Source organism: Acartia tonsa, chromosome 15 (genome assembly GCF_053477335.1).
Source record: "Acartia tonsa isolate MP-2025a chromosome 15, ASM5347733v1, whole genome shotgun sequence".
In the NCBI taxonomy this organism is placed as follows: Eukaryota; Metazoa; Arthropoda; class Copepoda; order Calanoida; family Acartiidae; genus Acartia; species Acartia tonsa.
This window is the reverse complement of record NC_137274.1, coordinates 15,610,588-15,682,676: the sequence shown is the minus strand read 5'-3', so window position 1 is coordinate 15,682,676 and position 72,089 is coordinate 15,610,588. Positions and strand designations below refer to the sequence as shown.

Below are 72,089 nucleotides of genomic sequence, written 5' to 3'. Positions count from 1 at the left end.
TGGTTGAAACGTTTGAACACTATACTTTATGTATGAACCAAAATAAGTTAAGACGACGAATAAGAAAACGTTAATATAAAACTTTGGGGACTAATGTAATAAACAGCCCATTGTCCTCTCTCTCTCTCTCTCTCTCTCTGAAATATATACATTTTTCAAAACAGTAGAAAAAAAATACAATTTTAGCCAATTAAGTTAAAAATTACTAGATTATGAGAGAGAGGGGACATTGGGCTGATTATTACACTAGTCCCCAAAGATTGATATCAACGTTTTCTTATTCGTTGGTTCAACATCTTTTGGAACTTGAATTTGGATTGTTTGGTTTATTAAGTTTAGTGTTCAAACTTTTTAACCACTAATTTTAATCTACAGAATCTATCAATTTTGTCTATCTATATGGGGATGTACATGAATTTATCGATCATATCAATGGACTAAAATTATGCCTTAAAATTATAAAGAAATATGATCATTTCCGGCTTAATGAATATTCAAGAGGCAGGATATGAGCAAAACTTTCGGGTCATGTAAAAAGAACGAAGTTGCGGGTTTTGTCGTATTTTTACACAGTAGCTTTCCATTATATAAGCGGTTCTTTTATATAATAATTAAAAATAGTCCGTACGTCTGTTCGTAATTGATAGCTCCTATCCTTAATTTAGGCATGTTAGAATTGTCACATCTATTTCAAACTTTGCCAAGTGATTCCTGTAGTAGTTAGGTACAATTTAGAATACTTATTAACTCTTTATTTAACATTTATGGATGTTGTCATCCTTGTTTTATCCACTCAATTGATAAATTTGATAAAAGTCCATCAATTTTCAGGAATCTAAAGGGATAAGACAATGGATGTATATCTTCAATTATCTTACACAAAATTGTCCCTTCTGTAGATTACAATTAGCGGTTGTTGAAACGTTTGGACACTCAAGTTAATGAACCAACCAATCAAAATTTAATAAAAGTCCCCAAAGTTATTGAGTTAACGAATAAGAAAACGCTATTATAAAACTTTGGGGACTAGGGCCATAAACAACCCAATGTCCCCTCCCTACTTGATGTATTTTCTAAGCATAATGATTTTCTAAAATTTATAAAACTTGTTTATTTTTTGATCGGGGCTAGGCAGCCGCGAGTTTGCCGCGTGTAAGTCATATTATATCTTTAATATTTAGCTGGATGTCTAAACCTGTTCCTGAACAGACAATCCATCTTTTTGGGACATTTTTTTGCACACAAGCGGGTTTATATTTGAGGCTTAGGCACGGCTGCCGAGCTCTTTCTTTAACTGTAATGCATAACAGAGAGCGGGGACAATGGGATGTTTATTACACTAGTCCCCAATGTTTTATGATAACATTTTCTTATTCGTTGGCTTAACAACTTTGAGGATTTCAAAAGTTAAAACCACAAATTTTAATCTACAGAAGGGGTAATTCTTTGTGTATCATCATTAGGAATCTACATTAATTTTTCAGCCATTGTCTTATCCCTTTAGATCCCTGAGTTAACACACCATCCTTATCTTTTTATTTATAATTATTACAACTTCTTGAAATAAAATTAGGGGTCAAATTCAGAGATCTAAAGGGATAAGACAATGGCCGATAAATTGATGTACATCCCCAATGGTGTTGCACAAAATACCCTCTTCTGTAGATTACAATAATTGGTTGAAACCTTTGAACAATCAACTTAATGAATTAAGATTTATTAAAGGTTCCCAAAGTTTTTTAGCCAACTAATAGGAAAACCTTATTATAAAACTTTGGAGACTAGTTTCCCCTTTACCCCTGCATATTGTGCATTAATATTATCAAACTGACTCTCCTTATGATAAAGTAACAGGATGTCTGTCTGTCTATTTGTAACGAAGGATCTCGCTAACTTTATAGGGTAACTTCTCATAGGTCATAGGGAAGGTTTATAACAATTTTTTAGGATGGTACCACCACCCTCCAAAAAAAGGCTACATAGAAACCAAACCCCCCCCCCCCCCGAACAAAAAAATATTTTTATAAACTAAAATTAAAATGGGGAGAGAGTTACTCTTTCTTTAAAGAAAAGTAATTTTTTTGTGGGAGGGGGGTCGACCCCCTAACCACATTTTTTGTTTTAGTTTTTACAAATTATTTTTTTTTTGGGGGGGGGGAGAAACCGATCTGTTTAGCGGTTAGCAGAATCCTTCGGTACAAACAAACAGACAGATAGACAGACAGACGTTTTACTTTGTATTTAAGATATTAATATCAAAAATGTGTTGCTTTGAAATTTGAATGTCTAGGTTTTTTGCAAACATGATTTTTAGGTCATGTGAAGAAAATGAAGTTGCAGGTTTTGGCGTATTTTCACAGTAGCTTTTTAAATGTTATTTCAGGTTAGGTTGGGTTATTGCCCCGCAGGGTTAGAGCCCCCCACAGGGGCTAGAAATAGGAGAAAAGCTACTGTGAAAATATGACGAAACCCGAAACTTTGTTTCCTTCACATAGCCCAAATTTTTTAATGCGGTAATAATGTATACAAACAGACAGACAGACAGACAGACAGACAGACAGACAAACAGACAAACAGACAAACAGACAAACAGACAAACAGACAGACTAACAAACAAACAAACATACATTTAGACAAAAAGACAGACAAACAGACAGACAAACAGAAAGACAAACAGAAAGACAAACAGACAGACAGAAAAATAGAAAGATAAACATACAGACAAACAGACAGACAGACAGACATACAGACAAACAGACAGACAAACATACAGACAAACAAACAAACAGACAGACAGACAAACAGACAAACAGACAGACTAACAAACAAACAAACATACATTTAGACAAAAAGACAGACAAACAGACAGACAGGCAGACAGACAAACAGACAAACAGACATCCTGTTACTTTATTATATAGATTATGCGGTTGTGATGTTTTACCCTCTATTATGAAAGTCTAACATGAAATTGGTTTTAAGTCTCCAGGCGAAAATTTTACGTATTTTACGTCTTACGAGATAGGACAATGCACACTGGTCCGGAGGGGTCAACAATTCAATTTTTCCTACCCATCAATTTAGACAAAAGTTGACCTGCCAGCCTTCAAAGACATCCTGGGCCACCTATATTTTAAATATCAACCCATGTTGATAATATGTTTTTTGAAATAATTTGGGGCCAAAGCTGCAGAACTCTAAAATCTAAGAACGTATTATTGACATTGTTAAATTGGCTATACTTGCTTAAATCTGATAAAATCAAATATCCGCATGTTGGAAATTGTCCAACTAAAATAAGTCCTATAAAAGTTCAAAAATTATTTATAACACAAAAAATGGTACAAAATGCAAAAATGTGGTTTTTTTTCTTAGTTTTTAAGATATGGGTAGGTTTGGCAAAATTTTCTTATTGAGTCCTCTGTATGCTTTTCACATGTTTATTAAAGAGAATTTGTTGGTATTGCAATTAGCTTCATATTTCACGATATATATGGCATCCGGTTTTGTTCGTTTTTTGCATTATCTTAAAAACTAATAGATCGATTAAATTTCATCGATGTTGTAATTTAGAATTATTCCGACGCACGTAGAGGGAGGAAGGATCTATTTTTGCGGAGTAATATCTAATAAACAAAATGAAAACATACGAAATAGCTAAATAGTATAAAAATCTGTTATATTTCATGTAGGTTAGTTAAAATAAATTTTTAAATGTCAATTTTATTGTTTTATATTCATATAATTGATATTATTCTTTCAGCCTACTCTTTATGTCTTCGTAAGTCTGTCTGCTACGCTATGCGAGTACTTGTGTGTGTGTGTGTGTGTGTGTGTGTACTTAGACTGAGGTTATACAATACATAGTAATAACCGAGAATACATACACAATTAAATTCAAAACATAAACGATTAACAAACGCATTCATTGGCGCGCTATAGCCTGTAATACAGGATTAACAATTGATTAAAATGATTTTTAAATGGATTAAATCAAGACAATTTAGATAAAATAATCAAGATATTAAAAATTAAAAACGCGCAAATTTGAAATTTGCAGCTAGTGAAAAACTGGTTGTACTTACAAAAATTTTTACTTCACATGATATTTAGCCAATGCAATTGTCTACAAAAAAGTATTTCAGAGTCTTCTTGATTTGACAACTCCTTCCCGCCCTAAATGTCCAATAAAACATCGGGAACGGCAAAATCAGACTTTAAAAGTCATTTTAACGGTCTTTGACCTTCGAGGTCATGTATTTTTTTTTTCATAAATGGACTCCCTGACCCATAAAACCCCTAATTTGCTGTATTGGGCATTAAAATCGGCCAAAATACGGCTAAAAACGAATTGTTGACCCAAATCTCCGTTTTCGGACCAGTGTGCAATGGCAGAAAAGATCATTTACAACCCCAAACACAAAATTACCCGCTCTGTAGATTACACTTAGTGGTTAAAACGTATTGGGCTCTTAACTTAATGAACTAACTAATCAAAACTCTATTAAAGGGCCAAAAGTTGTTATGCCAAAAACTGTGGGGACTTCTAAGTTTAAAAATAAAATGAAAATAGAAAATATGCTCTTTAAAACTGTAAGCTTTCAGTATAATTTAAAGTATAATGTTTCAAGTATGGCTTCGAAACCGATTTATTTCTGCTGGATTAGAACTGGTTTTCAGCCATACTGCAAAATAATTTTTAGCATCTTATTACAGACAATTTTCCACGAATATCAAAATAATAAAATAAATATTAGTTTGGTTAAACCGGGCCTGTGGCTTCTCAGGGCTAACCAAACTGGTATTAATCTTTGTATTTTTATCTTTAATATGCGCGGAAAGCTGTCTATGATACGATATGATAAACAACTATTCTACCCCCTGTCAAAACTATAAAATTATTGCACGTAATTTTAGAGTTTTGATGTCTATATACACAGTTTAAGATTATAAAGGGTTTTAAAAGCGAAGCTTTTCTAAAACTAGAGTCGATCCGTCCGTACGTCCGTAATGGTTAGCTCGTTTCGTTAATTTAGGCATGTTAGAATTATCCTATCGATTTCAACCTTTGCACGGTGATCCCTGTAGTAGTTATGTACAATTTAGAAAGCGTAGCAACTCTATAGTCATTAACAAATTGTCCGTATGTCCATTTTAAACTTGTTGATTTTTATTTTTTTACATCTAATTTTTGTATGTTAGAATTATAAGATTCATTTGTTTTTTGGAATACTGATTCCTATTACAACAAGGTACAATGTTATAAGCGAAGCATCTATATAAATGTACGTATGTTCTTAAAGAGTATTATGTATTTATGCAGTTTTACAACACTTACAATTTTGCTTATACTTATGCAATAATAATCTGCTTATTCAGTTCTGACACTTTACAAGTTCTAATGTTCGTTTATACTTCAATTTAAGAGCTTCGCTTATATAGATGTTGTCATCCTTGTTTTATCAAATCTTGACAAGAGAAGTATTTTTGAAAAGGGGAATATTATAGAAAACGCCTGGCCTATGTAAATTAGAAAATCCGCAGAAATCATATTTGCAAGATATTTGCAAAAATTTGCAATGTTAAGAACAGTGTATAGCTTTAAATAAGTCAGAGAGAGAGGAGACAATGGGCTGTTTATTACACTAGTCCCCAAAGTTTAATGATAACGTTTTCGTATTCGTTGGCTTAACAACTTTAGAGACTTTTTATTGGTTGTTTTATTAAGTTGCTTGTTCAAACTTCCCAATCACTAATTTTAAAATGCAGAAGGGGTTATTTTGTGTATCATCATTGGGGAAGTAATTTAATTTATCGTCCATTGTCTTATCCCTTTAGATCCCTGACAATAAGTGATCAATGCTATGATATTATCTACATAATACTTTTCAGCCGGTGCCTCTGGCACCACGGGGCTAAAAAAACTAGTTTTAATCTCATAATTGTACATTCTATATCCGCGGAAAGCCGTTAAAAATACGATGAAAGAAATAACTATTCTTTGGAAATTTGGCAACAGAAAAAACAGCCATTAGAATTTAGTGGATTTCTCAAAAAGTTGTTGGGAGATTTTTTATAATTTAAACTTTTTAAAACAATTTTTAGGTTATGATCATTTTAACAGTTAAAGGAAGCTAGTAAAAGTGGCTGACTCAAATTATGACGTCAAAAAAATTAAACAATGAGAGGCCACTATAAATTTTACCATTAGTCAATTACAGTGTATATACTGGCCTCTAATTGGTTAATTTTTTTTGACGTCATAATCTGAGTCAGCCACTTTTATAATAGCTTTTTCTTCTTTGAATACAGAGCCAGGAATTTAAAGGGATAAGACAATGGCCGATAAATTGATGTACATCCTCAATCAAGATACACAAAATAATCCCTTCTGAACACTAAAATTAATGGTTAAAATGTATAAACACTAAACTAAACGAACCAACCGATCAAAATTCAACTCCACAAAGTTGTTAAGACAACGAATAATAAAACGTTATTATAAAACGTTGGGGGCTAATGTAATAAACACCCTCCCTACCCCAATGAGGATATACAAAATTACCCCCTTTCTAGCTTAAAATTAGTGGTTGAAATGTTTGAACAGACAATTTGATGAATCAACCAATCAAAATAATTTAAAACTTTGGGGATCAGTGAAATAAACAGCCCATTGTCCCCTCACTCTCAGGATAATATGATATATTTTTTAGATAAACAAATAATTAAGTCCAAAAATTGGTCGAATGGTCAAAGTAAAAGAATAGAGGGGGAATGAGCTATATGTAACTTTGCCCACAGGGTGGGGGCCTTGTCCCAACTTTGTATTTAGTTAATTTGCTAGCAGACGAAAAGAGTCTCTATTACTTAGGCCGGGTAGTTGTTCGGATTATAAATCTATATCTTTACATTTGTTGTCGAATGTGATCAAACACTTTCTAGGGTTTACAAAGATGCTGTACGTATTGGTGCAAAAAATGGGGACAAATTTCAAATTGTTTTGGCGTGTGACGTCATACCCCCATCTCTTTTCTAGGGGGTTTCTTTCCTCCTCCCCTTTTCTTTCCCCTCACTTGTGACGTAAATAAACAGCCCCGTCAAATCAATTTAAAAATTGTCCCCATTTTTTGCACCAATACGTACAGCATCGTTTACAAACTTACGGGTTCCCTGAATTGAATTATTATTGGTTGGTTTATTGAGTTGAGTGTCCAAACATTTCAATCACTAATTTTTATGTACAGAAACGATAATTTTGTGCATCATTATTGGGAATGTACATCAATTTATCGTTCATTGTCTTATCCTTTTAGACTTTGTATTAAAATACACGAGTGTTAATAAAATTTAAAACAATAAAAATTTACATTTAAACTTTAATTGAAGCATTCTTTAGACAACAAAGGTTTTAATAAACAAGGACGACATCATCCATAAAAGTGAAGCTCTGAAACGGTAGGACAAACGAACATTAAAACTTGTATAGTGTCAGAACTGAATAATCAGAATATAAATGTATAAAAGTCGAACGAAATAAAATTGTAAGTAAATCTGTTGAAAAACTGCTTAAATACAGGACAATGTTTAAGGACATACTGACATTTTTAGGACTTGATTATAGAGATGCTTTGCATTTAACATTAAGTTTTATTGTCCTATTATTCAGTTTTCCAAAAATCAGACCAATCGTATAATTTTATCATATAAAAATTTGCGGTTAAAAAAGTTAAAAATCAGCATGTTTTAAATGGACGCACGGACATTCTGGTATCACCATGCAAAGTTTGAAATCGATAGGTCAACTCTAACATGCCTAAATTAACAAATAGAGCTATCCGTTCGAGACGGACGGACCGACTCTAATTATAGGAAAGCTTCGCTTTTAAAAATGATTACAATGAAAATCTAATTTAAATGTGGAAAACCGATTATTTTGGTTATCATACAATGAAAATATTAACAACTAAGTGATTTAAAGGGATAAGACAATGGCCAATAAATTTAAATACATCCCCAATGATAATATACAAAATTACCCCTTCTGTAGAATAAAATGAGTGGTTGAAACATTTGAACACTCAACTTAATCCATCAACCAATCAAAATTCACCCCGAAGATGTTAAGCCAATGAATAAGAAAACGTTATTATAAAACTTTGGGGACTAGTGTAATAAACAGCCAATTGTCCCCTCTCTCTCTCTCTGCAACAACTGTATGAAGTCATATATAGAGAAGCATTGCTACTTAACAAGGATGTCAACATCCATAGAAGCGGAGCTCTAAAATCAGAAGGAAGGACAAACGAACTCTTGTAGAGTGTCATAATTTAATAAACAGAACATTAATTTCAGTGTGTATAAACGAAATTTTTGCAAATTGTGTAAATATAGAAAACAGTACAAGAACATACTTTCATTTTAAATACAGAAAAGCCTCGCTTATACTTCTTTACCTTGTTGTCCTAAGAATCATTGAAACGTATAAGCACTCAAATATGGCAATCCCCCTTTAAAAAAAAAACGGGTTTATGTTTGAGGCTTAGTCGAGGCTTACCCGCGGGTGCCAAACTTCGATATATAGGCTGTTTATTACACTAGTCCCCATAGTTTTATAATACTGTTTTCTTATTCGTTGACTTAACAACTTTGGGGACTTTTAAAATCTTGATTGTTTGGTGTCTAAACGTTTCAACCACTAATTGTAATTTAAAGAATGGGGTATTTCATGTATCAATTTATCGACCATTGTCTTATCCCTTTAGATCCCTGGCTAGTTGCGGGCATAATTGAACTTTTTCATATTTTTACAACAAGAAAATAAGTTCCTCAAGCGCAATTCTTAACCAAAGCTGTAAAATAAAATCACCATCTAGACATACTATGTAAAGTGTCTGGGATTTTGCATGACATTCATGTATACTAATCAGGGATCTAAAGGGATAGGGCTATTGCCGATAAAACAATGTACATTACCAATGATGATGCATAATATTACACCTTCTGTAGATTATTAGTTATTGATAAGTTTGGACACTCAATTTAATCAACCAACCAATCAAAAGTCCCCAAAGTTGTGAGGCCAACGAATTAGAAATGTTATTATAAAACTTTGGGGACTAGTGTAATAAACAGCCCATTGTCCCCTCCCTCCCTGAATTTTAATATAAAGATTTGCCATAGGGAAATGCGTGAACATGCGGGGGCTGTAAAATTTTTAAATTGAGAAGCTACTCTATAGTCTGTCTGTCCTTCCATCCGTCCGAATGTCCATCAGTCTTTAATCTGTCCGTCCATTCGTCAGATCTTTCCGATACGAGAAGAATTTTAATTTTGTGGATGCTGATTTTTGGTCAGGATAACGAAGCAGTTTGTTATAGAGCCTATAAAAAAATACCATACAATACAAATGACCAATAATAGGCATTTTACCATTAGACAATATAAATGTATACTGGCCTATCATTGGTCATTTGTATTGTACGACGTTATTTTATTCGGCACTATAATCTGCTTCGAAGATAACTGATACCAAAGAGTGTCCAATATAAGGTTAATTTATTTGTTAGTCTGTCAGAGTAATGATACACGAGACATATATATATATATATACATATATATTATGTAAAAAGGTTTCGTGATTTTCGAATCTCGTTTCTTTTGGCAAATAAACATACGCTCTATAACACTTTCTCTGTTTGATCATTCATTTATTTTGGATGTTGTCATCCTTGTTTTTTTTTCTACAATCCTCATCAACAATCTATATTCCAGGAGAGAGAGGTATGGGACATTGGAATGTTTATTACTCTAGTCCCCAAAGTTTTATTATAGCGTTTTCTTATTTGTTTGCTTAACAACTTTAGGAACTTTTATTGAATTTTAATAGGTTAAGAGTCTAAACATTTCAACCACTAATTGTACCATACAAATTTTGTGTATTATTATTGGGGATGTACATTTATCGGCCATTGTCTTATCCCTTTATATCCCTAAGTATCTACCTATTAAATTAATTAACTGAAGCGGTAATTTTGTTAATCATAACTGTAGTTGTAACTATTTTTTCTCGTATTCATTTGAATCCGGTGGATAGGAACCGGTTCTCATCCATACGAAAAAACTATGTCTAGCATCGTTTTATATCCAGCTTTCTACGAATATAGAAATGTACAATCATAAGATTAAAACCAGTTTTTTTAGCCGGTGCCTCCGGCACCTCGGGGCTAAAAAAACTAGTTTTAATCTCATAATTGTATTTTCTATATCCGCGGAAAGCCGTTTATAATACGATGCGAGAAATAACTATTCTTGTATTAATTCGAATCCGGTGGATAGGAACCGGTTCTCATCCATACAAAAAAAACTATGTCTAGCATCGTATGATATCCAGCTTTCTACGAATATAAAAATGTACAATCAAAAGATTAAAATCAGTTTTTTTAGCCGGTGCCTCCGGCACCTCGGGGCTAAAAAACTGGTTTTAATCTTATAATTGTACAAATTATATCCGCGGAAAGCTGTTTATAATACGAAGCAGACATATTATTTTACCAATTACTGGTGACCTCTGGTTTTTACTATGGAATGTGATCAACTGAACACTGATTACTCATTTTTTCCCTAATTTCCTAAGTTGTACGACAGATAACCCAACTATTTCAAAAGTTATTTTCAGCTTACATTAATTGAGTAAGTTAATTTGGGAAAACAAATCGATTTATACATTAAACATTCAAAATTTTAATTTTTCAAATTTAGATTTTTTTGGAAGTTTGAAGCTTTTTGAGTTAGTAGTAAATAATGAGATAGGATGAGGGTTCTATGTACACAATCGGAAACTAAGATTCAGCTGACTGGGAATGTGATTCAGACAAACAATTCGATTGACAGTAATAAAATGCTGTTCAACAATTCAAAGTGAAAATTTCCCCACAATCCTCTTCCATTATTTCTCCCCTTTCGTACCCACTTCCCTTGAGCTACAAAAAAAATTTACGCTAAAATATTTAATTTTCTGCAATCTCAAATGGAATCACAGACAACTAAATTGATTTTTCAGCTTATCTATACTGCAAAGTAGAATGATGTCTGTCCGTCTGTCTGTCTGTCTGTCAGTCCGTCTGAAGCTTAAGACCTCAGTAACCCCTTAACCAATTTGGCTCTATAGATATAAGTGGGGTAATCCTTTTTTTTTGTTTTTAAAATTTCTAAAATTAGAAAATCTTAAAAAAGAAATCATTACACTATATCTCATGATTTTTTATACATAAAAATCAGGGATCTAAAGGGATAAGACAATGGTCGATAAATTGATGAACATCCCCAATGATGATACACAAAATTACCCCTTCTGTTGATTATAATTAGTGGTGGAAACATTTGGACACTAAACCTAATTAACCAACCAATAAAAATTCAATAAAAGTCACCCAAGGTTGTTAATTCAACGAATAAGAAAAAGTTATTATATGGCTTTGTGGACAAGTGTAATAAACAGCCAAATGTCTCCTCTCTCCTTGCATAAAAAAGTTTATAATAGTTTGTATACTTTAAAACTTGTATGCCTTTTAAGAGATCTGGCGATCTAATAATTTCAAAATTGGGGTTTAAATTTTTAGTAGCGAGGCTACTCTATAATTTAAAATGTCCGTCTGTCCGCCTGAAACGTTTTGTGGGAAATGTGGTTTTCTCGGCTCCTGTACAAGATAGACGTCTGAAATTTCAGATATTAAACAAAATCATATTCTTCATATTTTCACTAAGTTTCATTAAGATTCGTCAATTAATTGGGGTGATAGATTGATTCCTAGATCTTTAAGTTTTCATGATTTCCTCATGAAATTTTTACGGACTAAATATATTTTACATATTCCCACAAAGTTTCATTAAGATTTGCTTATTGGTTGCGGTGCTATATCGATTCCTAGATTTTAAAGGTTTCGTGATTTATTTTAGTTTAATATTTCCATCCAGAATTGTTTAGCTTCGCTACTTATGGCTGTTGTCATCCTTGTTTTTATTTAATTTAGATTTACATCAATTCTATATAGATTTAATAATACATACCATAGAAATTTTAATACTTTTTTGTAGGTAATTTTTTAATTAACTTCTTGACGCGTAAAACAGGATACTCCCTTTGAAAAGACAAGTTAATGTAATAATTTACTTATAAATAAAACAAGGATGACGACACCCATAAGTAGCGAAGCTCAAAAATGATAAATGGTTATCGGAAAAAATTTCTATAAAGCAGTGTCATACAATAAACATTAATCTTGATAAAATAGGGAAATCAGGAAACCTTAAATATTACAAAATTTTAAAAATCTAGGAATCAATCAAGCACCACAATTTATAGACAAATCTTAATGAAACTATTATCTTTAAAAGGAGTTGAGACAATCACGAAATCATGAAAATTTTAGAATCGATCTAGCACCCCAAATAACAGACAGATGGACAAAACAATATATAGATTAGATGGACATATGTTATAAGAATATCCACTAAAAAATTCAGCTGTCTATCTTTTACAAGAGCCTAGAAAATCACGTTTCCCCCTTTTTGTCTCAGACGGACGGACATTTCGAATTATAGAGTAGCTTCGCTTCTAATAAAACTAGTGGTTTCACCCATAGCAACTAGGGGCTCTCTAGGAAGGAAGCAGAAAATTAGTGGAGAAAATTATTTTATGATATTTTTTGAAACTCTGCCTTTGATAGCTCCCAATATTCGGGAGAAGAATTTTTCTGCATTCCTAAGCAAAACTATAAAACTAGCAATTTGAAAGTGACTCAAAAAATCAGACACGTGACGTCATAAAAATGAGGGATTATCCATCTCTTTTTGAGGGGGTTTCCTTTCCCACTTCTCCTCTCATCCCTAATTGTTATGACGTCACATGGCTGATTTTTTTAGACACTTTGTAAAGCTTCGGATAATTTTAATATGTCATATAAATAAATCAAAACCAAGGATGACAACATTCAAATTAAAATAACATGGATCTAAACATTATGCAACCAGGGATCTGAGGGATAAGACAATGTCCGATAAATTGATGTTCATCCCTAATGATGATACACTAAATTACCTTTTTTTGATTTAAATTAGTGGTTAAAACTTTTGAACACTCAACCTAATAAATTAACCAATCAAAATTTATTAAAGTACCAAAGTCCCAAAAGTTATGGAGCTAACGAATAAGAAAACGTTATTATAAAAATTTGGGAACTAGTGTGTTAAACAGCTCGTTGTCCCCCCTCTCTCTCTCTCTCTCTCTGATAAACTTTTGTGTAAAGCTAAAAAAACAAGGATGACAACATTCAAAGTAAAAGAATAAGGATGACTAGAGGGCTTAGTGACCATTCAGACAACCAACCCCTTGATTGCACGACCTTTGTCAGAGAAGACCTAATTGTGCGTGGTAATGAGTTGCGCCTGTTTATGGGCCAAGGCATTCCACTCTACTCTGACTAATTATAGAACAGAGGTGGGTTCTTAAAAAACCTTACCCCACTGAACTTTGGAACACTCGTTTGAAACACTCAATTTCTCCCTTGTTTTCCCATTTTTTTGGAACATTAAATGGGGTAAATGCGAATGTCATTCTTAAAAAAAATTGAATTGAAATAAATAGTGGGCCAAAATAATGTTCCAAAAGACCGAGTGAGGTAGTCACAATTAAATTTGGAATATTTTTTTTTTTAATTCAGAGATTTTTCAAATTTTCAAATATTTAAATTAAGCATAAAAAACATGTCAAAAAATCAACAAAGACAAAAACCTAAAAAATCTTCCAAATTTCAAAATAATGTTCCAATGAGGATGTTTTATCCCCACTCAAAAAATCACTTTGGAACATTAAAATAAGTGGGGTAAAAGTTTTTTAAGAATCAATATTACCAATTTTGTACTTTTCCCCACTGGTTATAATGTTCCAAACTGATTTTAGTGGGGTAAAATTTTTTTAAGAACCCACCTCAGGGCAGTCCCCAAAGTTATATGGAAATATTTCTTATTTGTTGGCTTAACAACTTTGGGGTTGGTTGATTTATCAAGATAAGTGTCCAAACGTTCCAACCACTAACTGTAATCTACAGAATGGATAATTTTGTGTATTGATATTGGGGTTATATATATCAATTTATCAGCCATTGTCTTATCCCTTTAGATTGCCGGGTTTATCAAGTTAAGTGTCTATACGTTCCTACCACTAATTGTAATCTACAGAAGAGGTAATTTTGTGTATCATTATAGGGGATGTACATCAATTTATCAGCCATTGTCTTATCCCTTTAGATCCATGAGAAATACTATCCTTATAGATTTTCCATAACTATAATTAACTATAGTAAAAAGAAACAAAAAGGGTCTTTAACCATTAAATTTAATGTTAAGTTTTAACAACATAGATCATTTCTATCTTCCTATCATGCCTTTAATATTACCTCATACCGGCGGAGATTCAAACGCCATGGTCCAACAACCCAGGATAACTAATGAAAACCAAATGTCTCCTTTTCTGTCCAAACACCCGGGGTATTAGGTTAAGTAACACCCATCAGACAACCAACTCTTTAATTGCACGACTTTATGTCTGAGAAGTCCTAACTGTGCATGGAATTGAGTTGCACCTGTTTTTGGGCCAAGGCATTCCCTATATCAATGTCATGCATCTGACTTTTTTAACGTCTTTAGTTATGACGCGGTGTTGGGCATAGATTTGAACCTATCCCCCCCCCCCAACGACGAGCGGATGCGCTACGTGTTGAGCCACGGTCGCGGGTTTGCCTTAAATAATTGCTTATTATAATTATTTTTTACTGACAAACCCACCCTAATTATCCAAAAACTTAAATGGTAAATTGTCTGGTTTTTGCGGGGTTTGTAGGGAGGTAGGGGACAATCGGTTGATTATTACCCTAGTCCCCAAAGTTTTAAACTAACATTTGATTTGATGGTTGGTTCAACAAGTTGAGTGTCTAAACGTTGCAACCACTAATTGTAATCTACAGAAGGGATAATCAGGGTAATGTACATCAATTTATCGGCCATTGTCTTATCCCTTTAGAGCCTTGGGTTTTTGGGAGGTCTGCCATCATCTAGCTTGTCTTATCTCAAAAGAAATGAAATATTCTTTTTTGTAAACTCTATTATAAGTTGTTGATGCGTGTTTAACCCTAACTTAAGCTCAACAAAAACGTTGAAATGCTAAAAACCATAAACAAGAACGATATTCATAAATACATTCACATAAGCACAGCTCTTGTCATTTAGAAAGTAAATAATATATATTGCACAAATCCAAACATTTTTAAAAGCGAAGTTTTTCTATAATTAGGGTCGGCCCGTCCGTCCGTACGTCTGAGACGGATAGCTTTTTTCGTTAATTTTGGCATGTTAGAATTGTCCTATTGATTGCAAACTTTGCATGGTGATTCCTGTAGTAGTTAGGTACAATTTAGAAAGCGTAGCAACTCTATCATCATTACCAGAATGTCAGTACGTCCATTTTAAACATGTTGATTTTTCTTCTTTTTTAACAACAAATATTATGTGATCTAATTATCCAATTGATCTGATATTTGGTATATTGATTCCTGGGACAACAAAGAACAATATTATAAGCGAAGTAACTTTATACTCAAAACATAAAAAATGTTAGTATGTCCACAAACATTATCCTGTATTAGCGCAGTTTTCCAACAAATTTACTTACAATTTTGCTTCGACTCTGATACATTTATATTCTGATTATTCAATTCTGACACTATACAAGTGTTAATGTCCGTTTGTCCTACCGTTTCAGTGATTCGCTTTTATGGATGTTGTCATCCTTGTTCTACAGCAAAGCGTTTATACAAATTGGTCCATACGTTATAACAATAAATGTATAAGTGTTAGATGTATAATCCAGACTGCTATCTTAGGCCCTAGTGTTGGAGACCATTTTGTCTGTTAATTGTTCCCTATATCTTAGAGACGTAAAAATTTAGACCTACTGCTGCTATGTTCGATGTGTGACACTGACTTAATTATATACAACAGTTATGACTTCAAGACAAAAGTGGTATAATTAATGGGGTTAGTTATCTTATGGATGTTAAAAAAGCAATATCCTTATAATAAAGTAACAGGATTTTTGGCTGTTTGTTTGTTTGTAACAAAGGATCTCGCAAACTGCAGAACTGCAATAGTTCTCCTTTACAGGGTAGCTATCCAAAGGTCCGGGGAAGGTTTATAACTATTTTGGGGGAGGGTACAACCACCCCATTGGGTTACCAAATTCAACTCTCTTCCCATCCAAGTGCCACTAGAGGCCTCTAGAGGGCGTAGCCGCTAGTACAATATATAAAGAACTTGCTATACTAAATAGTGACTTGGCACTTAATGAAATTCATACAATAAGAGATTTGATCTTGAATTGAAATTTTGGTTCCATTGGAATTCAGCCCACACGGGATTCAACCCACGGAATTCAGCCCAGCGGGATTCAACCCAACGGTATTCAGCCCACACAGGATTCAACCCACGGTATTCAGCCCACACGGGATTCAACCCACGGTATTCAGTCCATACGGGACTCAACCCATGGAATTCAGTCCATAGGGGACTAAACCCACGGAATTCAGTCCATATGGGACTCAACCCACGGAATTCAGTCCATATGGGACTCAACCCACGGAATTCAGTCAACACGGGATTCAACCCATTATATATGTAAAATTACCAGTTTGAAAAAAAATATTTTTTTTTTAATTTGAGAACAAAATTTTTAGAAATTTTTTTTAAAAAGTTTATGTAAATTTTTTTATTTTTAGAAATTATTTTATAAAATATGCTTAATAAAAAATTTGAAAAAAAAGAATTATTTTCTAAAATTTTGTTTCTCAAATTTGAAAAAAAAAATTATTTGTTTTTAAAACTGAGAATTTCATATATATATTGGGTTGAATTCCGTGTGGACTAAATTCTCAGTTTTAAAAACAAATAATTTTTTTTTCAAATTTAAGAAACAAATTTTTAGAAAATAATTTTTTTTTTCTCAAATTTTTTTATAAAGCATATTTTATAAAATAATTTCTACAGTAAAAAAAATTACATAAACTTAAAACTTTTTTTAAAAATTTTCTAAAAATTTAGTTCTCAAATTTAAAAAAAAAATATTTTTGCAAACTGGTAATTTTAGATATATAATGGGTTGAATCCCGTGTGGACTGAATTCCGTGGGTTGAGTTCCGTATGGACTGAATTCCGTGGGTTGAGTCCCTTATGGACTGAATTCCGTGGGTTGAGTCCCGTATGGACTGAATTCCATGGGTTGAGTCCCATGTGGGCTGAATTCCGGGTGGGCTGAATCCCGTGGGTTGAATCCCGGGTGGGCTGAATACCGTTGGGTTGAATCCCGCTGGACTGAATTCCGTGGGTTGAATCCCGTGTGGACTGAATTCCAATGGAACCAATTAATACGAAGTTAAGAGATGTGACTTGATCTGCTTACAAAAATGTCTAGTCTCATATTATTATAGAATTATAGAGTAGCTTCGCTACTATTAAAACTAGTGGTTTCACCCATAGCAACTAGGGGCTCTCTAGGAAGGGGACAGAAAATTATTGGGAATAGTCCCTTTTGTGGCAACGCCCCTTAAGGGGCGTTTCGTCGTAATTTTAAAATGGCTTTTTATAGGTTATTTTAGGTTATGTTAGGTTATACTGGGTAAGGCAATTGGCCCCGCAAGGTTAGAGCCCCCCTCTGGGGCTAGAAATAGGAGAAAAGCTACTGTGAAAAATAAGAAGAATCGCCCCTTAAGGTGCGTTACCACGAAAGGGACTATACCCAAAGTATTTTATAATCTTTTCTTAAACTCTGCCTTTAATAGCTCGTAATATTAGGGAGAAGAATTTTTGGGGCGATTCTTCGTATTTTCATAGTAGCTTTGCTCCTGACAACTGCCTAACCCTGCGGGGCAATCACCTCACCCAATATAACCTACCTAACCTAAAATAACAAATCAAAAGCAATTTTGAAAATACGAAGAATCGCCCCTTGAGAGGCGTTGCCACGAAAGGGAATATACCCGAATTATTCTGCATTGGCCCTAAACATTCCTAAGCAAAACTATAAAACTATCGGCTACGCCCCTAGAATCCATTTGAGGATGGGGCGTAGTTTTTTAAAGAAAAAAATTTTCTAGCGATTTCTCATTAAAACACATATAACAACATCCATAAGTAGCGAAGCACAAAAAATCTTAGATGGGAATACGTACAGGTAGATATAAAGTGTATTTATTAAAATCAAGAATAGATTTATTGGAAAAAATAAACACAAAACCTTGTTTTATTTTGTATGATGACGAAGGTTAAAGTAAATTTCATAACAATGGGAATAGTTATTTCTTTCATCGTATTATAAACAGATTTCCGCGGATATAGAATGTACAATTATAAGATTAAAACCAGTTTTTTTAGCCCCGAGATGCCAAAGGCACGGGCTAAAAAAACTGGTTTTAATCTTATGATTGTACATTTTTATATTTGTAGAAAGCTGGATATAATACGATGCTAGACATAGTTTTTTTCGTATGGATAAGAACCGGTTCCTATCCAACGGATTCGAATGAATACGAGAAAAAATATTTTGATACTGTCATCGTAAAAACCGGATATCAGGCCATTATCAATATCAGGACGGATACTGGATATTGAAACTATCCGGATCTAAAGTGATAAGACAATGACTGATAAATTTATATACATCCCCAATGTTGAATGATACACAAAATTACCCCTTCTGTAGATTACAATTAATGTTTGAAACGTTTGAACACTCATCTTAATGAACCAACCAATTAAAATTCAGTAAAAGTCCCCAAAGTTATTGAGCCAAGCAAAAAGAACACTTTCTTGTAAAACTTTGAGGACTAGTGTAATAAACAGTCGATTGTCAACTTCTCAAATTTTAAATTTATCTAAAAGATAGGAGAGGCTCTCCACCTGCTTAAATGGAATTTTTCCTTATTTATTGACCATTTTTAATCAGATTGCGTTAACTTTGGTTGGGACAATTAAAAGCAATTTGAAAGTGTCTCAAAAAATCAGACACGTGACGTCATAAAAATGATGCTGTGAGTATTGGTGCAAAAAATATGACGTAACAAAAAAAATTAGCCAATGAGAGGCCGTTATTGACCAATGGTAAAATTTATAGTGGCCTCTCATTGGCTAATGTTTTTTGTTATGTCATATTTTTTGCACCAATACTCACAGCATCCATAAAAATGAGGAATTATCCATCTCATTTTGAGGGGGTTTCCTTTCCAACTTATCTTCTCATCCCTAATTGTTATGACGTCACATGGCTGATTTTTTTAGTCACTTTGTAAAGCTTCGGATAATTTTAATATGTCATATAAATAAATCAAAACCAAGGATGACAACATTCAAATTAAAAAAATATGGATGGATCTAAACATTATGCAACTAGGGATCTAAGGGATAAGACAATGTTCTACAAATTGATGTTCATCCCCAATGATGATACACTAAATTACCTTTTTTTGATTTAAATTAGTGGTTAAAACTTTTGAACACTCAACTTAATAAATTAACCAATCAAAATTTATTAAAGTACCAAAGTCCCAAAAGTTATGGAGCTAACGAACAAGAAAACGTTATTATAAAATTTGGGGACTAGTGTGTTAAACACCTCATTGTCCTCTCTCTCTCTCTCTCTCTGATAAACTTTTGTGTAAAGCTAAAAAAACAAGGATGACAACATTCAAAGTAAAAGAATATGGATGACTAGAGGGCTTAGTGACCATTCAGACAACCAACCCCTTGATTGCACGACCTTTGTCAGAGAAGACCTAATTGTGCGTGGTAAAGAGTTGCGCCTGTTTATGGGCCAAGGCATTCCATTCTACTCTAACTAATTATAGAACAGGGCAGTCCCCAAAGTTATATGGAAATGTTTTTTTATTTGTTGGCTTAACAACTTTGGGGTTGGTTGATTTATCAAGATAAGTGTCCAAAAGTTTCAACCACTAACTGTAATCTACAGAATGGATAATTTTGTGGATTAATATTGGGGTTATATATATCAATTTATCAGCCATTGTCTTATCCCTTTAGATTGCCGGGTTTATCAAGTTAAGTGTCCAAACGTTCCTACCACTAATTGTAATCTACAGAAGAGGTAATTTTGTGTATCATTATAGGGGATGTACATCAATTTATCAGCCATTGTCTTATCCCTTTAGATCCATGAGAAATACTATCATTATAGATTTTCCATAACTATAATTAACCATAGTAAAAAGAAAGTAAAGGGTCTTTATAGAAATCTTTAAACATTAAATATAATGTAAAGTTGTAACACGATAGGTCATTTCTATCTTCCTATCATGCCTTTAATAGTTACCTCATACCGGCGGAGATTCAAACGCCATGGTCCAACAACCCAGGATAACTAATGAAAACCAAATGTCTCCTTTTCTGTCCAAACACCCGGGGTATTAGGTTAAGTAACACCCATCAGACAACCAACTCTTTAATTGCACGACCTTTGTCTAAGACGTCCTAACTGTGCATGGTATTGAGTTGCACCTGTTTTTGGGCCAAGGCATTCCCTATATCAATGTCATGCATTTTACTTTTTTAACGTCTTTAGTTATGACGCGGTGTTGGGCATAGATTTGAATCTTACCCCCCCCCCCCCCCCAACGACGAGCGGATGCGCTACGTGTTGAGCCACGGTCGCGGGTTTGCCTTAAATAATTGATTATTATAATTATTTTTTACTGACAAACCCACCCTAATTATCCAAAAGCTTAAATGGTAAATTGTCTGAGATGGGTTTTTGAGAAAGAATGCCGCGTTTTTCCGGCATTTTTTAGACATTGATTGATTGAACGAAGACGATATCGTCTTCGTTCAATAGGTAGGTGGCCAACAGAGTATACAACTAAAGAAATCATAATTTTCAAATTAATATTTTAGTCATTTGTATAATGTCTAATACAGCTCTAAAAAGATGCATTAATTGATATGCAGCAAAACTAGATTTAAGATAATTTGTTTTTCTTCTATGAAAGCCATACCAACAAAAGCGAAATAATTAAATAAATAGTTGTATACTCTGTTTATTCGACATGTCTAAAAAATGTCAAAAAAAACGCGGCATTCTTTTTTCAAAAACCCATCTCTGGTTTTTGGGGGGTTTGTAGGGAGGTAGGGAACAATCGGTTGATTATTACCCTAGTCCCCAAAGTTTTATAATAACATTTTTTTTCTATTCGTTGGCTTGACAGCTTTGGGGACTTTTATTGAATTTGATTGGTTGGTCTATTAGGTTGAGTGTCTGAACGATGCAACCACTAAATGTAATCTACAGAAGGGGTAATCAGGGTAATGTACATCAATTTATCGGCCATTGTCTTATACCTTTAGAGCCTTGGGTTTTTGGGAGGTCTGCCATCATCTCTTGACTTATCTCAAAAGAAATGAAATATTCTTTTTTGTAAACTCTATTATAAGTTGTTGATGCGTGTTTGACCCAAACTTAAGCTCAACAAAAACGTTGAAATGCTAAGAACTTTAAACAAGAACGATATTCATAAATACATTCAAATAAGCACAGCTCTTGTCATTTAGAAAGTAAATAATATATTGCACAAATCCAAACATTTTTAAAAGCGAAGTTTTTCTATAATTAGGGTCGGTCCGTCCGTCCGTACGTCTGAGACGGATAGCTTTTTTCGTTAATTTTGTCCTATTGATTGCAAACTTTGCATGGTAATTCCTGTAGTAGTTAGGTACAATTTAGAAAGCGTAGCAACTCTATAATCATTACCAGAATGTCAGTACGTCCATTTTAAACATGTTGATTTTTCTTCTTTTTTAACAACAAATTTTATGTGATCTAATTATCCGATTGATCTGATTTTTGGTATATTGATTCCTGGGACGACAAAGTAAAATATTATAAGTGAAGTAACTTTATACTCAAATCCTAAAAATGTAAGTATGTCCACAAACATTATCCTGTATTAGCGCAGTTTTTCAACAAATTCACTTACAATTTTGCTTCGACTCTGATACATTTATATTCTGATTATTCAATTCTGACACTATACAAGAGTTAATGTCCGTTTGTCCTACCGTTTCAGTGATTCGCTTTCATGGATGATGTCATCCTTGTTCTACAGCAAAGCGTTTATACAAATAGGTCCGTACGTTATAACAATAAATGTATAAGTATTAGATGTATAATTCACACTGCTATCTTAGGCCCTAGTGTTGGAGACCATTTTGTATGTTAAATGTTCTTTATATCTTAGAGACGTAAAAATTTAGACCTACTGCTGCTATGTTCGATGCGTGACACTGACTTAATTATATACAACAGTTATGACTTCAAGACAAAAGTGGTATAATAAATGGGGTTAGTTATCTTAATAGGATGTTAAAAAAGCAATATCCTTATAATAAAGTAACAGGATGTTTGTCTGTCTTTTTGTTTGTAACGAAGGATCTCGCTATCTGCAGAACTGCAATAGTTCTCCTTTGCAGGGTAGCTATCCAAAGGTCCTGGGAAGGTTTATAACTATTTTGGGTAAGGGTACAACCACCCCATTGGGTTACCAAATTCAACTCTCTCCCCATACAAGTGCCACTAGAGGCCTCTAGGGGGCGTAGCCGCTAGTACAATATATAAAGAACTTGCTATACTTTATAGTGACTTGGCATATAATGAAATTCATACAATAAGCGATTTGATCTTGAATTGAAATTTGATAATGAAAGTCTAGTCTCATATATCTAAAGAGATAAGACAATGGACGATAAATTGATGTACATTCCAAATATGATACACAAAGTTACTCCTAATCTGTAGATTACACTTAGTGGTTAAAATGTTCAGACAGTTAACCTAAAAAACCAACCAATCAAAATTTGATAAAAGTCCCCAATGTTGTTAAGCTAACGAATAAGAAAACATTAATGTAAAACTTTGGGGACTAGTGTAATAAACAGCCCATTGCCCCCTCTCTCTCTCTCTGAGTGACTTGGTATTTAATAAAATTAATACGAAGTTGGGAGATGTGACTTGATCTGCTTACAAAAATGTCTAGTCTCATATATCTAAAGGGATAAGACAATGGACGATAAATTGATATATATTACCAATGATTATACACAAAATTACTCCTAATCTGTAGATTACACTTAGTGGTTAAAATGTTCAGACAGTTAACCTAAAAAACAACCAATCAAAATTTAATAAAAGTCCCCAATGTTGATAAGCTAACGAATAAGAAAACATTAATGTAAAACTTTGGGGACTAGTGTAATAAACAGCCCAATGTCCCCTCCCTCCCTGGATAAAGTGACCGTATTTAGATTAAGGTGTCTACGTTTTTTGCAAATATGTGTGTGTGTGTGTGTGTGTGTGTATGTGTCTGTGTGTGTGTGTCTGTGTGTGTGTGTGTGTGTGGGTGTCTGTGTGGGTGTCTGTGTGTGTGTGTGTGTGTGTGTCTGTGTGTATGTATGTGTTACAGTGTCCCGTCCTAGTAAAATTTTGTTAAAATTTTGGCCCCCAGCCAAAAATGGTTGATTTATGCAAAAAAAAAATTACCCGTGCAAAATATATTTTCTGTAATGCAAAAATTGCGATGGTACAAAAATTGCAAAATTTTAAAAATCTGCATATCCGGCATTATAAATCAGCCGGATATTAATATCTGTCCAAAAAAGTATCCAGCCTAACCCTATTATTTATGTATGCAATTTGACAATTTTGTTTTGGGGAAATTTCAGGTTTTTCATCGACACACCAAAAATTGAAATTTTGAAAAATCTTTAGAATTGAAATAGTAAAAAAAGCTTTAAAAATAGATATTTTTGCAGATTTTTATAACTTTGCAGTGCTTGAACCATCGCATTTTTTGCATGGGTCATTTTTTTTGCATAAATCAACCATATTTCAGCTGGGGGCCAAAATTTAAACAAAATATTTCTAAGACGGGACACTGTAGTATGTATGTCTGTGTGTGTGTGTGTGTGTGTGTGTGTGTGTATATTTATTTTCTTGTCCATCACAAATGTTATATTTAACTAGGTCAATCAAACCCCTTTTTAATATCCTATGATATTCAAAATACCTATTTGTATATTTTATTTTTTGATTAAAATACGATACATGATTTTTCAGTATAGCTTGGAACCAGCAGATTGATCCGTTAGGAAGCCATACTGGAAAATAAATTATTATGTTGAAGGAATCGGTACTCTAAAAATCAGATCAATCGGATGATTATATCACTTTAAAAAAGTTAAAAATCAACTTGTTTATTATGGATGTACAAACATTCTAGTAACGATTAATATTATAGAGTTGCTTCGCTTTCTAAGTCGTCGTACCTAACTACTACCGGAATCATCATGCAAAGTTTGAAATCCAAATGACAATTCTAACATGCCTAAATTAACGAAAAAAGCTATCTGTTACGTACAGACGAACGAACGGACTGATCATTATTATAGAAAAGCTTTGCCATTAAAAAAACGTATAAGTAACCCTATCATGGAAAATGAATTAATCAAGTAACAAGTTTTTTTTATATCATTAAAATCAGGTCAGCTGAATTCTAGTTTCCGATTGTGTACATAGCACGATCATCCTATCTCAATATTTACTACTAGCTAAAAAAGCTTCAAACTTCCAAAATAATCTAAATTTGAACAATTAGAATTTTTAATGTATAAATCGTTTATACATTATATCATTTTTCCCTTTCACCAGAGTAGCTGAAAATAGGTGTTGCAATAGTTGGGTAATCCACTGTACAACTTCGGAAATTATACAAGAAATAGTCAATAAATTTTCAGTTGATCTAAAATCAACATAGTACTTAACATGGAGCAAAGATAAGACAATGGAGACTAAATTGATCATTTAACAATAATTTTCTACTTATGACAGGCTAAAATAGCCTCAGAACATTTAATTGAGAAAAATAGCCGCAACTGTTGATACATAGGTGGTTTAGAATTTCGTGGATTTTACAAAAATTGGTTGGTAGATTTTTACAACTTTTTAATATTGTTTTTACAATTTTTAGTATGTTATATGTATATAGAATTAGCGTTGATAAGTAATATGGGTTTTCTAATTATGTGTAACCCTGCAGGGGCTACCCAAATAAGATATCTTCTTTAGGGCTACCTAGTATATTCTATATAACCTAATCTAACCTGAAAATCAAAGTAATAAAAATTTTTATTTCTATGGGGAGGGGGGGGGGGTAGTAATATTTGTGTAGAGCTTTGAAACCTCTCCAATTTTTTTTTTTTTTTTGCTATGGGTAATTAAAATAACCCAAAATAACCTAATCTAAGGTTAATTCAGAGAGAGAGAGGGGACAATGGGCTGTTTATTACACTAGTCACCAAAGTTTTATACTAAGATTTTTGTCTTATTCGTTGGGTAAACAACTTTGGGGACTTCAGTGAATTTTAATTGGTTGATTCATTAAGTTGAGTGTTCAAACGTTTTAACCACTAAATTCAATCTACACAAGGGGTATTTTTGTGTATCTTCATTGGAGATGTAAATTAATTTATCGGCCATTGTCTTATCCCTTTAGTTCCCTCGGTTAATTAATTTATTTACTTTAATAGATTTCTAAAATTCTTTTAGAGGGCACGGCACATGGCCAATTTTTAATAGCGAAGCTACTCTATAGTTTTAATTGTCCGTCTGTCTGTCCGTCCGTCCGTCAGACACCAAAAGGGGGAAACGTGATTTTCTCAGCTCCTATAAAAGATAGATAGCAGAAATGTTTAGTGAAGATTCTTATGCTATATGTACATCTAATCTATACATTGTTTTGTCCATCTGTCTGTTAATTGGGGTGCTAGATCGATTCTTAGATTTATAAGTTTTTTTGCGAAATTTGAAAGGTTTCCTTTTTTTATCAAGTTTAATGTTTATTGTATGTAACAGCTCTTTAGTACATTTTTCCCCGATATCCATTCATAATTTTTGAGCTTCGCTACTTATGGATGTTGTCATCCTTGTTTTCTCTAAAGATAAATGGACTTATCTTTGCTTAATGGTTATTAATAAAATCATTTTTAATTGTGAAGCTTTTCTATAATTAGGGTTGGTCCGTACGTCTGTCCGTGACGGACAGTTAGACATTTTCTGAGGAACGGTTAGTTCTGTTCGTTAATTTAGGCATGTTAGAATTGTCCTATCGATTTAAAACTTTGCATGATAATTCCTATAGCAATTAGGTATGATTTAGGACGCGTATCAACTCTATAATTGTTACCAGTTTTTTGACCGGGGCCTCCGGCCATGCAGGGCTAAGAAAACTGGTTCTAAACTTATGATTTTTCTTTTTGATATCTGCGAAAAGATGTCTATAATACGATGCGATAAATAACTATAATTTAGTTTAATTCAATTTAGAATAAGACAATGGTCGATAAATTAATGTTCATCCCCTATGATAAAACACAAAATTACTCATAGTTATTGAAAAGTTTGGACACTCAACTTAATAAAAAAATTCAATAAAAGTCCTCAAAGTTGTTGAACCAACAACTAAGAAAACATTTTATAAAACTTTGGGGACAAGTGTAATACACATCTCAATTGAATATTTTGCTTTACTCAGGGATCTAAAGGGATAAGGGATAAGTTTCAAATATAATTATAAATGTCTGTTTTGTTGAGATTTGATTTTTTTGATATTGTCATTTATGCTTTTAAATTGATTTTTAACACATTCAAAAAAAACCTCCCCCCTCCCCCTCCCCCCCCCCCTCTTGCAGTCAGCTTATACCAACAACTCATTAATTAGAAATAAAATCTATGCGCCTTATTTTTATCTGTCGTTGGGGGGAAATCAAAGTAGGTATAAACAGCTTTCCGCAGATATAGAATCTACAATTATAAGATTAAAACCAGTTTTTTTTAGCCCCGAGGTGCCGTAGCTTTGTTAATATATTCGTAGAAAGCTGGATATAATACGATGCTAGAAATAGTTTTTTCGTATGGATGAGAACCGGTTCCTATCCACCGAATTCGAATGAATACGAGAAAATATTTTATAGTTTTATTGCATGAATAAGGTATAGTCAACAAGCGACATAAATCTAAAATTGCCCCCCAACTACACCGCTAAAAATCATATATTTTTTTTCGAATTAATTTTGTGGATTCACCCTTTAACATTAAAGCTTTGATCATTTTTTTTTCTTCAGACAACAAGTCTTTTTAAGTCTGTGTTATTAGATTATTTGATGTTTGTTCTTTCATGTACACTCAACTAAATGATCAATGAATTTATTGAAATCAAAGATCTTGATCTAAACTATTAATATTGATTATTTACAATGATAATCTAGATATTAATACAAGGATGACAACACCAATAAAAGCGAAGCTCTGAACACTTGTAGAGTGTCAGAACTGAATAAACATAATATAACAGCATATACAAAATTGTAAGTAAATTTGTTGCAAAACTGATTAAATACATGTTACCGTTTAAGGACATACTGACGTTTTTAGGACTTGATTATAGAGATGCTTCGCTTAGAACACTAAACCTTGTTGTAATAGGAATCAGTATTTAAAAAATTAGATGAATAGGATAATTTAAAAAATTTGGTGTCATAAATGTAAAAAATCAGCTTGTTTTAAATGGACGTACGGACAAATTTGGAACAAGTTTGCTTTTTTAAAGTTCTTCATAAAACCACTCCTGAAGTGAGTTGATTCATGGCCATTTTTATCAGTTGCTTTGCTATGGTCACGGAAATTCAGCCTTATATCATATATAGAGAGGTTTTATGAAAGACTTCATAAAAGCAAAGTTGTTCAAAATTTTACATAAATAATCTTTGCTTTTCTTGTCATGATAATATGGTAACTCCTAGGGGATGAAAATTGAACTTTAATTTTCTCAAAAAAGGCTGAATTTTAGATTTTATTGAAAACTGAAATAAAGTTACCTAACCTAGGGTAATGAAACAATTTAGGTTCTGACACAAAAGTCAAAGCACCTTCGAACGCACTGTGCCTGCGTTTGTCCCGTGACAGTTTTGAAAAAAATATTGTCAGTGGTCAAAATAGAATTTGAGGGAAATCAGGGTCAAAGTTTTACAATGTTGTAAAATTCAGTAAATTCTAAAGGGATAAGACAATGGCCGATAAATTGATGTATATCCCCAATAAGGATGAATTAAAATTAGTGGTTGAAACGTACGAACACTCAATTTAATTAATAAAAAATTACACAAGTCCCCAAAGTTGTTAAGCCAACAAATAAAAAAACACTATTATAAAACTTTGGTGACTAATGCAATAAACAGCCCATTGTCCCCCCTCTCTCTCTCATAGTAAAATTTTAAAACTAGGTGAATATCTGGACAATATAAAATGACATAGAAACGGGCCCATAAAAGGAGACCGCTATAAATTAGATTTTTTACTTACTTCTTTCTTAGTAGCGAAGCTACTCTATATTTTTCAATGTCCGTCCGTCCATAACTCTTAATGGAGAATTTTTCGGTTAATATTTAGGGTGGATTTTTTGTGAAGCAATTTCATTACAAAGAGCATGTAGTATAAAACTAACTTCGTCTGTCTGTCTGTTTGTCTGTCTGTCTGTCTGTCAGTCTGTCTGTCTGTCTGTCTCTCTGTCTGTCTGTCAGTATGTCTGTCTGTCTGTCTGTCTGTCTGTATGTCTGTCTGTATGTCTGTATATCTGTATGTCTGTATGTCTGTCTGTCTGTCTGTCTGTCAGTATGTCTGTCTGTCTGTCTGTCTGTCTGTCTGTCTGTCTGTCTGTCTGTCTGTCTGTCTGTCTGTCTGTCTGTCTGTCTGTCTGTCTGTCTGTCTGTCTGTCGTGCTTCAAAAAGTTTTTATGCTTCGCTACTTATGGATGTTGACATACTGTTTTTTGCAGAAAATTGGAACTTTCAAAACACTGTTCTTTTCTAAATGTATGGTTAAGCAATGGAGGAACAACTTGGCGATGTTATTGGTTAAAAAGTGTACATATTTTAGTGAGAAATGGGGGTTATTTTTTCATTTTATTTGCATTATGAGTTAGCTATAAATATAAGCATTACTTAGCATAAAGCTAATTTATATCTTCGAATAATATCGCCGCAAGAAAGAATGGGAACAGTCCCTTTCGCGGCAACGCCTCTAAATGGGCGTTTCGTCGTATTTCCATAACAGATTGGATAGGTTATTTTAGGTTCGGTTAAGTTGGGTTATGTGATTGACCCGAAGGGGCTAGAAATGAAAAAGAAAAGCCACTGTAAATACGAAAAAACGCCTCTTAAGAGGCGTTGCCACGAAAGGGACTATATTCAAATAAATAAACATAAACATAAATAAAGGTTTATGTCTGCTAGAAATTCCATTTTCAAGAATTTTGGGGTTAGATTGACCATATATTTTGTCTATTATAAATAGTCATGGATCTAAAGGGATAAGACAATGATTGATGTACATCCCTAATGTTTATACACATAACTACTCTTTTTGTAGATTACAATTATTGGTTGTAACGTTTAAACACTCAACTCAATAAACCAACCAATTAAAATCCATTAAAAGTCCCCAAAGTTGTTAAGCATAAAATAGAATAAAGAAATAGGTATCATAAAACTGTGTAATAAACAGTCCATTGTCCCCTCTATCTTGGTTCCAGGTCAGTTTACTTTTTGAGATTTCTCTTTCTGAAAAATTTAGTGGCAAATATTTGCAGTTTTTTTTGTATGTCTGTCCTTCTGTTCTTCTTTGACATAAATATCGTTGTTTTCCCTCAAGTCAGAGGGAGAGAGGGGACAATGGGCTGTTTATTACACTAGTGCCCAAAGTTTTGAAATAACGTTTTCTTGTGTGTTGGCGTAACAACATTGGGGACTTATTAAGTTGAGTATTTAAAAGTTTCAACAACTAATTTTATCTAAAAAGGGGTTATTTTGTGTATACTCATTGGGGATATACATTAATTTATCCAAAATAATATAGACAATTGTCCGCGGATAAAAAAATAAACGAATAATTCCTTATTTGTTGACCTTTATGGTTTAAATAATCCTATGATTTTCATATACATATTTCATATAAAACTTTAAATTAATATTTAATTAAAGCCTCAGTTATTAAGCTAACGAATAAGATCATTATTAAAACTTTGGTGACTTGTGTAATAAACAGCCCAATGTCCCCTCCCTTCCTAACTTTTAGTTTGGTTAAGTTAAAAAGAGATAAGACTATATATTTATGCACATCTATAATGATGATACTCAAAATTAACCCTTAGTTATTAATTAGTGGTTGAATTATTTGAACACTCAACTTAATGAACCAATCAATCAAAATACAATAAAAGTCCTAAAAATTGTAAAACCAACGAATAATAAAACGTTATAATAAGATTTGGGGACTAGTGTAATATAAAGCTCAATGTCCCCTCCCTCCCTGTTAGTTGTGTGCTGTATTAAGAAATAGTTTGGGGTTCTCAAGTTTTTTTTTAATTGCTGGAAGTAAATGCCCCAATCAATCCTAAAAGTTGTTAGGCCAACAAATTAGAAAAAGTTAACTTTGGGGACTAGTGTAATAACCAGCTCATTGTCCCCTCTCTCTAGGTCATTTACATAATAATATTCTCTTGCTACATAATACCTGCTCCAATTTTAATTTTAAATTTTAAATTACCGACTTTATAAAATTATCAGAGTTATCTTAATTTACAAATTGACATAAAAATTGTAATAATACTACAACACTACTTAGATTATTATCCTACTAGCGGCTACGCCCCTAGAGGCCTCTAGGGGCACTTGAGGAGGAAAGAGTCGAATTTAATAACCCAATTTCTTATTTTAGATTTTAAAAGAAAAAGTAAAAAAAAAATTTGGGGGGGGGCGAAATTTTTTTTTTTTTCGGGGGGAGGGGGTTGCCCCCCCTACTCATTTTTAATTTTAGTTAAAAAGAATTAATTTTTTTTTTTTTAGGGGGGGGATTTTTCATTTTTTGGGGGGGTTGGGGGTGTCCCACTCCCCAAGAAAATAGTTATAAACCTTCCCGGGACCTATAAGAAGCTACCCTGTTAAGGAGAACCTGATCGGTTCAGCGGTTAGCGAAATCCTTCGGTACAGACACACAGATACACAGACACACAGACACACAGACACACAGATACACAGATACACAGACACACAGACACACAGACACACAGACATCCTGTTACTTTAGTATAAGGATTATATAAAGTACTAAGCGTTTTTTGTCTGTCCCGAAGGATCTCGATAACCGCTGAACCGATTTTGTTCTACTTTACAGTGAAGCTTCTTTTAGGTCCTGGGAAGGTTTTAAACTATTTTTGGGGAGGGTATCTTCACCCCCCTTTACCCCAAAAAATATTTTTACTCTTTTGAAACTCAAATTAAAAATGGGATGAGGTCGACTTTTTCACCTCCTACTTCAAGTGCCCCTAGAGGCTTCTAGGGGCGTAGCCGCTAGTTTTAGATCTATAAAGAAAAAATAAAATAAATTTTTGGGTGATATTTTTTATCGTGGTGGGGGGGGGGGGAAGGTTGACCCTTCCCCATTTTAATTTTAGTTTAATAAAAAAAAATTTTGGGTAGGTAATTTTTCTTGTTGTACGCTCCCCCAAAATAGTATTAAACCTTTTTTGGGACCTATGAGAAGCTACCCTGTAAAGGAGAATCAAAATGGTTCAGTGGTTAGCGAGATCCTTCGGTGCAGACAAACAAACAACCTGTTACTTTATTATAAGGACCAGCGGCTACGCCCATAGAGGCCTCTAGTGGCACTTTAAATGTTAGGTTTTAAAAAAAATAATACGATACCTTGCAATGTTACGTAGGAGTCTCTATTGGAGAAAAAACATCGATTTATTGTGATTTCTCCTGGGAGGGTGGTGGTACCCTCCCCCTAAATATTTTTAAACCTTTCCGGGACCTATAAGAAGCTACCCTGTAAAGTAGAATCAAAATGGTTTGGCGGTTAGCGAGATCTTTCAGAGCAGACAAACAAACAGACAGACATCCTGTTACTTTATTATAAGGATAAATATACCTACTAATATATAATAACTTGTTTTACAAAAAATAACTCAGCTGGATCTTAAGGGATAAGACAATAAAAGACAAATAAGTAATGGTTTGAACCCAATGATGTTGCACAAAATTATTGATATCCTATAATATAAAGTTATAAGCTTTTTTGTCTATAGCGAAGGATCTCGCTAACAGGTGAACCGATATGGTTCTTCTTCTTAATGAAGCCTCTTATAGGCTCTGAGATGGTTTTAGGCTACTTATTTTTTTTTAAATAAGTCTGGGTATGGTTTTAGGCTATTTTTCTGCCCTTCGAATATAGAGCCCCTAGATGCTAGGGGCGCAGCCGCTAGTATTATTAAAAAGAATAAACTTTTTCAGTCATTTAGTAAAACTTTGGGTACTAGTGTAATAAAACTTTGGGTACTAGTGTAATAAAACTTTGGTTACTAGTGTAATAAAACTTTGGGTACTGGTGTAATAAAACTTTGGTTACTAGTGTAATAAAACTTTGGTTACTAGTGTAATAAAATTTTGGGTACTAGTGTAATTAAACTTTGGGTACTAGTGTAATAAAACTGTGGGTACTACTGTAATAAAACTTTGGGTACTAGTGTAATCAAAACTTTGGGTACTAGTGCAATTAAACTTTGAGTACTAGTGTAATAAAACTTTGTGTACTAGTATAAAACTTTGGGTACTAGTGTAATAAAACTATGGGTACTGGTGTAATAAAACTTTGGGTACTAGTGTAATTAAAACTTTGGATACTAGTGTAATAAAACTTTGGGTACTAGTGTAATTCACAGTCGACTGACCCCTCCCTAGCACAGGCTCCTAACAACTGGAGTATTGAAGAATGACTAAACAGTTTCTGTGTTCAAAATATTCAAAATTTGTTGTAGATCCCCCTGGACATAGATATGTATACTAATTATAATAAATTCACTGAGTGAAAAAGTCTTTGATACTTCTTAGTTATTTTATATTTCGGTGGACATTGCACCCTCTTCAGTCTAAATTATACTTCACCCAAGGCTGTGGCTCAACACGTAGTGCATTCACTCGTTGTCAGGAAGGTGATAAGTTTGAATCACGGTCCGACACTGAGTCATAACTAAAGATTTTAAAAATGGCTACCACTGCTACTATGACAGATGCGCGACGTAGAGTGAGGGGGAATGCCCTTGCCCAGAACAGGCGCAACTTGTTACCATGCACAGTTAGGACTTCTCAGACAAAGGTCTTGCACCACAGAGAGTTGGTTGTCTGATGGATGTTACTTAACCTAATATCCTTGGGTGTTAGAATATTGTATCCCGCCCTTACGAGGTAATGGTAAGGATATGTATACAGGGATCTAAAGGGATAAGACAATGGCTGATAAATTATAGGACAGGGATAAGTATTATAAGGGTTGGGATACTTTTTTGGCTGGATATCGGATATTCAACTGGTCTCTAATGCCGGATATCCGGTATCTGGCCTTATATCTAGCCAACATTGGATATCCGGCAAATTTCTGGACAACCGGATATCCAGTATTAGAAATCAGCTGGATATCCAGTATCCGGAGAGTTACAATATTCGGTATCTGGATAGTTACAATATCTGGTATCCGAATAGTTACAATATCCGGTATCCGGATAGTTAAAATATCTGGTATCCGGATAGTTACAATATCCAATATCCAGCCGGATAAAACTTTGGGTACTAGCATAAATAAAACTTTGGGTACTAGTGTAATTAAAACTTTGGGTACTAGTGTAATTGAAAATGGCCAAACCGGATATCCTGCTTAACTAATGATAAGAATAAGTATGCAGGGATCTAAAGGGATAAGACAATGGCTGATTAATTAATATACATCTCAAATAATGATGAAAACAAAATTACCCCTTATGTAGATTAATATTAGTGGTTCAAACGTTTGAACACTCAACTTAATAAATCAACCAATCAAAAACAAATACGAATTTTTACTAACGTTTTTTTAACAACTTTAGGCACTTGTAATAAATTTTTGGTTATTTCATAAAGTTGAGTGTTGAAATGTTTCAACCAACAATAATAATCAACAAAGGAGGGAATTTTGTGTATAATCATCATTGGGGATGTACATCAATATATTGGCCATTGTCTTGTCCCTTAAGATCACTTGGTACTTTGAAAGAATTTTACCGAATAAATATCTCTGATCCGACCCTAGAGCCCTTCTTTTACAACCTAATTTTTAAGGGTAAAGGGATTAGTTTCACAGCTAATAAAAATACAACAGGAGAGAGAATGAGAGAGAAGGGATAGATAGATAGATAGATAGATAGATAGATAGATAGATAGATAGATAGATAGATAGATAGATAGATAGATAGATAGATAGATAGATAGATAGATAGATAGATAGATAGATAGATAGATAGATAGATAGATAGATAGATAGATAGATAGATAGATAGATAGATAGATAGATAGATAGATAGATAGATAGATAGATAGATAGATAGATAGATAGATAGATAGATAGATAGATAGATAGATAGATAGATAGATAGATAGATAGATAGATAGATAGATAGATAGATAGATAGATAGATAGATAGATAGATAGATAGATAGATAGATAGATAGATAGATAGATAGATAGATAGATAGATAGATAGATAGATAGATAGATAGATAGATAGATAGATAGATAGATAGATAGATAGATAGATAGATAGATAGATAGATAGATAGATAGATAGATAGATAGATAGATAGATAGATAGATAGATAGATAATTAGATAGATAGATTTAATTTATTCATTGGCCCAAAAACAATGGGTACTTATTTTCAATTTTGATTGGTTGGTTTTAAGCTAGCAGTGTCCAAACATTTCAACCAATAAATAAGGAAATTTTCTTTGTTATCATTTGGGATGTATATCCATTTTTTTCCAGTATGGCAAATCTGTTGGATTAGAACCGGTTCACAGCCATACTGAAAAAATTATGTATAGCATCCTATCACAGACAATTTTCCATGAATATTAAAATAAAATCCAGAAATTATTAACATTTTGTTAGCCTTTAGGATATAACAAAACTGGTTTCAATCTTATAATTGTACATTTTACAGAATGCGCCGCTGTGATTGGCTGAAATTCTGCGCGGGGTGATTTAGCGCACCGTTGAAATGATTTAAAGATCCAGCTCTGTTTATAACACAATATGGTGATAATAACTATTACTACATCCATGAAGACTAGTTTTATTTAGTCCTGAGATGCCGAAGGCACGGGCTAATTAACAAAATTAGAATTAGTGGTTGAAACGTTTGGACACTCAACTTAATCAACCAACCAATCAAAATTCATCAAAAGTCCCCAAAGTTGTTAAGTCAACCAATAAAATGTTGTAATAAAACTTTTGGAACTATTGTAATAAACAGCTTATTGTCCTCTCTCCCTCTGTTATTTTTTTTTGCTGCATAAGAATTTTAATTAAAACAAAATTGCCTATTCCTACAGCCATGGCAATATATCTTTGCACAAGGTACTGGTAGCCATTAGCCAGACAGACAGACAATATATATTTGTAACATAATAACAGGGAAGAAGGGGACATTGGGCTGTTTAAAAAAAAAGTCCCCAAAGTTTTATAATAAAGTTTTCTTATTCATTGGATTAACAACCTTGGGGACTTTTATTAGATGTTGATTGATTGGTTTATTTAGGTAAGTGTCTAAACGTTTCAACCACTAACTGTATTCTACAGAAAGGGTAATTTTGTGTATCAACATTGGGGATGTGCATCAATTTATACATCATTGTCTTATCCCTTTAGATCCCTGATATAGTGGCGCATATCACAGGAGCGTGTGTGAGAGGGTTTATACCCCCCCCCCCCTGAAAAATAAAATTCAAGGATCTAAAGGGAAAAGACAATGGCCTATAAATTGATGCACATCCCTTATAATGATTACACCTTCTGTAAACTTAAAATAGTGGTTGAAATGTTTGGACACTCAACTTTATGAACCAACCAATTAAAGTCCCCAAAGTTATTAAGTCAACGAATAAGAAAACATTATTACACGACTTTGGGGACTAGTGTAATAAAGAGCCCATATTCCCCTCTCTCTCTGGTTAAAAGTCTTTTTTTATTGATTTTCAAAGTCCCTTGATAATCTTAGAATCCCCCCCCCCCCCCGTCATTATTAAATATATTTAAAATAAGGGCGGATGTATTAGTTTTTGTTTGTTTGTTAATTACCTTTTTAGGTTAGGGATGGTTAGGTTATAATGGGTTCATCCTAGCTCTGCAGGGTTAGATATAGGCCCCGCAGGGTTAGGACCCTCTACAGGGGTTAGAAAAAGGGGAAAATATACCAACCTCTAGTTATTTTTAAAAATTATGTAAGAGGGAGAAGGGGGGGTTCACTGATCTACAGAAATAATTTAGGGAAAGCTCTGGGTTAAAAATCATCAAGGGGTGAAAAAAAACAAGTTTTTATACACGCCCCCTCCCCCTAATTACAAAATCCTAAGTACGCCCCTAAACAAGTTAATGTATCATATGTATTTTCTTTAATTATTGAGGTTAGCAACTTCTTGTGTTTACACGACCCTTCTTAATTTCTCCTTTTATCTAGATCTATCTACCTACGATGGACAGTAATAAAATGCCGTTTCTCAAAGTCGTACGCAGTCATACGCAATGTTAGAAAAATGACGCAAATTTCAGATCTCAAAATTTATATTAGATAATCTTGCAAGCATCGCTGTTATCTTATACAGAAAATAAGTGTAAACCAAGTAGCAAAAATAAGAATTAAAATTTGCGTCACCCTTCTAACAATGCGTATGACTGCCTACGACCACGAGAAATAGCATTTTATTACAGTCCATCTCTTTTATACGTATGTATCTATCTAAACCTGTGTGGGGGAGGGGGAGGAAAGGGGAAAAATTGAGGGAATTTTCTCTTTGATAGTACATAGTAAACAAAGCTTTCCCAACCTTGAAACGTCATTATTGAAAGCTAATAGACACAAATCTTATACAGTGTGTCTAGCCGTATGTCTGTATGTCTAAAATATGCTTCTTTGCGGTGAGGAGAGAGAGAGAGAGATAGACAGAGATAGAGAGGGATAGATAGAGAGTGAGGGAGAGAGAGAGAATGAAAAAATGAGAGAATGAGAGAGAGAATGAAAGAGAGAGAGAGAGAGAGAGAGAAAGAGAGGGAGAGAGAGAGAGTGAGGGAGAGAGAGAGAATGAAAAAATGAGAGAAAAAGAGAGAGAGACAGAGAGAGACAGAGAGAGAGAGACAGAGATAGACAGAGAGAGAATGAGAGAGAGAGAGAAAGAGAGAGATATCCTAATTACATTTGGGAGATGGTGTGGTAATGGTAGTAACTAGTAATAAATTTAAAATTCAACCCACCTTTGATCCTAAATAGTAAATACCCCCATACAAGTAAAATGCTTCAAAAATGGTGGTTTTCTTTGATAAAAAGTAATAAAAAGTTAATTCAAATTTTAACGTGGATATTTTCAGGGATCTAAAGGGATAAGACAATAGATGATAAATTTATGCACATCCCCAATGATGATACATAAAATTACTCTTTCTTAGATTACATTTAGTGGTTAAAATATTGGGACACTCAACAAAAATAACCAACCAATCAAAATTCACTAAAGTCCCCAAAGTTGTTGTTATACAATCCTGTAAGAAAACTTTGGGGACTAGTGTAATAAACACCCAAATGTCCCCTCCCTCCCGGATGTCTAGGTGTATTTCTGTATGTCTGTTCAGTTCAGTGGTTAGCGAGATTCTATGGTACAAACAGATAGACATCCTGTTACTTTTTCTTTCCGGTAAAGCTTTTACAGGTCTAGACATCAACGCAAAAATATGTAATTTATGGTTTGGCCTTAGAAATTGTGAAATCGTGGTTTCGTTGCTACAAAAAAAACTTACCCTTTTGTCAGAAAGAGAAAGACGAGACAATTGGCTATTTAATACACTAGTCCTTAAAAGTTTTTATAATAACGTTTTCTTATTCATTGGCTGAACAACTTTGGGGACTTTTGTTTGATTGTTTTATTGAGTTGAGAGTTCAAACGTTACCACTCCTAATATTACACTACAAAAGGGGTGATTTTATGTATCATCATTGGGATGTACATTAATTTATCAGCCATTATCTTATCCCTTTAGATCCCTGATTTTTTTTGGCACGCCATGACAAGAGAAAGTTTATGGTGATTCCCCATTTAGCTAACATTCACTACAGCTAATTTGTATGTCTGTTTGTCTGTCTGTTTGTCTGTCTGTTTGTCTGTTTGTCTGTTTGTCTGTTTGTCTGTTTGTCTGTTTATTTGTTTGTCTGTTTGGCTGTTTATTTGTTTGTCTGTTTGTCTGTTTGTCTTTCTGTTTGTCTGTCTGTTTGTCTTTCTGTTTGTCTGTCTGTTAGTCTATCTGCCTGTCTGTTTTTCTTTCTGTCTGTCTGTTTGTACTGAAGGATCTCGCTAAACACCAAACCGATATGATTCTCCTTTACAGGGTAGCTTCTTATAGGACCCTTTCTTAAAATATATATAAACCTCCTAAATAAATACCTATGAAAAGCGTCACTGTAAAGGAAAACCACATCGGTACAGCAGTTAGCGAGATCCTTTGGTACACACAGACAAACAGATCAACATCCTGTTACATTTATTTAAGATTGTCTTAATAGGTTATTTTTCAAGCGTTTATAACATTAAATTGTATGATTCAACATAATTATATAAAATTTGCTAAATAATAATTATGAAAAAATTAGTTGTTTTTTAGGACAACTACAGACGGTTAAGAAAATACATAGCTATCTCACAACAGGGATCTATAGGGATTGGACAATGACCGATAGATTAATCTACATATCCAATGATAATACACAAAATTACTCTTTTTGAAGATTAAAATTAGTGGTAGAAACGTTTAAACACTCACATTAATGAACCAACTAATACAAATTAATAAAAAGTTCCAAAAGTTATTAAGCCAACGAATAAGAAACGTTATCATAAAACCTTGGGGACTAGTGTAATAAACAATGCCCAATGTCCCCTCCCTCGCAATATCCACGTACAATTCATACTCAGAAAGTGGGAAAAATGTTCTGATTATTACACAAGTCCCATCAGCAACTAAAACAACCATAATCCAAGTTAGAACTATGTGTATATCAAAATACAAAACATTTCAATGAAGGGAGAGAAAGTGTTATCCCTGTGGAAAAACCTAAATATAATTTAAATATCGCAACCAGTTAGCTACTTTAATGCCATACCCTGTAAATAGCTAGTTTTATTTTATATCATTTGTAAAACTTGTAAATATATAAAAACAAGGATGACAACATCCATAAAAGCGAAGCTCTGAAACGTTAGGATAAAAGAACATTAACACTCGTACCTAACTCCTCAGTCATGCAAAGTTTAAAATCAATAGGACAATTCTAACATGCCTAAATTAACGAAAAGAGCTATCCGTTACGTACAGACGTACGTACCGACCCTAATTATAGAAAATCTTCGTACTTTTATCATGATTTTATGAACAGTAGGAATTTATTTCCTCGTATTCATTCAAATCCGGTGAATAGGAACCGGTTCTCATCCATACGAAAAAACTATGTCTAGCATCGTATTATATCCAGTTTTCTACGAATATAGATATGTACAATCATAAGATTAAAACTAGTTTTTTTAGTACATTCTATATCCGCGGAAAACCGTTTATAATACGATACGAGAAATAACTATTCTCGTATTCATTCGAATCCGGTGGATAGGAACCAATTCTCATCTGTACGAAAAAACTATGTCTAGCATTGTATTATATCCAGCTTTCTACGAATATAAAAATGTACCTCGGGCTAAAAAAAACTAGTTTTAATCTTATAATTGTACATTCTATATCCGCGGAAAACCGTTTATAATACGATGCAAGAAATAACTAATCTTCTCGTATTCATTCGAATCCGTTAGATAGGAACCGGTTCTCATCCATACGAAAAAACTATGTCTAGCATTGTATTATATCCAGCTTTCTACGAATATAAAAATGTACCTCAGGCTAAAAAAAAACTAGTTTTAATCTTATAATTGTACATTCTATATCCGCGGAAAACCGTTTATAATACGATGCAAGAAATAACTAATCTTCTCGTATTCATTTGAATCCGGTGGATAGGAACCAATTCTCATCTATACGAAAAAACTATGTCTACGAATATAAAAAATCAGCGGAAAACCGTTCATGATATGATGCGAGAATTAACTATTAATTAATCTTCCAAATCTTCCTAGTTTTCCATAGGTAAATTCTAGGGAATTTTCAAACCCCAACATCGGCCACCTCTTTTAAACAGCAGCTGAAAAGTTCACATGAAAACGTTGCTGTCGGATAGACTTGAAATTAAATATAAATTAAACACCTTTAAAATGAATCAATGCCATTGAAAATGAATCAATTTAGAACCCCAAAAAACAATGTATAGATTAGATGGGCATATGTCATAAGAAAAAATTAAAATTTCAGCTGTCTATCTCCGAGAAAATAACAGTTCCCCCACTTTGTGACAGACGGACGAACAGTGCTTCGCTACTAAAAATTTTCATGCATTCAGACGGGTCTGAATTTCGTGGAAAAATCTTTGAAAACTTTATTTTTAGCCCCAGCACTGTGGGGATCTCTTAATTCTTACCTAGCTTAACAAGGATGATAACATCACAAAGCGAAGCTCTAAAATCAGAAAGAAATACAAACAAACAATACTCTTGTAACATTAATAAAGTTGATACGTGTCATAAATCGTTATGGAAATCTTTGTGTTTAAAATTGGTAGGAATTTATAGCATGTTTAAATTAATGAAAAAGCTACGCTTCAAAATTTTAGAAACAGTCATCATTTTAAAAAGGCCGCTAGAATTTATGAAAAGCAAGATCTTATAAATACATCTATAAAACTAAATTATCCCAATCTCAAAACAAAAGCAATATGACTGTGTGTACACATATATAAAATTAGCTTTAGACAAGGAAAACAACAGCACAGAACAAGTTATAGAATAGCGAAGCTAATGTTATATTATAAAAACCTTCTACTATCAAAATTTATTAAATGTTATAAAACATTACATTTTAAAACAAATAAATTATTAATTCTGCGTATATTTGGTAATCACAGCTAATTTTGAGGAACATACAGCTATGGCAATGTCCAACAATTTCTGCTACTATGTCAGGTTTTAGTAGAGGAAATGCCTTGGCCCAAAACAGTTAGGACTTCTTAGACATAGGTCATTGGTGTCTGATGGGTGTTACTTAACCAATTGAGGTTAATTGATGAGATAAGGTACATTATGACAATTACCATACAGCATCACTATTGGCGAAATGACAAAGCCAAATGACATCCCACCAAGGGCCAGGAGCGGTGGTTTTCAACAAGGAGAACGACACACAACTGAAACAAAATAATTCATTTACATTTGATAATTTATATTATAGGATCTAAACAAAAGTAACTGAATATCTGTGTGTATGTTCGTCTGTCCCAAATGATATCACCTGTAGCTTGGATGAAGAAATTTCCACCACACAATTCGCCCCTAAAATAATACTCCCCCCTCCCCCCCAAAAAATCATAATTTTGAAATTAAAAATAGGGATGTAGGAATCTTAAGCCGCTTTTGTATAAACTATAAGAAAAGTTAAAAATAATTAATAGAATTAAAATAAATTATAAATATTAAAACATAGTCCCAAATTACCCAATAAAAAATCTAAAATTCAAGACTCCCAAAAAAAAACACCCAGCAACCAAAAAAACCAAACAACCAAAAAAAAAAACCTAAACAACCCAAAAAAAACCTAAACAACCCAAAAAAAACCTAAACAACTCAAAAAAACCTAAACAACCCAAAAAAAAACCTAAACAACCAAAAAAAAACCTAAACAACCCAAAAAAAAAAAAAAAAAAAAAAAAAAAACCAAAAAGAAACCCACCCAAACAACCCAAAAAAAAACAAAACAATCCAAAAAAAAAACCCAACAAAACAACCAAAAAAAAACCCAAACAACCAAAAAAAAACCCAAACAACCAAAAAAAAACCCAAACAACCAAAAAAAAACCCAAACAACCAAAAAAAAACCCAAACAACCAAAAAAAACCCAAACAACCAAAAAAAACCCAAACAACCAAAAAAAACCCAAACAACCAAAAAAAAACCCAAACAACCAAAAAAAAAACCAAACAACCAAAAAAAAACCAAACAACCAAAAAAAAACCAAACAACCAAAAAAAAAACCAAACAACCAAAAAAAACCCAAACAACCAAAAAAAAACCCAAACAACCAAAAAAAACCCAAACAACCAAAAAAAACCCAAACAACCAAAAAAAACCCAAACAACCAAAAAAACCCAAACAACCAAAAAAAAACCCAACCAAACAACCAAAAAAAAACACAACCAAACAACCAAAAAAAAACCCAACCAAACAACCAAAAAAAAAACCCAACCAAACAACCAAAAAAAAACCCAACCAAACAACCAAAAAAAAACCCAACCAAACAACCAAAAAAAAACCCAACCAAACAACCAAAAAAAAACCCAACCAAACAACCAAAAAAAAACCCAACCAAACAACCAAAAAAAAACCCAACCAAACAACAAAAAAAAAACAACCAAACAACAAAAAAAAAACAACCAAACAACAAAAAAAAAACAACCAAACAACAAAAAAAAAACCCAACCAACAACAAAAAAAAAAACCCAACCAACAACAAAAAAAAAAACCCAACCAACAACAAAAAAAAACCCACCCAAACAACCAAAAAAAAAACCCACCCAAACAACCAAAAAAAAACCAAACAACCAAAAAAAAACCAAACAACCAAAAAAAACCCAAACAACCAAAAAAAAACCCAAACAACCAAAAAAAAACCCAAACAACCAAAAAAAAACCCAAACAACCAAAAAAAAACCCAAACAACCAAAAAAAAACCCAAACAACCAAAAAAAAAACCAAACAACCAAAAAAAAACCAAACAACCAAAAAAAACCCAAACAACCAAAAAAAACCCAAACAACCAAAAAAAAACCCAAACAACCAAAATAAAAAACCAAACAACCAAAAAAAAAACCCAAACAACCAAAAAAAAAACCCAAACAACCAAAAAAAAAACCCAAACAACCAAAAAAAAAACCCAAACAACCAAAAAAAAAACCAAACAACCAAAAAAAAACCAAACAACCAAAAAAAAACCCAAACAACCAAAAAAAAACCCAAACAACCAAAAAAAAAACCCAACCAAACAACCAAAAAAAAACCCAACCAAACAACCAAAAAAATCCCAACCAAACAACCAAAAAAAAACCCAACCAAACAACCAAAAAAAAACCCAACCAAAAAAAAACCCAACCAAAAAAAAACCCAACCAAAAAAAAACCCAACCAAAAAAAAACCCAACCAAAAAAAAACCCAACCAAAAAAAAACCCAACCAAAAAAAAACCCAACCAAACAACCAAAAAAAAACCCAACCAAACAACCAAAAAAAAACCCAACCAAACAACCAAAAAAAAACCCAACCAAACAACAACAAAAAAACCCAACCAAACAACAAAAAAAAAAAACCAACCAAACAACAAAAAAAAAACCCAACCAAACAACAAAAAAAAAAACCCAACCAAACAACAAAAAAAAAAAACCAACCAAACAACAAAAAAAAAACCCAACCAACAACAAAAAAAAAAACCAACCAACAACAAAAAAAAAAACCAACCAACAACAAAAAAAAAAACCCAACCAACAACAAAAAAAAAAAACCCAACCAACAACAAAAAAAAAACCCAACCAAACAACCAAAAAAAAACCCAACCAAACAACCAAAAAAAAACCCAACCAAACAACCAAAAAAAAACCCAACCAAACAACCAAAAAAAAACCCAACCAAACAACCAAAAAAAAACCCAACCAAACAACCAAAAAAAAACCCAACCAAACAACCAAAAAAACACCAACCCAACAACCGAAAAATCACCAACCCAACAACCGAAAAAAAAAAACACCAACTGAACAACTGAAAATAACACCAACTCAACAACCGAAAAAAACACCAAACAAACAACCTAAAAAAAAACACCAATAGAATAGAAGCTGAAGGCTTCAATTATGGGGTATTGGGTCCTTTAAACTATTTTTCTATTATATGACTGATATATATATATATATAATAGCTTAACCTGCACTATTATATATTTTCTACCAAGCTGTAAAAAGAAATCTACAATGAAAATAACATAAAACTACGTATTCTAAAAATAAAATTATAAATAAAACTTTTGTCATAAATTTTCTTTGAACATAAAATGCCTTGAACTCTTTGTTATTGAAGCAGAATTTAAATTTGCAACACAGAATTCTGTTTAAACACACATATACTGTGTAAAATGGACGTACAGTCATTCTAAACCGTACCTAATTTCTAAAGGAATCGATAAGACAATTCTAAAATGTCCAAATTGACAAAAAAGCTATCTAGTAAGGACGGAATGACGGACCCTAATTATAGAAAAGCTTCACTTTTAATAAAGATTATATATACTATATATATGATATATAATCAAGAATAAACATTCAAATCAATTTATATAGCAAGATGAGTATAGAACTGTTTGAGCACAAAACAGAATACCAGAAGTAATGTACATATGACCACTCCTGATTTTCTGTTCCATGCCCAAGAAGCCCCATGTCTGACTAGACTGTAGAACACGGAACTTCTTGAGGGGAGAGGTCTCCTCACCATACCCCTCCCAGTCGGCGCCGGAGAGCGCACCCATTTCTTAAAATAAAAACAAAAAATCTTGAGGGGAAAGGTCAACACCCCTCTCAATCTGCGCCGGATAGCGCACCCATTTCTGAAACTTTCTAAAACAAAAGAATATTAATAACATGAAAATAACAAAATGGGTATATGGGGATTAAAGGAACTCAAGAAAGGCAAAACTCAGTAACTTCAGACTTCAGTTACTTTAAAACCAAATCGAGCAAATCTCATTTATAAAAAAAAAGCATGGGAGAACTTCAGCCACTCGATGAAAAAAGGGAATGAACTAAAACGATAGGCGCCTTTACCGTTTTAATTCAAAAAAATCTACAGAAACTTATTTACGTCACACCATATTGTTGCAACAAATAGAGAAGGAAAAATAAGAGAGGCTTCAGTTCAAGGGGGAAAAGTCTATTTTTTTTTACAATTTTACATTCCATAACATGCCGATACATTTATGAACCGTCGGGAGATGTACTGGTAGAACCAGTACAATGCCCTTTATTTACCGGCTACTCCAAATCGACCGAAGCCAATTCAAGAGCATCAGACAGATCATGTAACATCCTCACGTAAAATTGTAAAAAAAAACATGAACACGAAAAACTAAATGAAACAACTAAATGAGATTTACGTCAAATTTAAGAAACAGTAAATTTAAATTAAACCCCCCTCCCCCCTTCAAAAATATTTTTTTTTCTTTTAAAAATTGAAAATTGGGCAAGGGTAAAGGAAGTGCACCTAGAGGATTCTAGAGGCATAACCGCTGGTAAAATTTTAATAAAAAAGAAAAAAAAAGCAAACTTTCCTGAAATGGATCCCGAGATGGAGGCCAGTCACGTACATCAGAGGTGGCATTACACCACCTTCCTCATCCCTACCTGTAACATGATAATTTTCAATTACACCATATAAGCTCCAAAAATAAGCATTTACACATAAAAAATCTTGTAGCTCAAATTTTTTTGTTTGTAGGGGGGGGGGTGGCAGACAGAAAGTGCTTGGGTTTATTATATAATGTAAAAAATATATGATCATCTAAATCTAATTAAAGAAGAAAAAAGTCATAATTTCAAGAAAGTAAAATTATATATTATATTATTTGATATTAGTCTATACAGAGAATATGAATAAGGGATGTAAAAAATATTTACCTAAGTAGGGCCAGTACCGTGCTTGGGTAAGGTATAGTTCCATCGCAGCAAGGACCCTAAAAATATTCATAAATAACAAAGAAACCAAAGTATATTTTAAATCAAAAAATTACAAAGAACAATATCCATAAGTAGCGAAGCTCAAAAATTATGGATGGATATCTGGAAAAACAATAACTTTAACAAAAAAATCACAAAACTATGTAAGATTTATAATGTGAAAATCTAGGAATCGATCTAGCACCTCAGCAAATTAGCAAATCTTATTAATCCCTAAATTATAAAGTAGCTTCGCTACTAATAAATTACAGAGAACAATATCCATAAGTAGCATAACTCTTGAATACCAGCAGGTGGCAACCAGAAGCATGGTGGTGAATTTTTAGAAAACAAGGATGACAACATCCATAAAAGCGAAGCACTGAAACGGTAGGACAAACGGACATTAACACTTGTATAGTGTCAGAACTGAATAATCAGAATATAGAATTATAAGAGTCGAAGCAAAATTGTAAGTAAATTTGTTGAAAAACTGCTCGATACGGGATAATGTTTATGGACATACTTACATTTTTAGGACTTGATTATAGAGTTGCTTCGCTTATAATATTGTTCTTTGTTGTTCCAGGAATCAGTATACCAAAAATCATATCAAACGGATAATTAGATCACATAAAAATTAGTTGTTAAAAAAGTAGAAAAATCAACATTTTAAAAATGGACGTACGGACATTCTAGTAATGATTGTAGAGTTGCTACGCTTTCTAAATCGTACCTAACTACTACAGGAATCATCATGCAAAGTTTGAAATCGATAGGACAATTCTAACATGCCTAAATTAACGAATAAAAGCTATCTATCTCGGACGGACGTACGGACGGACGTACGGACCGACCCTAATTATAGAAAAGCTTCGCTTTTAAAAATATTACTACCTGATTATCAACCTTGCCAGACATTGGTGACGGGCCATTACCACCCTGTGATGGCTACCTCCTGAACATAATTAACAAGGATTAATAAATAAAATAATTAAGAACAATTAGGCCATATTATTGTAAATATTAGGTTACATAAGTGAAGACAGTTAGTTTTAGAAGCAAAGCTACTATATAATCCAGTCCATTCGTCAGTCCGTAATGCTAAAAGGAAAAAGTGATTTTAAAGATAAACAGCTGAAATTTTTAGTAAAGATTTCAGTGATTTATCCTTCTGATTTTTTTTCGTGATTTTTTCCTTAAAGATAAACGGCTGGAATTTATTACATAATGTTACATAGTTAAAAGATTGATATTTCCTATTTGCTTCAAAAGAACTTATACATTTTTAGAATATTTCCGGATTTATTAATGTTTTTCCAGATAAAACTCCAAAATGTTGTCACCCTTGTTTAATTTCATTGCCCTAAAATAACTAAAAATGAAACCCATAAAAAAATAACAACTTACCCTTTCACCATCGAGCAACACTTTGGAGAGTGTGCCAATGGCAAGTATGACACTCCACTCCTCCCGAAGCCAGAGTAGACCTGCTCTCATTGGAAATCAGGATCCAACGCAGCAAGTCTATCAGCCAGTGGACTAAAATACATAATAATTATTAATTAACTAGTGACTTTGTATTCGAAGGTCGGAGGTGTGAGAAAGTAGAGAAATAGCCTAAAACCATTCAGGGGCATATAATATATTGGGGTATAAAATACATAGAGGGGGAGGGGGTTAAAGGGGTCATTATCCCCCCCTAATTATGATATCCCCCCCTGATTATGAATTTTGCAGTACCTACGGCACCTTAAAATTTTATATTTTTAAATTCCCCACCCCCCCCCCCCCCAAATAAAAACCTTGGACTACAGACAAAAAAAATAAAAGTGTAAGAATATAGAAATTAAATTTAGTGGCCATACTGCCTAAAGCAGGTTTTTGGTTATTTTCATAATATTTTTTTTGAAATGGCAGAATCACATTGATCTGAGCGAAATTTTATGCTTCGCTTTAAAATGCTAAAGGCTCCAAAGAAGGTGTATCAACTTTTTTTTATAGCTAGCCGGTTCTTTTAGTAAGTAGTAGATGTAAAATTTCTCATAGAATTCAGATATGCAATCGGTTTTTTTGTAGACCTCTTATTTTTTAAGTAATTTAAGTTTAAAAAAAAAAAATTAAGTCGATTTTAAGGTACTAAAATGCAACAAAAAAAAAGAAAAAAATGGCCATTATGAACAAAAATAATAAGATCTTTAATTTGACACCTTACTTTTTCAATTCTGTCAGGTAATTATTGAAAAAATCGATTTTTTTAAACCCACGAGAATAAAAACTTTGACATTAATTTTATTATTTCACAGGTAAAAAAATATGGGTTCATATATACCTTTAGAATCAGAAAAATATTACGAATTCATTGTAAGCAAAATTGAAAAAAAAGTTTACAATATAGTATATAAACTACAATAAAAGGAATTATATGAAAATATCATATTATATTGTACAGGCAACGTCTTAATTCTTCAATTGAGTATAAAAATGGGAAGGGGGTATAGAGGGGGTAAAGAGGGGGTAAAAAAGGGAAGACGATAGTGTTGCCTGAACAAAAAATACAATTAGCCAATTGTTAAATTTTTAATTTTTTTACTTTTTTTCAATTTTGCTTACAATGGATTCGTAATATTTTTCTGATTCTAAAGGTATATATGAACCCATGTTTTTTATGTCTGTTTGAGAAAATATTTAGGTCTAAAGTTTTTATTAAACCGAGGTTAAAAAAATAGATTTTTTCAATAATTACTCAACAGAATTTTAAAAGTAAGGTGTCAAATTAAAGATCTTACTATTTTTGTTCTTACTGGCCATTTTCTTCTTTTATTTTGTTGCGTTTTAGTACTTTAAAACCGACTTAATTATTTTTTTAAAAAACTTAAATTACTTAAAAAATAAGAGGTCTACAAAAAAACCGATCTGAATTCTATGAGAAATTTTACATCTACTACTTACTAAAAGAACCGGCTAGCTATAAAAAAAAAAGTTGATACACCTTCTTTAGAATATTGTTCAGGGGAGTAAAACCAGTGCATTTCCTGCAAGCTTACTTGAACTCAAATTCTTACCTTTCACTGAAGAAGTCCTTGCAGGGAGGTTCCTTTCTCAAGGGAATTCTCCCAGTAATAGCTAAAACCGTGTCCTAGGCCACAGTTTTGGCTTGCAAGCGTGAGAAGGTGGACTGGCCCTTGACCCAGTGTCTAAGGGTAACAGTCCAATAGGCAGCACTCCACAGGACTAAAATACAGAATATATTAGTAAAGGAACCCTGTAAAAAATACACCGCTTTAAGACTGAAAGACTGCCACAAGAATACCCTAAAATTCAAAGCCTTAAGTTTAAGATACTGAAGATATTGACGTTTATTTATTTAACAAGTCGCCTAGAAACAAAAATTATAAGCTTGCTTAGGTTAAGTAGCAGGCTTTGTTACATATTATATTGTTACATGAATGTATATTGAAAACAAGAATGACAGCATCCATACGTGGGAAGTTAAAAAAATATGTATAGACATCGGAGGTGGATTCTTTAAAAAAATTTGCCCCACTAATCGCTTAGTGGGGTAAAATTGTTTTCGTGAAGGGTTATTAACATAAGATTTTATTTTATTTTTGTAGATTTTTCACAAAAACAATTTTGCCCCACTAAGCGATTAGTGGGGCAAATTTATATAGTGACATCAAAGAAGAAAAGATACAAACATGTTTTGGGGGCTCTGGGAGGGAGGTTTTAAACCTATATCTTGTTGATTTAAACAGAAAGGAAGACTGGGGAAGGTATATGAGAAGTGAAATTTAAAAAAAAATCATAGAACACTTGATGTAGAAAGTTAAATTAACTGTATTGCCCCACCACAATGACCATGTTTTGAAACCAACCAATTATGTTGGCAGTATTAAAACAGTAAAGTAGCAGAAAAAAATTGCTAGCAGACGAAAAAGATCATTGAAAAAGGGAGGAGGTAGTTATCTGTATATACATCTACACTATAGATTTGCTGAAAATACATTAGAAAAAGTTACCTGGCTATATAAGGATAGCTGCCATGTTGTCGTCCCCTGTCTGGCCTGGGAAGGACTAGTCCCAGATTTACAAGCGACGGGGATGACCAAATGTCCTGCTTCATGTCATCTGCCCTTCATCACAAGACTTCAGCTGACCTAAGAATATTATATATTAAATAGACTACTGGATGTGCCCCTAGAGACTAGAGTAAAGTAAAGGAGTAAGTAAGTTATGAAAGGGGCATCACAAGGTTCTAAACAAAAATCAAGTAACCTAATACCAAAACTAAAGAAAAAAAGACAAAATTATCAAAAAAAATGCTTTAGCATACCAAAATATTAAAAAAAAGTTAGGTGAAAAGAATATTACTGAACAAAGGAATTTTCAAAAAACAAAGTTTACCTGTTGCTGAAGTGTTGCTAGCTAGTCCCGAACCTTACAAGAACCAGCCTGGTTCAAGCAAGGCAATTCTCCTCACTGTTTCTACTCGAACTTTAAGTTAGAATTTAGGGAGGGAGTAAGCTGAAGAGATTTTAAGTTAGTGGGCCCCCTAACAAAAAAGCTCTATGAAAAAGGTGTAGCCCAAGCTACAAGAAATCCTAACATAAAGCCTTTCAAAACACATTTAACCTGAAAAAAAATAGAATAATTAAAACAAGGATGATTACATCCATAAGACGCAAAGCCTACAAACCAGCCAAGAAGGAAAAAATCTCAAATACAGCAGATGCTAAGTGTTTATAAAATTTCAGCAGATATATAATATAAAATAAATAAAAACTACAATATAATATTAGCAACCAGACACAATAAAAAAGACGAAGTGTGTTATAAGATACTCGATTATAGTCTCTTTCCTGGCAACGCCTGTTAATGACGTTTCATCGTTTTTTCACAGAAATTTTTGATGGGTTATTTTAGGTTTGGTGAAAATACGACGAAATGCCCCTTAAGAGGCATTGTCAAAAAAATAGACATTTCAATTTAAATGCAAACAAATTAAAAAGTATTAGAAACATATGTTATTTACATGCTGCGCTTCTAAACATAGATAAAGACATCTATCTATAATACTAAGTGGAACAATGTCTATCTGTCTGTTTGTATGACTGTACAAAAGGATCTCCCTAACCACTGAACCGATTGAGTTTTTTCTGATAGGTCTCAAGGTTCTTGGGGGTAGGACACCCTCCACAAAATGAATAATACCCCAACCCCCAAAACAAAATTCTTTTTAAAACTGAAATTGAGGCCTATATAGTTATACACTGTATGTAAAATTTATGCTGGCCTCCCCCCAAAAATTCCCCCAAATATAACTTTTTTTTATTTTTCTTTTAAATCTAATATACAAAAAATTATGATGACCAAAGCCACTAAAGGCTAGGGGCGAAGCCGCAAGTAATGAATTAAAGAATTAGTTTACCAGTAAATAAATTGAAATATGCTGGATTTGAAAGTTTTAATTCGGACTTATAACATTAAAATAAAAATAAGTTTATACCCAGAAAAGATGTACATATTGCAATAAATAACTATAATGTAAAGTAATAATTCACTAAACCGACAAACACAAAATAAAATTACAGAATAGCTGCACTAGAAAAATTTAACACTTACCCGAGGGATGAGAAGACAGCGCTCTAACTATACTGACTATTTGATAAACCATCCAATTTATAGGATTTAGCCAATAATCTAAAGACACCACTTGTTCAAGTATGACAATACAATAACAAGGGTGTCAAATATTATTTCTATTGTGACACAGCATCAGAGCACTTTAGAAATCTATATGGACGGTCAGATTTCCAATGCTCCATCGGCGCCGCAAAAAGACCTGTTTTATTTTACTGAAGAATAAATATGAATTATTAAATACTCCCAATAATGTAAAAATTAAAAATAATATACATGCAAAAAATACACAAAAATTATATTAGTTAAAGATTTATCATGAAAATATTAGGATTGCAAAACTTTGATATCAAAATAATGTAAATATTTTATTTTGAATATTAGAAATTTTGTCTGAATTGTTTAAACGCCAAATAATTGGCGGCCGAAACCAGGAATTAAAGGAATATTTATTGTTTATCGCCTCATATTGTAGACAGCTTTCTGCATTTTATAAATTAAAATATCAAGATTAGAACAAGTTTTGTTAGCCTAGAGGGCCGAAGGCATGGACTAACAAAACTGGTATTAATTGTAAGATTTTTATTTTATTCGTAGAAAATTATCTGTATTAAGATGTTTTACATGATTTTTCAGTATAGCTGAGAACCTGTTCTTATCCAGCTGATATTAATTAGTTTTGAAGCCATACTGGAAAAATCATCGGATAACAATTTTGTGCTTGGCTTTTTTTGTATTTTGTCACCATCCAGACCACATTTTTGAACATTCTTGTGACTCAAACTATTGAAATATGTCATGATACTTACAGCTCCAAAAAAATATATTTTATAAACAAAACAATAGTGCCTTATTGGGAAAACAAGGATGACAACATCCATAAGTAGCGAAGCACAAAAAATCGTGGATGGAAATACGTAAAAGTAGATTTAAAGTGTATTTATCCCAAAAAAGTTTGAAAATTGGACCAAAAACACCAAATATATGGGGAAATATGTAAAACATATAAAAATAGCCAAAAACCTGATAAAAGGCAGTCTGACCGCCATGGTTGTTTTCTTTAAACGACGGGAAATTTAATTTTGATATCTATAACTGAAAAAATTTTGAAAATCGGACCATAAACACTGAAGATATGGAGAATAATGTGATAAATACAAAAATAGCCTAAAACCTGCAAAAAGGCAGTCTGGCCGTCATGGATGTTTTCTTTAAACGACGGGAAATTTAATTCTCATATCTATAACTGAAAAAATTTTGAAAATTGGACCATAAACACTGAAGATATGGTGGAAATGTGAAAAATACAAAAATAGCCTAAAACCTGCAAAATGGCAGTGTGGCCGTCATGGTTGTTTTCTGTAAACGACAGGAAATTTTATTTTGATATCAATAACAAAAAAAATTTTGAAAATCGGACCATAAACACTGAAGATATGGAGAAAAATGTGAAACATACAAAAATAGCCTAAAACCTGCTAAAAAGGGGTCCGACCGCCCTTGATGTTTTATAGTTAATTGTGCTCCTTAATTATGGGAATGCTGTCAAAAAATTTCAGCTGTCTATCTTTAATAGGAGCCGAGAAAATCACGTTTCCCCTATTCTGTCTTACACGGACAGACGGACGGACGGACAGACGGACGGACAGACGGACGGACAGACGGACGGACGGACATTTCGAATTATAGAGTAGCTTCGCTACTAAAAAGGTTAAAGTGATTCTGTAGCTTATCCAAAGCCTAACAGTGGTTTTGAAGGGGTTAATATAAGCAGCATTGAAAAGCATTTTAATAGTTTTGGCTCCTAATTTGATTTTTATGAAAAAAATATAAAAAAAATTTTACTTTCTCTTTAATTTTTAACAAGGATGACAACATCCATAAGTAGCGAAGCACAAAAAATTGTTGATGGGAATATGTAGAAGTAGATTTAAAGTGTATTTATTAAAATCAAGAATAGATTTATTGGAGAAAATAAACACAAAACCTTGTTTTATTTTGTATGATGAAGACGGTTATAGTAAATTACATACTAGATGCAATTAACAATGGGGGAAAAAAATTTGAAACTGTTAATGCAAAAAAGTTTTAAAATTGGACCAAAAATACCAAAGATATGGGGAAATATGTCAAACATATAAAAATAGCCAAAAACATTCTAAAAGGCAGTTTGGCCGCCATTGTTTCTTTTCTAAAAACACCAGAAATTTAATGTTAAAATCTTTAACTGAAAAATTTTTGAAAATTGGACTATAAACACCAAAGATATGAGTAAAAATGTGATAAATACAAAAATAGCCAAAAACCTGCAATAAGGCAGTCTGACAGTCATTGTTGTTTTCTTCAAACGACAGGAAATTTAATTTTGATATCTTTAACTGAAAAAAATTTCGAAAATCGGACCATAAACACCAAAGATATGGGGAAAATGTGAAAAATATAAAAATAGCCAAAAACCTGCAAAAAGGCAGTCTGACCGTCATTGTTGTTTTCTTCAAATGACGGGAAATTTAATTTTGATATCTTAAACAGGAAAAATTTTGAAAATCGCACCATAAACACCAAAGATATTGGGAAAATTTGGAAAATATAAAAAATAGCCTAAAACCTGCTAAAAAGCAGTCTGACCGCCCTTGATGTTTTATAGTTAATTGTGCTCCTTAATGATGGGAATGTTGTCAAAAAATTTCAGCTCTCTATCTTTTTTAGGAGCCGAGAAAATCACGTTTCCCCCAATTCATTAATTACGGACGGACAGACGGACGGACGGACAGACAGACGGACAGACGGACGGACGGACATTGTGAATTATAGAGTAGCTTCGCTACTAATTACCCCTTCTGAAATCAGTTGGGAGGGGTATATATTAAATAACAACCATAATCTTATTTTTTGGGAGTGGGTAATTATCCCACTAAATTGATAAAGTAAACAAGGATGACAACATCCATAAGTAGCGAAGCACAAAAATTGTGGATGGGAATACGTAGAAGTAGATTTAAAGTGTATTTATTTAAATCAATAATAGATTTATTGGAGAAAATAAACATGAAACCTTGTTTTATTTTGTATGATGAAGATGGTTAAAGTAAATTACATACTAGATGCACATAACAATGGGAAAAATATTTTGAAACTGTTAATGCAAAAAAGTTTTAAAATTGTACCAAAAATGCCAAAGATAAAAATAGCCAAAAACCTGCTAAAAGGCAGTTTGGCCGCCATTGTTTCTTTTCTTAAAACGCCAGAAATTTAGTTTTAATATCTTTAACTGAAAAATTTATGAAAATTGGACCATAAACACCAAAAATATGGGTAAAAATGTGAAAAATATAAAAATAGCCAAAAACCTGCAAAAAGGCAGTCTGACTGTCATTGTTGTTTTCTTCAAACGACAGGAAATTTAATTTTGATATCTTTAACTGAAAAAATTTTGAAAATTGGACCATAAACACCAAAGATATGGGAAAAAATGTGAAAAATATAAAAATAGCCAAAAACCTGCAAAAAGGCAGTCTGACTGTCATTGTTGTTTTCTTCAAACGACAGGAAATTTAGTTTTGATATCTATAACTGAAAAAATTTTAAAAATCGGACCAAAAATACCAAAGATATGGGGAAATATGTCAAAAATATAAAAATAGCCAAAAACCTGCAAAAAGGCAGTCATTGTTGTTTTCTTCAAATGACGGGAAATTTAATTTTGATATCTTTAACTGAAAAAATTTCGAAAATCGGACCATAAACACCAAAGATATGGGGAAAATTTGGAAAATATTTAAAAAAGCCTAAAACCTGCTAAAAAGCAGTCAGACCGCCATTGATGTTTTATAGTTAATTGTGCTCCTTATTGATGAGAATGTTATCAAAAAATTTCAGCTCTCTATCATTTATAGGAGCCGAGAAAATTACGTTTCCCCCAATTCATTAATTACGGACGGACAGACGGACAGACGGACGGACAGACGGACAGACGGACAGACGGACGGACAGACGGACGGACGGACATTGTGAATTATAGAGTAGCTTCGCTACTAAAAATGATACCTAAATATTTAGTAGTATCTCATTACTATACTTGAAAACACATCAATCAACTCACAAGTCTTGCTAACTGATTAACCAATATGATTCTCCTTTCAAGTGTAGCTTAAAATAGGTCTTGGTAAGGTTTTTAACTAGTTTTGGGAGGGTACCACCACCCTGGCAGTTTGCAAAGATATATTGCCCCTAGAAAAATAGGTTTTGATATTTACTGAAATGTTTAATTAACTTGATTTACCTATTTTAGAGAAGCTTCACAATTAATTTTGATTTCAGTATTTTTTTCTTAATAATTGGGAAAATCTTACTTCTTTGAATAGACATTGTTTAGACACACCCAGTGCATTGTTTACTTTATAGGCCATTACAGACTATGACATATATTTTGTATCATAATTCAGAACTATTTTAATCTGGTGAAACTATATGGCATTTGATCAAGTATATCCAATATCCCTTTTCAGTTTGGGGGGTGGTAAAAAAATTTAATGGAAGCGCATCAAAATTTTTTTTTTTTTTGGGGGGGGTGGGGGTAATACCCCCTCCTTAAGTCTATGGCATCCCCAAATTCATAAATTCCTTAGGGGGGGGAGTTAATCACCCCTTTACCCCCCCCCCCCCCCCTTGTACGTCTTTGTTAATAGGATCATTTAATAAATGTTAAGAATTTTAAATTTAGATGAATAAAAATTTCTTACATCAACAATGTACAAAATTTTAATTCCTACAATTTTTCCCAATTCATTGTCACTAAATTTCTGAAAATTACATAATTTGAAAATTAAATTTTTTACTTTAATTTTGAAAAACATTAGACATTACTGAGTATTTTATTAAAGAAAAAACATGAAAAAACATTGAATAGATATTTGATAAAATAAAAAAAATAAATCTACAGTCAGCTTTACTGTATAATAAATTCAAAAGCAAAAAAATTCGATTACCCGGGTTTAGTTTTATCGTACCTTGTAACCTTCGATTGTATACCTTTTTTGTAACCTCGTGATTTAATGTTGATATTTAAATGAAATAATTTTGTGATTTTACGTTAATTATAGACTTGTTTCTGTAGTGTATATTTTATTTGAGGTAAAGTTTTTTGTAAAATTAATTTTTATATGAATAAAACATTTTCTCGTATTCATTCGAATCCGGTGGATAGGAACCAGTTCTCATCCATACGAAAAAACTATGTCTAGAAGCGTATTATATCCAGCTTTCTACGAATATAAAAATGTACAATGATGCGAGAAATAACTATTAATTTATAAAAGTAACAGGATGTGCGTCTGTCTGTGTGTACTGAAGTATCTCACCAACAGCCTGGTTCTCCTTTACAGTGTAGCTTCTCATAGGCCCTAAGACCTATTTGGGGGTTGGAGCAGCAGGGGGTATATCACGCTCTTGAGAGAATCGCCGTATTTTCCTTTTTAAACTGAAATTAAAACTGTGGGGGGGGGGTAAGGTCGACTTCCCTTCCTCCCCCCTCATCAAGGGGCTCATATAGGCCTCTTTATCTGTTAGTATAGGGAAAGCTATACTGAGCTACCAGAAATAAAGTATCATGCATTTTTCGAATTAATTTTGTTGTTGGTATGAGCTGATAAGCTACCTTTCTTAAAATCTTGTTTTCTTATGATTTAGGATGGATGACTTTGGACGAAGAATATCTTTATGATTCTATCTCTTAGTGCTAATACAAGGTAGGATTAAAGAGGGGGGGGGGTTGAAATAAAAAACTCAAGATGCTAATTAGGGTGGGTCGATTTTGGACATTTTTTTTCTGAGGTCAAAGCGGGGATCTGCAAATGATTTGTGTGAGTATAATACACCTCTGGATGATTTAAAATTTATCCTAAGTCTTAAAACCGCTGACGACCAGACATTCAATTGTATAGCTATTTGTAAATAAGTGTCAAAAATTTATTCAATCAGAACTTGGGCTTCATGGTGCTCCCAGGAAAGGCATTGAGCAGTAGAATCAGGAACTTTTGACCGTTTCAAAAAATCTCGTTCCTAGCCTGAGAAAATCTAAAAAACCTCTACAAATTGGACAATTCTCAATAAACCTTTAAAAAATGTGTTTTTTTAGTGATTTCTAAGGCTAGGAACGAGATATTTTGAAACGGACAAAAGTTCCTGGTTCAGCTCCTCAAGGCCTTTCCAGGGAGCACCATGAAGCTATAGTTCTGATTCAAAAAATTTTTTGAATGTCGTCTTTGCATATCAATAAGTAATCAAATATATTTTTTAGTGGTCGCGTTCTAAAACTCAATTTTTAAAATTCTTTTTCGGTCAGAAATGTTTTAAAGGTTAATTTTATCTGTTGCATTTCCCCTCTTTGTCTAATTCCGATATGAACCCGCCCTAATGCTAATTTTAGCCTTGCAATTAAGAATCCGAATCCGCTATAAAAAAAAAACGGATTCCGGATTCGGATTCCAAAATTGGCCAAAAATTGGGTAGATTCCGTATTCGGATTGCCAACCCTACATTCAACTTTTTAAACCAAAGTCTCCAAAGTTGTCCAGACAACTCATTAGAAAAATTTAAAAACTTTGGCTTCTAGTGTATTAAACACCCCAAAATATTCATTTTACAACTTTTTTAGATTGCGAAGATTTAGAAAACCTAACCTTAAGAATGGGAATGGTAAACACCATAAGCGTACCCTCAAAAAGTGTTTCTGGCAGATTTTTTTCCTCTTCAGGTATTGTTAGTTAACCTGGATAAACATTCTACAGATGGCTTCGAAACTGATTAATATCCTCTGGTTTAGAACTGGATTTCGACAAAACTGTAAAATCATTCCTCGAATATTGAAATAAAAATCATAAAATCAGTTTTGTTAGCCAGGCTCTTCGGCCTACCTAAGAAAACTGGTTTTAATCTTATGATTTATTGTTTTACTATTCACTCGTATTATTTCATTTTAAATCAAAAACGTAATTTAAGTAGGCTTTTTTTCTGTTTGCCTAAAACCCGTGTCCCCTTATCCAATTAACAGGGCCACCCTGTACCCATGCAATGTAACCTAAGATAATAAAACACACGAAACTCCACCCCCCCCCCCCCCCCCCACCTCTTATTTTCAGTGTTTTTAATATACAACGTATGGGTTTCTGTGGTTGTTATGCACTTTGAGGGAAACCGCCGTTAGTTATATTACTTGTTGTATGCTGAATATGATTTCCATGAAGTAATGATGACTGTTTCCCATCCAGAACTGATCCTGACAGTATCCCATCCAGAACTGATCCTGACTGTATCCCATCCAGAACTAATCCTGCCAGTATCTCATCCAGAACTGATCCTGACAGTATCCCATCCAGAACTGATCCTGCCAGTATCCCATCCAGAACTGATCCTGACAGTATCCCATCCAGAACTGATCCTGCCAGTATCTCATCCAGAACTGATCCTGACAGTATCCCATCCAGAACTGATCCTGACATTATCCATCCTGCCAGATTATTCTGGAAGACAGCAGGTACACAAACCAGGGAGGAAGGGGGGATCTGTTTAATTCACTAGGCCCCAACCTTTTATATAACGTTTTTTTTTGTTAGTTTTGCAACTATAGGGACTTTTGATTGGTTGGTTTATTATTCTGAGTTAAACTGGCATCGAGCAACACTCAAGAATACTTAGATAATATCCAAATATTAGGATTCATTATAATTCAAACCTTACTCATATGATTTTCTTCTTTATTTCTTTATTACTTTCAACGTTATGAAGTATAAAGTATAAAGTACATGGAAAAGTGTTGCTAGAATCAAACTTTTTCTATGACTAACAACTTTATTATGGTACCTTGGCGTATAAACGGCTGAACGTCCATGTTTTATTCAAACTAAGCTTGCCAAGTCTTCATTATAGCCATGAAAATAATCTCGGAAGAGTCCAAAGTCAATTATTTTTTATTATTTTTCAAAAAAGAAATTTTTTTTATACCCGTGGAACGCTGTCTAAAATACAATGTGATAAATAACTATTAAAATATCCATTTCAGGATGAATGCCAGCCACTAAGCACAATTATACCCTTCAGCAAGCTAAGCCAATTTGTCAGGTAAACTTAATGTTATAATTTTTTTTCAAATCTTACTGTTAAATATATGTATTAAGATATATATATAAGTTTTCCGGAATTTTAATGTTAGGGGGAGATTTGAAATCTGCATCAAAGGGATAGTTTCACGAAGTGCATTTAAAACAAGGAAGACAAAATCCATAAAAGCGAAGCACTGAAACGGTAGGACAAACGGACATTAACACTTGTATAGTATCTAAACTGAAAAATCGGAACATAAATATATAAATGTCGAATCAAAATTGTAGGTAAATTTGTTGAAAAACTGCTTAAAAACAGGATAATGTTTATGGACATACTTACATTTTTGGACTTGATTATAGAGTTGCTTCAATTATAATATTGTTCTTTGTTGTCCCAGGAATCAATATACCAAAAATCAGATCAAACGGATAATTAAAACACTTGAAAATTTGTTGTTAAAAAAGTAGAAAAATCAACATGTTTAAAATGGACGTACGGACATTCTGGTAATGATTATAGAGTTGCTACGCTTTCTAAATCGTACCCAACTACTACAGGAATCATCATGCAAAGTTTGAAATCAATAGGACAATTCTAACATGCCTAAATAAACGGACGGACGGACGGACGGACCGACCCTAATTATAGAAAAGCTTCGCTTTTAAATAATGCATGAAAATTGGGCCGAAGGACAGTTAAGATTGTCATTTAAGGCCCTGTAGTAGTTACCCTAATTTATTCAATGTATACAAATATATACAGGGTGGGGCAAATAAGACCGGACAAACTTTAAACTACCATAGCGCCAATACTACTTGACCAATCAGGACTTTTGACAACACATTAAAAAGCTTAGGTAATGACCTTTTAGCAAAAAAAATCTTTGGACATAGATGGACGTGTACAACGAGCTGTCTGCGCATATGTTCAACAAGGCAGATTCCAAATGCGCCGGTGCATTGTCTGGAATTTTCTGATAATACGGTTTTTTTAACCTATGCGTCGCCGCTCTTTCTAACACTTTATTATTATGTGCTACACAGTTGCGTCTTATTTATGTATGTTATGCCCTCCTACAAGGGTACTAATTGTTTAATCTAGGTGTCTATGTCTATATCTTGGTTCTAACTGATTCCGCATATTGCCAACCTGGCGGCTGTCTCTCTTCCATCAATCCTTCTGGGCTGGTTCTACACCCCATGGAAACAATCTGCTCTCCGTTCACTGATCACCAGCTTTCAACTTTATTTAACTCAGACTTTTTCACCCTACCTTCTTATTTTAATTTTATTTTGTTCTTCAATCTTTTAACTCATATTTTACCTTTCATATTATTTTCCTACCTAATAATGCTTCTGTAATTCTCTTCCCAAGCCACCTCCTTACTCCTCCCCCTTTTTTTTATATATTCTTTTGTGCACTATTTAATCATTTTAATAAAGCAACTTAAATATTTCTGGCTTCTCCTTCCCCGCCCCCATTACTCGTGTCTCTTAACTACTTATCTAATTGATTATCCATGTATTGTATATTATATGATATTTTTGTGAATATTGCTGTCATTGGATTATTTGTATGTTTATTTTTATTTTTCAGGTGAAGCTATTCCAATTTTACCATTGTTGTTCTATTGTTAATATGTCATTCTTGGAAATATTGTTAAACTTTATACTTTCTGTATACATAAAAATTAAAGAACCCAATAAATAATTAAACCTTTATTTTTAAATTTTTTATTTTAATATCAACGGAAAGCTATCTATAATACGATGCAATAAATTAAAGTTAGATTTGAATACTTATTAAAAAAATTTTAATTTGATTTTTGTATAAAGCAAGACTACAGCAAATATCCCTTTTATTCTAAAACAAATGCAATTGTGTATTTCATAATAATTTTGGTTTATCCCATAAAAATTTTTTTTGAATATAGTTGGGAACTTCATGTTTATTTTTCAGCAGTCACAAAAAGATCTAAAATTGGATGAATATATCTACTAATGACATACTAGAAAATAAACAGATATTGCTTTAGGCATGCTCTAATGTCATCCAGCTTTTAATTGATTATAAATTTGATAAAATTAATTTTATATTCAACATGTTAATCATATTATCAATACAATTATCTGCAAATTAAAAATTTGTTATCTTTTTCATATTACATGTTTTATGATTGTCAATAAGGTATTGGGTTTAAGTAATGACCACACTGCGACATATCAAAGACGTTAAAAATGGTTCCAACTGCTTGACATAAATAGTTAGAGTTGGGGGAATGCCTTTGCCCAAAACAGGCGCTTCTCTTTATTTGAGCATTATAGTCAATTACAGTTTTTTATATGTACAATAAGATCTCAACAACTGAACCAATCTATTTCTCCATTTCATATAGGTCCGGGATTAAATTTAAATGTTTGAATGGTTTATGCTATTTTTCTGCCCAATGCCTTGGAATAGAGAGCCATAATTACTACGTTGTAGTCAATAATTGGTTATTTCAACTTATACATAAAGAGTTGGTGATCATGTAGCGAAACTAATCTATAATTTGAAATGTCAGTCTGTTTGTCTGAAACATGATATTCTTGGCTTCTATTTAAGATAGACATTTGAAATTTTCAGGAATTGAATAAGCTCTCATTCTACATATTTCCATCAAGAATATTTTAAAGTTTTTTTAATTTTATCTACTCCTATTCAAGGTAGAAGGTTGAAATTTTTGGGGAGTAAAAACGTTGGTTTGGTGTTTTCTTTATTGTGTAAATAACTTTTTTTGTAACAGAGTGTCGGATTTTGTCAGATTTTATATCTACATTACTTATATAAAAGTAACAGGATGTCTTTCTGTCTGTCTACATTAAAGGATCTTGCTGATCACTAAACCAATATGGTTCTTCCTTACAGTGTAGATTCTTACAGGATTTGTAAAAGGTTTATAACTTTTTTGGGGTGGGGTAACACCACCTTCAAAGGAAGAAATTGCCCCCAGAATAAATCACCTCCTCCCATATCAAGTGGCCCTAGAGGCCTCTAAGGGCGCAGTCGCCAGATTTTTCATAAAGTAGAATAAAAGAAGTGGATTTTTTTGGTCATAAGTCAATTAACTTGGAAATTACTGGTTAGAATGGATTGCAGGAAAGCTTTACAAATAACCAATGATAGGCCAATATACATTGTAAATGACAAGTGGTAGATTGTATACTGGCCTATCATTGGTCAGTTTTATTGTATGACGTCTTTTTTTTATACGATATTTTCTAACTTGTACTAAAAATCAAGTCCTAAAATTTTGTAAGCCTACGTATTATGTAAGATACCAGAATAATTTCCAGTCCTATGTCTCCTCCCTCCCTGGCTGTCACTCTACAATTATTATTGTTCGTTTGTCCTTCATTTTGTTGAGCTTCGCATTTATGGATGTTATCATAATTGTTAATTAGATTTTTACCTTAGTTAATTCTTATTACATTTTCATTTTCATATGCCAATAAAAAAAACTAAGTTCACAGATTTTTCATTTGAAATTTGATGGATTTTTTTTTAAAATCAATTGTAATTCTTTTCTCGTATACAAGATAAAAAATACATTGACAGAAGGACAAACTAATTATTAAATTAAAGATCACCCTAGGACTTACCATTTTTTAAAAAAGCTTTTGCAAGATCTAATCCATTTCATTTTTGGAACAATGATTTGTAGAACAACATGGTACAATATTTTAAGCGAAGCATCTCTATTATCAATTTCTAAGTAATTTTCGTATAATTTCGATGACACCTTTAAAATAATATGATGCTTTTTAAGTTACTAGCGGTTTTTACTAGGAGGATTTTTTTGTTTTGGGGGGGTTGGTGGTGCCCCCCCCCCCCCCAAAGAAAATAGCCTAATAGAAGAATAGAATCCATTCGGTTCAGTGGTTACTGGACAGACGGATGGACGTACAGACATCATTCTACTTTGTATTATAGAAGATTACACTCTATAAGTTTCATGTTCATTAATTCAGCCGTTTAATTTCAGAGCTTCGCTTTTATGGATGTTGTCATCCTTGTTTTTATAAAATATTATTAACAGATGGATGGACGAACAGACATCATTCTACTTTGTATTATAGAAGATTACACTCTATAAGTGTTCATGTTCATTAATACAGCCGTTTAATTTCTTAGCTTCGCTTTTATGGATGTTGTCATCTTTATTTTTTAATAAAAGTATCTTCTTGTGAAGTAAATGTTTTCTTTTTAATTTCATCGTATTAAAAACAGCTTTCCGTGGATATAAAAATGTACAATTATAAGATTAAAACCATTTATTTTTAGCCACGAGATGCTGAAGTCATGTAAGCCACAAACCTAACCTAAAACCTTTGAAATTGAAAATGAAAAACCAATTTTTAAACAAACCGTCCGGGTGTTAAAAAGTTCTTATTATTATATAGATATGAGAGGTTGTGTGATTATTAATGGGTATATTTTGTAATATTTTATTTTATTTTATATTTAACTAAAAATAAATATATAAAATAAAGTGTAATTTATTAAATAAAGTTTACTATAGTACACATTTTTTTAACTAGCGACTTCGCCCCTAGAGGACTCTATGGGCACTTAAGGAGGAAGGGGTTAAAAAAAAAAATTTGACCCATCCACTATTTTAAAGATTTTTTTAAAAAAAATTTAGAGGGTCATTTTTATAGGGAGGGTGTAGGTATCCTCCCCAAAATTAGTTAAAAACCTTCCCTAGACCAGTAAGTTGTTTAACTGTGAAGGAGAACCATATCAGTTCGGCTATTAGTGAGATCCTTCGCTACAGATAAAAATGCTTACTACTTTATAAATAAGCGTATTAACACTATAAAATGATAACATTTAATTAATCAACATATTAAAAATGGATGTAGAATATACGTTGATGAAAAACGGGGAAAAAAATTTTTCGCAAATTTAGGTGGTTTGTCCAGTAGGAGGAAAGAGGATGGGGAAATGCTTTTTTAGTCAGCCACAGAGTTTACTTTTTCAGAGAATATGGAAATCTGGTGTAAGATACTAGTAATTATACATCTACATCTATTATATTACATATTATTACATTAATTTGATCTAAATAGTAAAATTTCCAGAAAAGTGTTAGGATCATGGAAAGAAAATGAATTAGCGGATTTTGTCGTATTTTCACAGTAACTTTTGATAGGCTTATTAAAGGTTAGGTAAATGTTAATGATTGCCCCGCAGGGTTAGAGCCCCCATGTAGGGGCTAGAAATAGAAGAAAAGCTACTGTGAAAATACGACGAAACTCGTTAATTCGTTTTCTCGTATTCATTCGAATCCGGTGGATAGGAACCGGTTCTCATCCATACGAAAAAACTATGTCTAGCATCGTATTATATCCAGTTTTCTACGAATATAGAAATGTACAATCATAATCCGCGGAAAGCCGTTTATAATACGATACGAGAAATAACTATTCTTTCCATGATCCAAATGTGCCTATGATCAATTATCTACAAAAATCTATGAACTTTAATAGCTGCTAACGGCCAAACAGATGAACCTATATATTATGAAGGTACAAAAATTTTAAACCAACAGAAGAAGGCCTATTCATAACTAAATAACATACAGCGAATATAAATGCGCGAAAAAAAACCTGTTTTGTTTATTTTAGTGAAGCTTCTCTATGCATCATTGGATCTAGGCTATCACAGACTATTTGAAGGACTTTAAATGCATGTACGTTTAGCTGTTTAGCATCTGATAGATTTTAAAGTTCATAGATTTTTACATTGAACTGTACTTAATTCCATGTAATTGTAGTATAAACAAGGTTAACTACGTCCGATAGTTACAAAGCTTTTTAAAATTAATAAAGACGCATATATTGTTAAAGAGAGAAGGAAAGGGAAGGTAGTAAGAGAGAGAGAGAAGAGAGAGACACAGAGAGAGAAGGACAGAGTGAGAGAGACAGAGAGACAGAGAGAAAAGAGAGAGGGACAGAGATTGAGAGAGAGAGAGAGAGAGAGAGAGAGAGAGAGAGAGAAAGAGAGAGAGAGACATAGAGAGAGATAGAGAGAGAGAGAGAGAGAGAGAGAAAAGAGAGAAAAGAGAGAGAGAGAGAGAGACAGAGATTGAGAGAGAGAGAGAGAGAGAGAGAGAGAGAGAGAGAGAGAGAGAGAGAGAGAGAAAAGAGAGAAAAGAGAGACAGAGAGACAGAGATTGAGAGAGAGAGAGAGAGAGAGAGAGAGAGAGAGAGAGAGAGAGAGAGAGAGAGAGAGAGAGAGAGAGATAGAGAGAGAGAGAGAGAGAGAGGTAATGGGGCAGAAAAGAGAGAGAGAGAGTAAAGATCGAGGCGTATTGGCCGTAGAATTTTTAACTACTCAGATATCAACAACAGTGTTTTAATTGTAGTAATGGGTAGTGAAGAAGGAAGGAGAGAAACAAAAAAATAACATAGGAGTAAAGGGAAGGAACAAAAAGGAACTTAGAAGGGAAGGGGAGTAACAAAAAAAATAAGAAAAGGGAAAGAATAAAAAAGAACATGAAAATTAGAAACAAGAAATAACAGGGAAGGGAAGGGATGGGAAGAAACAAAAATGGAAGTGGGAAGGGAAAGGAGGAAAACAAAAAAGGAACATTGAAGGGAAGGGGAGTAACAAAAAAGAACAGGGAAGGGATGGGAAGAAACAAAAATTGAAGTGGGAAGGGAAAGGAGGAAAACAAAAAAGGAACATTGAAGGGAAGGGGAGTAACAAAAAAGAACAGGGAAGGGAAGAGGATTAACAAAAAAGAACAGGGAAGGGAAGAGGATTAACAAAAAAGAACAGGGAAGGGAAAAAACGAAAAAGAACAGGAAAGGGAAGAAATGAGAAAGAACAGGGAAGGGAAGAAACGAAAAAGAACAGGAAAGGGAAGAAACAAAAAAGAACAGGGAAGGAAAGAAACGAAAAAGAACAGGAAAGGGAAGAAACAAAAAAGAACAGGGAAGGGAAGAAACGAAAAAGAACAGGAAAGGGAAGAAACAAAAAAGAACAGGGAAAGGAAGAAATAAGAAAGAACAGAGAAGGGAAGGGTAGAAGCAAAAGGAGCATAGAAGGAAAGGCAAATTCAAAAAGAATAAGAAAGAGAAGGGGAGAAATAAAAAGAAACATGAAAGGAAAAAAAGAAAATTGAAGGGAAGGGAAGAAACCAGAAGTATAGAAGTGAAGGGTAGAAACAAAAGGAGATAGAAAAGGGAATAGAGGGAAAGAAAAAGGTAAGAGGAAGTGTTGTAAAAAGGGGTTAAAGGAATGTACTTTAACAATAACTATGGACAGACGGGCAGACGAACAGACGGACAGACAGACAAACGGAAAAACGGACAGGCAGACAAACAGATAGACAGACGGATAGAGAGACAGACAGAATGACAGACAGACGGATGTATGGATGGATGGATGGAGAGACAGACTGAAGAGTAGTCGGACGGATAGACAGACGAACAGACGGACGGACAGACAGACATACTTAAACACTTATAGAGTAGCTTTGCTACTGCAAATCTTCTTTATAAATATCTTGTTTCTGTTATATCCGAATTTCTGAAATAGGATAAAGTTTTATTAATCCAGAAAAAAAACAATATAATATTAATCGGAAGCAGGTGATAGTGCCTATAAAAATATGACGTCATACAATACAATGAACAATGATATGCTAGTATACATTTTACCAATTACAATGTATACTGACTTGTCATTGGTCATTTGTATTGTATGACGTCATTTTTTATTAGGCACTATATGCTGCTACATTCTGACGTGAACTGGGTTTAGAAGGAACCACCCTTAAATTCAAATCAAGGGGGTGAAATAGAAACAACAATAGGGGTGTTATTTGATCATCAGAGGGGTGGATACACCCCTCTAAACGTCCACCACCTAAATACTCAAAAGTCCCCCCCCGAAAAAGCCTCTCTTAATAGTGGGTTGTTGTTGTTTTTTGTTTTTATTTTTTGGGGTGTATTCGAGTTATATAGAAGGTTGTCGAGGGGGGGGGGTGTAATTTTACCAAAGGGGTGCAACTATACCCCCTCCCCTCCTCCTATCAGTACGACGCTCTAGAGAAAGAACCTAAAAGATGGATATATTATACATGGATATTGTGTCAGAACAATTTTTGTCGTCAACTCATATTGCTAACATGGTCCTCAGATAATGTTCAATATTCAGGGTAGGGGAAAGGGTAGGATCATAGTTGGGGCGAATTAGGGGCATTGTTATATTAGCCAGCTAGGAGAAACATTTATTACCAGGGTATGCAAGAATCTCTCACAATATCTATGTATAATATATTATCAGGGTATGCAAGTATCTCTTACAATATCCAGGTGTAATATATTACCAGGGTATGCAAGTATCTCTCACAATATCCATGTATAATATATTATCAGGGTATGCAAGTATCTCTCACAATATCCAGGTGTAATATATTATCAGGGTATGCAAGTATCTCTCACAATATCCATGTATAATATATTATCAGGGTATGCAAGTATCTCTCACAATATCCATGTATAATATATTATCAGGGTATGCAAGAATCTCTCACAATATCTATGTATAATATATCAGGGTATACAAAAATCTCTCACAATATCCATGTATAATATATCAGGGTATGGAAGAATCTCTCACAATATCCATGTATAATATATTATCAGGGTATGCAAGTATCTCTTACAATATCCAGGTGTAATATATTACCAGGGTATGCAAGTATCTCTCACAATATCCATGTATAATATATCAGGGTATACAAAAATCTCTCACAATATCCATGTATAATATATCAGGGTATGCAAGAATCTCTCACAATATCCATGTATAATATATTATCAGGGTATGCAAGTATCTCTTACAATATCCAGGTGTAATATATTACCAGGGTATGCAAGTATCTCTCACAATATCCAGGTGTAATATATTACCAGGGTATGCAAGTATCTCTCACAATATCCATGTATAATATATTATTATCAGGGTATGCAAGAATCTCTCACAATATCCATGTATAATATATCAGGGTATACAAAAATCTCTCACAATATCCATGTATAATATATCAGGGTATGCAAGAATCTCTCACAATATCCATGTATAATATATTATCAGGGTATGCAAGAATCTCTCACAATATCCATGTATAATATATTATCAGGGTATGCAAGTATCTCTCACAATATCCAGGTGTAATATATTACCAGGGTATGCAAGTATCTCTCACAATATCCATGTATAATATATCAGGGTATGCAAGTATCTCTCACAATATCCATGTATAATATATTATCAGGGTATGCAAGTATCTCTCACAATATCTATGTATAATATATTATACATCTATCTATCTAAACGGATAAGACAATAGCCAATAATTTTGTGTTCATCTCCAATAATGATACACAAAATTACCCCTACTGAAGATTACAATTAGTGGTTGAAATATTTGGACACTCAACTTCTTCAGCCAATCAAAATTCAATAAAAGTCCCAAAAGATGTTATATAAGAAAATGTTATTATAAAACTTTGGGGACTAGTGTAATAAACCGCCCATTGTCCACTCCCTTCCTGTCTGCTGTATCCTCTCAGAGAGAGAGAGAGAGAACAATGGGTTCTTTATTACACAGTGCCCAAAGTTTTATAATAACATTTTCTTATTTGTTTGATTAACATCTTTGGAGACTTTGGTGAATTTTGATTGGTTGATTCATTTAGTTGAGTGTTCAAACGTTTCGACCATTAATTTTGATCTACAGAAGTAATTGTGTGTATCATCATAGGGGATGTACATCAATTTATCGGTTATTATCTTATCCCTTTAGATCCCTGCCAAGCCCCCCCCCCTCCCTGTCATACTGTACCTTCTACTTCTACATGTTATCCTATTCAGAATATTGAGAAAAGCTTGTTTGAAATCCTGTTAATTAAAAATCATATAATCTTCCTTTTATGCCTATCAAGTTTGTACGTCCGTCCGTCCGCCCATCTAGTAAGTTAACAAATAACCCGCAACCATGGCTCAACAAAAAGCAAATCCGCTTGTCGTCGGGAAGGTGAACAGTTCGAATCTCAGCTTAACACCACGTTAAAAATAGTTTCTACTGCTGCTACGTCACTTATTCTTAAATAAAAGTAATAGGAAGTATGTTTGTCTGTAGCTTAAAATCTTTCTAATCACTGAACCGACATGGTTCTCCTTTACATTGAAGATTTTCATGGGTCCAGGAAAGGTTTACAATTATTTAAGGGAAGGATTCTTCCAACCTCCCAATAGAATTTTTTGTTGCTTTTTTTTAATAATATTGAAGTAATGTGTCGACTCACCCCAACCCCCCCCCCCCCTCCATCCTTCACTCAACTGTCCCTAGAGGCCTCTAGTGGCGTAGCCGCTGGTAGGTCATAGGTTAATTAGATAGAAATATTTGGACTTGGAAGATTTTTTGTGATTCCTGATTTGTCATTGCATAGATAACTGGGTTCAGAGTTGAGTTGAAATAACCTAGAAACAAAACATGGATAGATTAAAAGTAGCAGGATGTTTGTCCGTCTGTCTGTCCGTCCCTTAAGATCTCAGTTACCACTGAACCGATCGGATTCTACTCTTCAGGGAATATACCTACTGGTCCTGTGGTGGTTTTAGGCTATTTTCTTGGGGGTGGGACACCCCCAACCATCCCCAAAAACCAGAAAATTCCACCAAAATGTAAAAAAATTTATTTTTCTTTTTAAAACAAAAATTGAAGAAGGATCATCAGGGGTCGAATTAATATTATAAAATTATGATAAATAACTAATATCTCAATTCCTAAAATTTAAAATTCTAAAATATTTGTTTTAGACAAAATTTAGACAGTTGAAAATTAGGATTCAATATTTTTTCACGAATCTTAATGGATAAGACTCAATATTCTTTACAGGGATCTTAAGGGATAAGACATTGAATAAAAATTGATGCTTTATATAACCCTTATTATCAATCACAAAATCAAACCTTGGTTATTGGTTGAAAAGTTTGGACACTCAAAGTTTGTACAAAATAATCAGGTTTTTAAGGCAATGAATGTGAAAACATGTTTTATAAAATTTTTGGTTTATTTGGTAGTACAATGTCCTCTCCCTCCTACCTGTATTTTTTTATCAGAAAGTGTTAATGTAGTATTTAATATTGTGATATACTTTCCACATATTACCTATTTGTTGCAGGAATCTTTGTGCAAGGTTTGAAATGAATGGGACCATTATAACTAACAGACAAATCAACTTAAGATGTAGAAAAGTTTTGCTTTTAAAAATAAACAACAAAATCTGAAATCAAAATTTACACATATTTTGTTTTTTTCTTTTGAGAGAAAACATAACTTTAAACATTTCTAAAACTATAATTAGTCTGTTTGTGTAAATCTAATATCTTGTTAACAGCTGGACCTTAAATCTAATGATCCTGCAAAGGTGTTAAGCTATCTTATAGGGGTGGATGGGTAAAGCATCTAGTATAGCACCAGTAGGTATGAACCAGTAGGTATGAAAAATTTTAAGTTAGCCTTACCTATCCAAAATAGAGCAGAAACTACTTGGTCAGGCACATGACATTTCTCCCCACATATAGTTGTTGTTAGGTACCTAGGCAAAGAGTAGTTGTTAGTTACCTAGGTATTTAGTTGTTGTTAGGTGGCACATTATTTACGAAAAAAACATTTTTCTGCATGAGGTCTCAGATTTTGATAAAAACTTCCAGTCCCCTTCATTTGGTCATAAAACTAAGGGCTGGGTGATTTTTAACCTTTTTAATCCATTTAAAGTCCGATTTTTCGCGCATTTTCTCACTGTGGTGTTTTCACAATGAAAAAAAGGCATTTTTTCATGATTTTCAAGTTTAAAATTTTTACATTAATTTTCAACTTACAGACATGTTTTATATATCAAATTAATCACCCAGATGGGTACAATATAGAATTTGTCTTTAAAATCACAAAAATCATGAATTACAGGGTGTCTCAAGAAAAATGTCAAAACAGGTTTTTTAAACTTTTGACACTGTCAGGAAACGAAGTTTGCCCATTTCTTGCCTTGAGAGTGAATATCATCCATTTTACAATACACATGAAGTAAAT

The 72,089-nt window shown here is 33.1% G+C and overlaps 1 protein-coding gene and 3 long non-coding RNA genes across 5 annotated transcripts in view; 2 read left to right on the top strand and 2 right to left on the bottom strand.

Moving 5' to 3' along the window:
- Positions 1 to 45,460: 45,460 nt before the first annotated feature.
- On the bottom strand, positions 45,461 to 50,876 carry LOC145307218 (uncharacterized). The gene is made up of 7 exons (XR_013875351.1): positions 50,600 to 50,876; positions 50,215 to 50,352; positions 49,258 to 49,426; positions 47,603 to 47,734; positions 47,090 to 47,150; positions 46,154 to 46,209; positions 45,461 to 45,880 (listed from the first exon to the last, which is right to left on the bottom strand). It is a non-coding gene; the product is annotated as an uncharacterized LOC145307218 (long non-coding RNA).
- Positions 50,877 to 56,878: 6,002 nt separating this feature from the next.
- LOC145307385 (uncharacterized) lies at positions 56,879 to 58,581 on the top strand. The gene is made up of 3 exons (XR_013875429.1): positions 56,879 to 56,968; positions 57,524 to 57,582; positions 58,491 to 58,581. It is a non-coding gene; the product is annotated as an uncharacterized LOC145307385 (long non-coding RNA).
- A 477-nt stretch (positions 58,582 to 59,058) lies between these two features.
- Positions 59,059 to 61,654, top strand: LOC145307457 (uncharacterized). Of its 2 annotated transcripts, none has more exons than XM_080149902.1 (3): positions 59,059 to 59,369; positions 59,895 to 59,953; positions 61,535 to 61,654. In XM_080149902.1, exons 1-3 carry the CDS (start codon positions 59,082 to 59,084, stop codon positions 61,536 to 61,538), a joined length of 351 nt encoding a protein of 116 aa, XP_080006028.1. In that variant the 5' UTR covers positions 59,059 to 59,081; the 3' UTR covers positions 61,539 to 61,654. The 2 variants fall into 2 exon arrangements, with proteins under 2 accessions (XP_080006028.1, XP_080006027.1); XM_080149901.1 differs by lacking the exon at positions 61,535 to 61,654 and adding an exon at positions 60,810 to 60,856.
- An 8,771-nt stretch (positions 61,655 to 70,425) lies between these two features.
- LOC145307452 (uncharacterized) overlaps positions 70,426 to 72,089 on the bottom strand; it is a 4,505-nt gene continuing 2,841 nt past the window's right edge. Inside the window, exons 2-3 of the long non-coding RNA XR_013875474.1 lie at positions 71,525 to 71,598; positions 70,426 to 70,477 (exon numbers count right to left, since the gene is read on the bottom strand). This is a non-coding gene — a long non-coding RNA (uncharacterized LOC145307452). The remainder of the gene's footprint in view (positions 70,478 to 71,524; positions 71,599 to 72,089) is intronic.

What these genes read in the sequence shown, in the direction of transcription:
- LOC145307457 (XM_080149901.1), top strand. Translation starts at nt 59,082, where the DNA reads ATGATGACTGTTTCCCATCCAGAACTGATCCTGACAGTATCCCATCCA. An exon ending in ATTATTCTGGAAGACAGCAG is followed by an intron (nt 59,370 to 59,894) that starts GTACACAAACCA and finishes TATCCATTTCAG; the next exon opens with GATGAATGCCAGCCACTAAG. An exon ending in AAGCTAAGCCAATTTGTCAG is followed by an intron (nt 59,954 to 60,809) that starts GTAAACTTAATG and finishes ATGACCTTTTAG; the next exon opens with CAAAAAAAATCTTTGGACAT.